Source organism: Gymnodraco acuticeps, unplaced genomic scaffold (assembly GCF_902827175.1).
Source record: "Gymnodraco acuticeps unplaced genomic scaffold, fGymAcu1.1, whole genome shotgun sequence".
NCBI classification, from domain to species: Eukaryota; Metazoa; Chordata; class Actinopteri; order Perciformes; family Bathydraconidae; genus Gymnodraco; species Gymnodraco acuticeps.
In genome coordinates this window covers 174,971-247,059 of record NW_022991766.1, presented here as the reverse complement: position 1 = coordinate 247,059, position 72,089 = coordinate 174,971, and the positions used below count along the sequence as shown (strand labels likewise).

Below are 72,089 nucleotides of genomic sequence, written 5' to 3'. Positions count from 1 at the left end.
GAACAACAGATATTTTCTTACAAATTATTAGAGGTTATCATTTTTAGAGATTTTAACTTTAGTCACAGCTCAAGATTCTTTGTAAAGCTTTGTTAAAGGCAATGCTTTAGACCATGCCAAATGCATTTTGGCTTTCCATGATATCCATTTAGGCTTCCCATGAAATCCATTTCATTGAACACAATGGGAAGAATATACGCGATGGCTAATTTGAACCCACCAGTTCAGCCATCATTATCACAGTAAGAGACAGAGACCCTGGCAGCGGGGCTGATTACAAATACTGTGATGTTATTTAAGAAATTGCTCATTTGGCAAATGGTAATGTCGTCTGCAACCTAAATCCTCATTTTCGTCGATGTGTTTCATGGGATTTGTTTTTTAATTTAAACAGATAAAAGAAACAGACAAAAAATACGACATATAGTGGGACACATAATCATTGACACATAACCATTCAACATTACAATTGAGCCTCACATCCAACGTTGATAGACACATCCCTCAAAACAAAAACTCATGACTCACAGGGGAAATAAGCAACAGTGATTCTAATGATGGAAACAACTTTAATGTGGCAGCAACATTACCCAGACTCCTCCCCAACAGCGCAGTTTGGCATTGTGTGCGCACGTAATGTCCATTTGGGACGGGCGAGCTAATTTAGCGTGAACAACAACGTGCGGCCCTAATGATCAACAAGCCCTGATCACAATCATGCAGACGTCCAGTCACAGCGCAGGCATTGCTGTAAAGACGGGAATCATTTGAAACTGAAACTGAGGTTGGGAAAATGACCTTTCTTTGTTAAAATAGGGCAACTTGACAGGAAAATGTGATGAATAATTGTCCTTTGTTGCTCTGGATTTGACAAAAAACTCACATCCCATTTATTTTTGTAACCTTTCTTCCTTTAATTTAAGTGAAAAGATTCAGACGGTTAAGGAAAGACGTAAAGGAGAATTCATCAGGTTTTAGGAAAAGACAAAAGCAGTGCTAAAATAATTTGATTGCACTTACATAGAGTGATATTTGTATGATGCGCTTTCATCATTATTAGTGTGCGTCTGCTGTAGATGAACTACTAAAAGTGCATTGAGATATTTCACCGCATTAAGATACTTCACCTTCTTATCATGTTTTTGTTATGCATGCTATATAAACATGGACACCATTGAAATATAAAATACTTCATTCCGTTGCTTGTGCTCACCCTGCTGTCCACTCGTAGTAAGAAACACCCTCCAACTGAGTTTAAACATCTTGAAATGTTGACTTTATTTGATCATTTTACAGTAATTAGCGTAAAATGCATAGTTCCCCTTGTGTAACATAATATTAAAAGTTAAAAAGATATTGGCACTTTGGCAGATTTTGGAGAATTCTTCTTCCAAGATCTTGGGTTTTTTCGGTCACCATTGGTTGTTTTTTTGAACGTCTGAATGCTGCGTCACTTGCAAGGAAGAGTCTGATGGCATTATCTTCCTTCATGTGTATGCTATGCTAAAGGAGCTAACAAAGGAAGCATTGAAGCTAATTCCCTTATCATCTAGTACATTCCAAAAGCTCTTATCATGGCTGCCACCTAGGGAATACCAGATCGTTTACTCCGTAAGAAACCTTCCTGAGAGAAAATGACTAGCCGTAAACCTGGCGTTAAAGAAACACCTCGCAGCTGCGGGCGAATCAAACTCAACGGGCCCCGTTATTTACCTGAACTTAATTCCTGTCTTTCACTCTCTAAAATGTACACTTACAGGAACATACTTGTTAGAAAAATATCCCTCGTCACCGGCTTGATCTTCAATATCAGAATACATGTATTTATTATCCTTGCAAGAATGGAAGTAGTCATCACACACAGAGCTGCGTGGGACAAATAGTTCCCTGAGTAGAGTCCTTGATATGCTTATATACAAGAGAGGGTGTTACAGTCAACAAGATGGAGTAATACTGGTTCAAAGCAGTACTCTGACATTAGTTTAGATTAGCTAAGGCCTGCGTAATACACATGACAGTCATATGCCTATCTCTCTAGGGGCTGTGTCATCATGCCAATCTTTGGAACATAGCTATCATAACTTCAACACATGAGCGTCATCCATGTAGTCATACCTCCGGCTACGTACACAGCTACGTACAGTAGGGCCTCTGTTATCATGTGCTACTCTGACATAGAAGGAACATTACATTTTCCCAACAATACTCCACATACCAACACTGTTGACCAATTTAATAAATCAGTAGAACTTCCTTAAACCCTAACCCTAAATGGATAAAAGATGTCAACCCATTCTGTTGGTGAGAATAATCGTTGTCACATCAATTAAACCACATGAGAAGATATTGACGTGACGTAACGGCGACTCCTCCAAAACGAGCACTCTGCGAAGGTACTGTAACTGATCGTGTGAATGATGAACCCCCAGACTGGAGTTTGGGCTGGCGGTGGTGGTGTGTCTCCAAAAGTCTTCCCCAGGGACACATCTTCCCCACCTCGTGCCACTGGCCTTCCCGGTAACGCTATATCCACATCAGAAAGGCTGGCCCCATTGATTTAGCACTTAGCTCCATCGTCCCATATGAACAGTTATCATTTTTGGCTGGGGGCCAGGGTCCAGGCGTCAAAGTTACCAATCAATGATCCGAACTTTGGAAATGGGGGAGGCAGAGTTTAGGATGAGGTGTGGATTACAGGAAATATGGTATCATGTGTAATGGCACATATAAGGACGTCAAATATATTTGTATTTTTGGCTTAATGTTTTATAATCGTAAAAGGGATACATTTGGTTGCACACACAATTGGCTCTTGTCGGATATGGAAAAAGCACAGCGACAGGTATATAAGATACCTTGACTACATGCTTTTTGATTACCTTACTCTATAGACTATTCATGGAAAACATCAATGCTAGTATCAGGGTACTTTGACATTTTCTACATCATAAATTGCATCAGACTTGTAGTTTTAACTTTTAGTGCCACAATGAAACTTCTCACTTTCTACAATACCTGTGCCTGGCAGCTACAGTACAATCTGGTTATAGTTAGTCCATTTGAAAAGTAAATGATTGCATTTGAGTAATGAGCATGCGGCACAATCCTTTTGATTTACCCTTCATAGCATTCACCAAGTACAGCATTCCTCAAGTTATGTTGAAAGGTCCAATGAAAATGCCTTTTCCAGTGAGTCGGATAGTGTTGCAGTCATTTTTCACATTTAACTTAAGCACCCAGTTGATTGGTGGAGTATTGACAGTTCACTCTCCAAGCACACAGTTAGAAAGCCTGTTCTTCTTCCTCGTGACTCTTTTGTCATGGCAGTAGTTGAGAAACTGCTAGACAACTTTCTCCTTTCCATCAAGAGAGTTTGGGTTGCACTCCTAATTTCTGGACAGTCTGTTTAAGCACTCTCTTGGGACCTCAGGGCCGCATGGCAGAGCAGATGGGAAGTTCTGCGTAGAGATCATCTGCATGAGATCTGAGATCTGACCCCTTTCACAGGGGCCACAGTTTGTCTTCATGTTTTCATGTCTGAGTTACCGAGTCAAACTGTGTGAGCTCTCAGGTTTAACTCAAACTGAGACAGACCTGTAGTGAGATATAGCACCAGTGGGAATAAGTTATTCGACGCAATTGGTTCAATTCATGGAATCTTGTATCAGGCAACTTGATGTTAGTGTCCAAAGATTTACGGTCAAAATGGAGGATTTTGCAACACACACATTTGGTGCCAATGCAAGGAGTCTTTTATTTTGAAAGGTCACATCAGGGTGTGAGGTGAAGGGATGGCTTATCTGATATTGGTGCAGATGTCCGGAGTTTGTGTCCCTTTACAGATATCTTTTATTGATTTACTTTTTTACCCACAATCTGTATCTAATCTTAAACAAGTGTTTTAGTTGCTTTACCATTCAGCAGTTCCCATGTGCAGAAGATCGAGTAGAAATACATGCTTTTGAACAAAACCCGGATATATTGCCTGTTTCAAAGTTCTATCACAAAGTGTTTTAGGAGCAAGTGATAATACAATATAACTTTAAGGTGGTTCATTACAGTTACATCTGCAAAGTGTCAATAGTTGATCAAAGTTATTAAAACAGTTGTCAAATCGATTTGCTCTTCTTTGCCCAGGGGTGGGAAGAATGAAACCAGCAAGTTTTAGAGATTGGTCAATAATCATGCGTTTATGAATGGAGACAGAAAAAGGGAGTCATGTTTCTTTTGACATACAGTATTGTCAAGTTAACTGAAATTATTTGAGTCTCATTGGATAAGTACATTTCTGCATGACAACATATGATACGTTTGCTGCTGTCAAAATTCACAAATAATCCAAAGAGAATCTGGATGTGCTATGGGTGTGTTTTAAATTAAAATAAAAAAGATTTACAAATATTAAACATGTTCAAAACTATCCTTAGAGACATGTCATTTATGCAAAGAAAGAAATGCATAATACCAGGCTAACAAACCTGCAATTGTGCATACAGTATATTCCACATTGTTTAAAACACAGTTAGATAACACGGGTTATTTATTCTATTTCTGTCTTAGTTATTTAATTTATTTAATCGTTTATTTGAGTAGGGAAAATGCACATTAATGAACACTTTAGACAAATAATGCTTCAAGTGTAAATATGCCGGATTTTTGCTTTGAGCTAATTTCCACCTGTAGTCCCTGACATACAACATATAAGAACATGACATTTATAAACATATCAAAACATAAATACATGATATGCAAAAGAGCAAGAGCAGCATACACAAGCATTTACCATGGCAGTACACTATAGCAGCAACGACATATTAAGTGCAAGAGATGATACAAGAGATGCATAAAGTGCAAGAGGAGATACCCCTGTGTTAAAGTGCATTTAGCGGTGATTGTACGTCTGTTTGTTTCTCAACCATTCTTTGAGTTGACCTTTGAACCTATTGAGAGTGGGACAATCCTGTATCTCAGTTGGGAGGCTATTCCACAACGAGCTGCCTTTAATGGAGAGGACATTTTGTCCAAAAGTGGTCCGTCTGCGGTGGACCTCACAGTCTCCTCTGGTTTCTGACCTAGTGCAGCGTCCTGTGTGTTTTTTGTGGATGAATTCCCCTAAGGGGGGGGGGGCAGTCCATGTTAAACATTTAAATTGTGTTTTTCCAGGATGGTACAGTGGTGGTATGAATTTGGCTTTCTGTCAAACACCTTGATAGGTCTCTTGTACAGCTGTTCTATTGGTTTCAGGTTTGCGGCACATTTATGATTCATATGGTTGCCATTTAAAAGTATTATATATTTAGACGTATATATTTTCACAGTACTTGTATTTATTAGCAGTGACTCAGTATTCATGTGAGAAAATAAATCTGTTGGCGGGCTATTTCTTCCAGGCTTTCCATCTTGGATAAATATCCCTCGTTATTCAGTTTAAAAATAAACACATTTCTCAACCTAATATTTTTCCTCCCAAAGGAAGCGCGTTCTGGTTAATCAAACGTTATTACCCTTTATTGGAAATGCTATTAAGGAAGGAGCGGTTTCTGAGTGGAGTAATTTAGCATCTTCTTCCCACGTTGTCTGAAATTGGGACGCGTAAATGACGTTATCATATCCTTGTTAATTCACCTAATAATTCCTCATTTATTTAGATGATGAGATCTATAACTCAGCTCTACCTGTGGATTAAATAAATAACACAGTCGGCAACACAATACTCCATGAGCTTTTTTTGTTGTTTGTGTTATGTAGCTTGCAATATGTTATGTCTTCTCAGCAACTCAGAGAGATGATAAATGAATTCATATATAACAATTTAAATATTAATTATGTGCTTTTTCCTTGTAGCTGTTTTCAGCGCACCCCCACACTGTGCGAGTGAAGATTTATGTGAACTGCAAAACTGAGTGCCTTGCATGTGAAAAAGAGCCAACTCCCTGCAGCTGCATTGCCATTACACTGACTGTGTTATATTGCTGTTGTATTTTAATACAGCTGCAGAACATGGATGACAACCATAAGATAACCTTGTCTTCTGCAAACAATATTAATACAACTATTCTGAATTAATCGATTGAATATCTGACGACATTTAAAGCAAAAAGTATGGTAGTTTCCATAAAAAGGTTTATTAAGATGGGCTCATAAAGAGTTTGACTTTAGTGGACTATATTTCCTGTTCCAGCTCATTCTTTTAGTCAGCTGGGAAATGTTTGTTGTTTTCATTTTTACATGTACCTTAGCTCTATTACACTTAAGTTATATTAGTCTACTTACTCAGATGGAAATGAGCTATTAGCTCAAATCTGGTATAAGTCAGCTCTTCTATATTTGAGATTAATGTATGTTATGCATGGTCCTTTCTCACTAACGACATAATAATAATAACTTTAAGCAGGGTCTTGAGAAATTAAATGATGAAGCTATAGCGAAATAAAGCAGTAGAGAATTACATGGGAGGTCTGCGAACAAACTTTGAAGCTCACTAAACACAGAGGCTAACAGTGAGTAATTGCACGTAGCTAGCAGCCCAAGTTCACATGTCGTCCAAAATACTTGGACATAACTTCCTCTTAGGGGGGAGGCCTCAGTAAATATGACTTATAGGGCTCTTAAGGTTTTGTTTGACATTGTTAAACTGAATTAACAGTCGGCAGGATCATTCAAATGAGGATCAGTTTCCGCTGCTAGCTGCTACAGGCTAATCATAGCAGTATATCAGTGGCAAAATGGTCAGTTCTGAGTCAGCATTGCACCAAATGAATCATATCAAATTAAAGATACAGCCATTGTGCATCCATTACGTTTTTTAATAGAGATATCGGCCCCATTTACACGGGAACGCTAACGAACCGAATTCGATATAAAAAAATCTTCCGTTCACACGGATACGGCTCAATAAACGTGTCCCTTCACACGAGACCGCTCGACCCGCTGGAGACGCTGTAGTACATATGCCGGGCCTGTAAGTGGCACCACAAAATACACCAAAAGCAGCGAAGAAGACCCACGAGCATGGTTGCCATGGTTGCCTGGTTGCCCTTCTGTTTATTCTCCGCGGTGGATTTAGCATCATGTAGTTCATGTGGTTCTCCATGTCCACTTGTTGCTGATGGTTGTGGTAGAGGAGCTGTAGATGTTGCACTTACATCTGTAGCATGGTCAGTAGCTACTGACAGTAGCTACTGACCATGCTACAGCAGTGAGCAGCAGAGGTGGGGAGAGGCGGGGCTATGGCTTCATCGTTATCAGGAAAATGATCGTATAGGACGTACACACGGAGCCGTTTGGCCCCCCAGAGCGTTCCCTCCGCAGATCTATCCACCTTGGGACCCGTTATCATTTCAGTGGTCCGTTTCCGCGTTTCCGTTACGGCCTTGTGTGAACGAACGGGCTATACGCGAGAGAAAAGTAGCGGATACAACCCGTTTCGTTCCCGTGTAAACAGCGCCATAGTCACATGAAAGTCAAATGCATAATTGCTGAAGAAAACCAGTGCTCATTTTTAACTATTTCATGCCCCATCCATTGAGACAACTGACTGAGGAACAGCTAGAATGTGTGCATGAGTGAGTTTCCCAGTGTGTGACAACTCACAGTATATTTTCAAAATGTACCAGAAACTGCAGTTATTTTTTTAACATTTCCTCCAGTTATCCCACTGCATTCAGGAGGGACCTTTGGGATTTAGGCCTTTGCAGAAAAAAACACACTACAGGAAAGGGAAACTCAAAAAAGCATAAAAGAGACCTTAAACAAATATACAACTCCAGGTCCCCATGTTTTTTATTGACTTTATATGCAATCAAATCCCGTCTTGAAGGTTTGATGAAACTGAAATGTCATGTTAACATTGAAGATACCTTTAACTTCACACCGCTTGACTAAACTGACTGCCTCCGAGAGCTTATGTAAAGCCAAATGTAATCTTTGCAAATATCCACTCCATCATGCAGTTAAAAAATAAAATACATGCCATTTAATGCAATATAAAATAAGTAATATTATCAGTAAGAGGCAGAGGAGGGAAACAGCATCCCATCATATACCACTCCTTAACTCAGGCTGTACATCTCCGTTTAAGCGGCCTCGTAAAGATTCACAGAGTTTTGTGCTCCAAGCCAGGAGAAAATTGGGTGCCATTGCAACAAATGAATACCACCGTGTCTTGGAGGCAAATGAAAACCCTTCACTCTGAGTGGATCTGAGCAGCCAGGAGTCATCGCGGCTCTCCCTGGTGTCACCTAGCCTATTAGTCTCTATAAAGGATGATGAATTAGAGACGGAGGGGGAGGAAAGCCTCAGTACCAATGCCGAAGATGGGGGTCATAAGAATGATAAAGTGAACAGCGTGAGCGCTTTAATGGGCGACGCCAGCAGAGAGGGCGGAGACAAGGAGGAACATGAAATCTTAAAGAGGGGCTTTCTGTGTTGTGCTTTCTGTGGTTGGAGGCCAAAACAAATACCTTTCACTTTCTCAGGTAACGTTTTGTTGGCTCAAGTTGACACTGTTGTTCAAGGACTACTGACAGGTTGAACATAAACACACACACGTTATTACAAAGATAAAAAATTACCGAAGCTGTCTACTTAAAACAAACATACCATTCTGTTATTACAATAAATCAAAATTAAGCATGCAAGCTTGATATTATTTTAACGTTTTAATACTTCAAATTGTCATGCAATTAAATCCTGTTTTTGATATTCCTTGTTCTGCAATCTTTCAGGAATAACATTCATTGTAATATAATCAATTCATTTGTTTGTTTCTCTTATATGTGATTAACTATTTGTGGCGTTCACCAGCCAGGAGACACTGTGCCTTATTCCACTCAAGTAATACAAAGATGCATGCAAGTAATCCAGTGTTACTCTAGTCGAGATGCATCACACTAAATTAGCCTTCATTTACACTTGATTATAGTTGCATTGGAACTTATGAAGTTACAGCTAATACAAAATGAACATGTCCTTCAAAGCAATCAACAAGCAAAATGGGGGGGATATTTATTGTGAAACAGTACAGGAAACAGGAATGTATTTGTCACTGAGGTTGGTGCTAACTGAAATTCATTTAACAATAATGACATTTTGAACAGTTCTTAACTAGTGCACAGTGTGCTCTATGAAATCAGATGGTGGTTGGTGAAAGTGTGAAGACGTGTTTTCCTTGGCCCTTTTGTTCCAGCCTCTGCCAGACTTATGTGGGAGTCTGTGCAGCACTGGAACAAAAGGGCTAAGGAAAACACGTCGGCAACGGCGGTTAGAGAAACACGCTTGGTCACCTGTACCTGGTGAAATGCCTGCAATTAGTGCTTAATTGCAACGGACTTCCTTCAAAATGAGATCTTTTAAAAACGTTATATTCCTAAAATAATCCTAAACGTTGGTCTTGAGTGACTATTAAGAAGCTTTTGTGAAAGTCCTTTTAATAAGGTGATCAACATATGTCTTCACTATTGCACTAACAACAGATGCTAGATCAGTCCAACCTCGGAAATAAACCCTTTGCCTCCCGAGATGAAAGTCAATCATATGTTTCCTACGTGAGACAGTGAAAACAAATGGCTATCATATAATATTCCGAAAGAAGAAACACTTAGTCTGAGCTCTTAATGGGTCTTTGTCTTGCAAAAACCTTTCATGTGACATTGACAAACGAGGCTCAGCCATACCTGGAACAACAGCTTGTGCATTACTTCAATGATAATGGCTGGTCTGAATGAGGTCATGTGTTTTTTATTCCTTATTCACATTGCACCATTCTTACTGTGCTGCAAGGCTGTATTTGCATGCAAAAACAATTACCATCTGCACATTTCAATGCTATCTTTTGGTTTGTTCTAAGCTGAAATCCTTAGTTTTTTTATTAAATCAGCATGTCAATCTTTTGTACATCATAAATCTGCAACTGTAATGTATTTAAATATTCAAAAGAAAGCCTGTCAGAGAGATTTGATGAATGCTTCAAAAGGAAGTGCAATTTTTCATCTGACAGCTGACATTTGCTTTGCTTTTCAACAGAGAAATTCATCAATAGCAATTATGTTTGGCTGTTATTACAGGTCATTTATCATTGCCAGTAATCTGCTTTTCTATGAGTGTGAATGTTAGTCTTTTTGCAGGACTTATTTGTTGTGAATGTCACTCTGTCGCTGCTCTAAGTAAACCAAATGGACACTGTGATAAAAGCAGATGTGTTGCAGGTGACACATCCTCTCTGCGAGTGTTTTAACCTCTGCCTCTGCTCCTCTGCATGTGAGCGTGTCCTCTTCCCTGCATGGATTGCTGACAGCTGAGAAGATAAGTATTGTGTAATTGCAGGAGCCGCGGCAGCATGCCGTGCAATAATACGCTAAGTGACTATTAATCATTTTGGTGGCGAATAACAAAATAAAGCCGAGACGGGGGAGAAGACTTGGATATGATGGATGTTCTGCAGGAAAAGTTGTCTGTCACCTAATTCCTGATGAAGCGTCCTTCTTTGAAATGTGTGTGTGTGTGTGTGTGTGTGTGTGTGTGTGTGTGTGTGTGTGTGTGTGTGTGTGTGTGTGTGTGTGTGTGTGTGTGTGTGTGTGTGTGTGTGTGTGTGTGTGTGTGTGTGTGTGTGTGTGTGTGTGTGTGTGTGGAATAAAACACCGGCTTTGACAATATAATTGCTCTTGTAAAAATAAAACCCATTATCGAAATGTATAGTAGCAATTAAATTCCGACTTTTATGTGTGTAACATGGTTTCTATATTCACTCTTTAAAAAATGTGTTCCCTGACACGTTATAATTACTTGGACATTGATAAGATGTTAATGTTTCGGCAGGACGGCGAGGTATATATAGGACCCAAATGCAGCAACCCGTTGGTTTAATTAAAATCCTTTATTTACGGAAAAGGCCAGGCAAACAAAGTAAAGCCAGGCAAACCACAAACTCGTACGAAACAAAATCCATCCAACAATGTCAAGAATCTCACAAAGACTAACAGTAAAAGCAGAACCTAAATGCACACAGGACTAATCAAACAAACAAGACACAGGTGAGGAGGGAGGAGAAAACACAGGGGCACCAGGTGAACACAATCGGGTAATCAGGCAGGAGCGAACACAGAGACAGGAAGCAACAGACAAGACGAGGGGGTGAACACTTTTCAAACTAAAACAGGAAAACATAGACAGATCGTGACAGCTAAGTGGTTAACAAAAACCCAGTTTGTTTTGGATATACATTTGGTGCCAATTCAATGCTGAGATCTTTCCAATACATTTCTCTCTTTTCCATTTGAACTCAAATATTGAGATAGTCAAAGCAGACAGATTAATAAAATCAGAGGACAAGTTATGGCATCAACATGATTGGATTCGCCTTCTTCAAATCATTACACATGACTGACATATTGTGGGTGGATACAGATGATAACACACTATGCATCATCACTTACTGCTGGGAAGTGGTTATAAAGGTGTGAATATGACTAAAAGATATTCTTATATCATCTGATAAATAATAACTAGTTAATTGAATAGTGGCATTTTGGCATGTTAGCATTGGTTGACATTGATGTGTTGTTATAGGGTGATATTTTCATAGTATCTTCCGTACAATTACACTTATTTTTTTCCATCCAGAGAAGTGGATATTGGAGACAATTCATTCACAGATGTTTTACTCTCTAGTCCCAGAGATTGCTGCGTGTTTAGGCTTATTGTGGCTTGAGCTAGCCAACAGTAGAGATCTTAGTTCTGTTTGGGTTTTAGAAGAGTGGACAGGACTTCTGGTTCGCTGCCTGCTGGCGGTGACCCAACGTGCTAATCAAATATTCAAAGGTTTTATTGTCATATACACATAAGCTACAGTGTAGAAATGGCAATCTTCTGACCTGAGCCCCTCCAACAATGCAAGATATATAATAAAATACAAAAATACAAAATAGAAAGTAGTGCAATAAGTCTATATATCAGCATCTAATCTAGCTTTTAACGGATAGGATTATGTTTTAAAAAGGTAACATTATCATTACCTTATTGCATTTTCCAAATAAACAAAAAAGGTTCAGGGAAGTGACAGTTCTTCTGACGGACGTATACGAGGACGTGCATCGTGATGACACTGCATCGTGTCATCTTGCGGAGGTACAGGTCAGGTATAGAGTTTCCTTTGCAATTCACAGTGTTGGCTGAGTCACTGTGATTTGTGGTGTCCTTACCATGATAACATTACATTACATTACATTGCATTTAGCTGACGCTTTTATCCAAAGCGACTTACAATAAGTACATTCGACCAGGAAGACACAACCTTGAAGAAAACAGAATCATATAAGTACATCAGGTTTCATAGAGCCAAACATTTCAAGTGCTACTCAACTGGCTTTAGATAAGCCAGTCCTTTATTAGTATATAAGTGCTTTGTTAATAATTCTATCGCTCGAAGTGGAGTCGAAATAACAACATGTGGAATTGCTTCACCATACCTAACCCTATCACACACAGTTGTGCAATAACGTTTATGCGAAATACATACTATTTTACAATTTACTTGTGTTATTACTAGCTGCCACGTCTACCGACTGTTGAGAGATGACCGTGCCACATGCTACACTTTAACACACTTCTTCTACCTCATTTCTTATATATACGCGGTCGCTTTCTTTTTGTTAATGCTGCTATTTATTTTTGTTCAATGAATGTGTTGTGATTGGATTGTCTTTTATTAACATGTGCTTGCTACTACTTACTCTACTATTCTACTTATAGGATGTCAGATATTAGTCCTGTGAGATGTGGTCTTATCTGTATGACCCGTTATGCAGAGACAGATCATCTCTGCTCCACAAAAACCTCCCCTGAATCTTAAGAAGAAAGTGGCTGACAGAGAATTGCTTTTGTTGTGCAACCATACACACACACAAACACACACACGTCTGTCATCCAGGACTCCATCCTGTATGTTCTCCATCACTGGGTGATTAGGGCTCAGGGATGATGGATGGGGCAGAGAGGAACTCTTCCTCTATGCTTCTTCTCAGGCCTGTATGTCACAGACAAGCTCCCCAGCGGCCATCAATCTGGAACCGCGGCCTCTCAAACCTGCGTCCAATAATGCCACGGCACTTCAGACTAAAGAAGAAATAAGAAGCAAGAGAGGGGGGAGGGGAGAGGCAGCGAGAGAGAGGGAATCGGAGGGAGAAAGGGAAAACAAGCTGTTCACGCTGACATCAAATGTACCTCAGAGGGTCGTCAAGAGGAAGCGCAGAGCGAGCGACGTCCCGGTATGAGCGCCTACAGACGGGAAGTGAGCGCCAGGCGGGGAGAGTCTGAGGGAGGAGGATGAGCTAATGCAGAGAGGGGGGAGGAAGGAGAGAATTGCCTCTTCCTTCCCTTGATTCCACTTGATTTATGTGACAGGTTTAAAAACATTAGGCACAAATAAAATGGCTTAGGATCATTTTGGTAGTAAATCAAAGCGGTATTACCGTGATCCACGTGAAGATGTCGAGATGACAAGGAAGCGTTTTGTGAAACACGTAGTGATGATGTGAGGCTATGGAGATGGAGATAGAGTAGATTCATTATCAGTACACGTAAGTGCATCAGCATTTACAACCTCAAACCGTTAAGAGGCGTTTCGAGTGATTTTGACGATGATTTCTTGCTTACTGTAGGTTCATAATCTATAGTCAATATGTTAGTATTTTGACACACAAATAACTTCAGAATTCTCCATTGAAGAGATTAACCATTGTTTACTTGGTAGGCCATTGTCTTCCATTCATTTCCTTTAAAAAAGTCTATCAATAATCTTATCAGTTGACTTTTAAAATGTGCTTGAGTTGTATAATCTATCGCATGAAGTTCACATTCATTTTGTCAATGTTGCATTATCATTGTGTGCTAATGCAGTTTAAGAGCAAAATAATTGGATTTGAAACATCTGCACTGCATTACCTCATACTGATAATGCAACTTTGAAGAAAATTAAAGCTGACTTGACGCTCACTGTGATGGATTACAGAACTAAAGTGAGCTTTAACAGTTCCTTACCAGAGAGAAATGAATGGGAGCCAATGGATAAATGGAACAGCAGCAAAAAAACAACAAGACAGCAGCATCGATTGTGGTGCATTGTATTCAAGAATTGTTTTAAATGGGTTTAAATATGGAACATTGTTGATAAACATGCTTTCATTCTGAATTTCAGCCCTTAACCCCCATAGACTTTGTTTAAAAAAAATGCAACTTCTCTCCATAATGGACCAAAACGATGAGCCAAATCTGCATACATTCTGAAATGTAACTAGCATTTCTCTTGTTTCCTAAAATCTGAATTGGCACTTTAGATATACTGATGTATTGACCCTACTTCAAAGCTTTATTTTAATTAATTCCATGACAACACAAAGCACTGGAGGAGAGCCTACTGACGGTTTGACTGGCAGCGATGTCATTAATGCCCTCATGGCAACTGTCATGGACGTGACTGTCACATCCTCTCAGCCTGAAGACACTGTATTTAATTGAACTGTCATCTTTAGGTCAAAGTAATACCATTCCAAGTGGCAGGACACTGACTAAGATCACCTCTGACAGCAATTACAAACAAATCCAGCGCCACATCAGTTACATCGCTGATGTCTCCCATATCAGATTGATTGTCCCATATCAATCAAACTGTCATTTGTTAAAAGGCGTTAACATGATGAATGGTCAGATTGCGAAGTAATAATTCACAATTTCAAATGGATAAATGAGGATGTTCATCTCGACTGTGGACGGACACACATAATCAAATCTGCTTCAAACTGCTCGATTGGAATAGAGTAGTTCAGGGACACGAAATAAGTATGCATTTTACCATATTTGGGGGATTTTCTGAACAATTATTTTGGTTAGAGGCTGGAATTAAGGTATGTGGTTAACACAACACTTACGAGATTTAATGTTTTGTTCTTCAACATTAAATACGTCAGTAAATACCCCACTCATGAGTATCTGAAGCTTTAATGTGTGTTAAAAAACAGCTAGCAAGTGACTAAATTATACCCACTAAAAGACATCACATCGAACATTAGCAGCCATTAGCTTAGCGGTGATATCATAAACGTCTTTTTGCAACAGATCATGTTTTCTACAATATTCACCAAAAACGATGTAATCTTAAAAATCGTACAGATAATTGTCGAGGGAGGCATTACGATGCTAACTAGCGGGTGGGCCTCAAAACACGTCATCACTGCACTACTCTCTAAGAAGGAAAACAGTAAGTTAGAATTAGCAACAATAGCTTCAGTGGTTGAACAAGATCCCACATGAGAGTAATAATCATAAAGTCAAAAGACATCAAAGTGCATGTTCAATTTTGGGAAGCACCAAAGTCGTTGGAGCCCCAAAGAGGTCTAAAAATTATAATTACAATCCTTTTTACGATGTGTACTTTTCATATTAAACCATATCAAACCAACATCGGTGACTAATCGAGTGTTCACTCATTAGATTGATTTAACACCTCTCCAGTGATGAAGGATTATTGAGCCAGACGGCGGCGACGATAGCTAATACCCAAATTGTTGGTGGAGGTTGAACTGAGCTTCAGTAATTGATGGTCGGATGTGTTTTCCCACCGATAATGTGTCTTTGCTGTCATGGGGTTGCTGCTTTCCTTCCTCTCGCTCCGTCAGAGCCCTTACTGTCAAAACAGCACATGTGTCTCCACAATGAAGATGGATGACTCTCTGTCGGGTGGATACTGAGGGATGCAGAGGAGGAGAGAGTGGAGGCGGGGGGAAGATGGAGGGAGAATGCAGAAAAAGTGAGACAGAGACCAAACAGGGGTGGTGAGGATAAAGACGGAAAAAGGGAAGTCTAATGGGAGAGGAGGGGAGGAGAGAGTGAGAGGATAAGGAAGAGATTTTAAAGAGATGGAGGAGCACATGTCGAGGTGTTTCCTTTGCAGACTGAGCGTTCTCTACGATGGGTTTCCTGTAGGCGCGTTGGCCTTGGACCAAAACCAAAGAATGGGAAGCTTTATTTTGATAGTCTCCCTATACACAGGGCAACGAAACACGTCAACTGTCAACGTTTTCCATTTAAACATTATATATGTGTTTTGCAACTCGTTTATCTTCATTTTATTTCAGTTATTTTAAAGCACTTGTGAATTATACATGTAATCAATTCCGTATCTGCTGCTCATCCACTCTACGGTACACTTCACGTATTATTTCATGTAAATAATTTAACATGTTAAAAAACAGGGATAAAAGTATTTTATTATGTTTCATATTAACACTAAGCCTTTATATATTTAGCAGCTTCTTACACAGAAGTAAAATGTGTTTTTGACTTTGACATATTCAAAATGTAGTATATTATTTGTGCTATGGGTGAAGATGCTAAAAGTCATATCTAACTACTTTCACATCACAAAATACCCCTTCGAAAAACCCACAGTGGCATTTCTCACATGATGATATCAAAATAACTGCAACATAACAGGAAACTCCCACAGTCGTTATAAGAGAACGGCCTTAAAACTGCAGCACAAACACACTCTCTCACACACACACACACACACACACACACACACACACATTGACACAAAGCTGCTTCCCTTGCTGCACCATCCATTAGCGTTGACCTTTGACCCGACCAGTTGTGATCATATGATTGTGCAACACAGGGGTCACGCTGGCTTGTCAAAACACCAGTGCTGATGCGTGACAATGTGATAACCTACGTGCCAATCGGTTTGAGGAGATGTTTCTCACTCCTTCCACGACTCTTAGCTGGGTTTTGTCAGACTGAGGAACATGGAGGGAGTGTTAGCATGTGATCGTGAAAAACTCGGTCATTCATAATGCAACTGTAGAGCATCTTGAATAGCTATTCTTCAGCGTTTATGATGCATTATCTTGTAGTGTGATTTATGAGAACCTCATCTAGACTTTTGTATTTGTTACTTGTTTTCTGTACCAGTTTGTTACTATGCAGCCTTGGACAAAATGTGATTTATCAATCCACTGTTGCTGTGATAATTTCACAAGGATCAAGTGACAGAAGCTATGAAACACGTGTTGTCCACCTTAATACTTCAAAACTTCAAATCGAGTAGGATTAAGACAGAAGTGGTTAATATTTGTTTGAATTCAGATTATGATGCAGTTTAGGACGTTTTCAATTATGTTGTGGTGCAAAATAATTGTCGCCTAGACTTCACCCTACTGGTTTCTGGACAACTGTTTTCAAGCTTAAAGTCTGGCTTTTTGGCCATCACCATTTCAGATGTTTGGAACCAGAAGATACACCATATACTAAAACATTAAAACTAACTTTCATTAACTCAATGAAAAAAACTGTGAAAGGGTTAAAGCAGGGGTGTCAAACTCAATTTCATCACGGGCCACATCAGCATTATGGTTACACTCAAAGGGCCGGTTGTAACTTTAAGACTATATAAAAATACATATATAAATATTGAATATATATAAAATAATGTATTATTACATTATTGCCTCTGCATTGGATTATTATCGGATAGGGTAATAACTTCATAATTAACTACGTCTGAAAGCAGAAGTCTAGGGCAAATAATTGCAAGTCTCTTCAGTGCGCATGTCACAAAATGATTTTAAAAGAAAAGCCACATTCTGGAAAAAACAAAACAAAAGAAGTGACAGTTTGAAAAAAAAAGAAATGTTTGAGAAAAAGGCTAATTCTAAGAAAAAAGGCATATTTTGACAAAAAAAGTCAAATTCTGAGAAAAAGTCAAATTTGAGATGCATTGTGGGACATGTCGTTTATGGGCAACGTGCTTCTGTAAAGTAGCGTGTAACCGTATAATAAACATATTATATTCTTTGCAAGCTCTTGTGGGGCCATATAAAATGAAGTCACCGGCCGGATTTGGCCCCCGGGCCTTGAGTTTGACACCCCGGGGTTAAAGCTTTAAGAAGAAAAACACAGGCATATTGACATAAACACCAAAACCACACAACAACGTGTCAATCAAAAGATAGCTACACCCTTGATAATATCTCTTTTTACTGTGTATTTGTCTTTAAATGGGACCATGAATTACAAAATGAACATCATGCTTTATTGAAGAATACTTTAAAGTAGAGATTAGGACCATACGCTCATTAGGAAAATGTGTACTGAGGTAATAAATCCGTTGAGAAGTACGGTAATTTTTCATAGACTTTTATACAGTTGTACTTGCTGCAACCTTGCAACCAGACATGTCGCCCCCTGCTGGCTATTTTCATCAAAGGCTCCTCCACATTGGCTCCAATTTCAAGACCCAAAGGTTACTCCTTTTTTTTTTAAACAATGCTTTTAAAGAATTTGCAGCTGAAACACAGCACCATCCTCCATCAGGGAGCAGCTGAAAATGTATGAGAATGAGGTTATGGTGGTGTCATGAAGCCCTAGGGATGTGGAGTCTGCGCCCTAACTGAGTAAGGGTCACCAGGGGTGAGATGGACAGGAAATTGAGAATTCCCTGCACAAGTATTCATGGGGTATCTGGTCAACAACACTATCAATGATTTGCATAGTAGATACTTTTTTGTCATCCAGATACAAGTGCCTTTCTCTGTCAAATCATTTACAGTAAGTGATCTGTCATTGGACGAGAGCGAGTGTTGTTTATCTTGTCAGCCATGAAGGACAACAGGATTTGTTTGTGTACCAGCCGCGGTGATTCAGGTAGCGTATTAGTTCGCGGAGATTGGAGGCAGGGAATATTCCCTGACACTAATGAATATCAGTTTTATTAGGATATGATTGCGGCTATCAAAAAGGTTATTGCTTTCATAACATTGTATATTAAAAACAATTTAATCTCATCCTTGTAAACAGTAATTCAATCTCTTTCAAGCCGCGTCTCATGTGATTGATAGCAAAAGCGTAAGTATATCATCCATACGATGTCACCGGAAGACAAGATGCCTTATTTTGAGACTCTGTTGCTCTCATGACAAGAGAAGCAGTGCTAGAAAGGAGAGATTCCCTTTCCATTTCTGCTTTTGCATTGAGGAAAATAACTCTAAGGTAAAAACACCAATAACAAATATTAGGATTCATATTTTTTAGATGTCAATGATACGAGCTTAAGGCAACAAATACAAGCCATATGAGGACACAGAAACACTCAACATAGGTTTTGGTATAGAGTGTAATGATCTCTCAGTTGATAAAATACATGTTGACCTCAGTTGTTCTCATAATAGCCACCAACATTGATCATGGCACCAGTGGAAGCTTGACAAACTCTCACGATAAGAGTTTGTATCATTGTGTCCCAATTTGACCAGAAACAAGAAGAGAAGTGAGAGACTGACAGAAAAGAAGGAGAGAGATGAAGAAGAATGGAGAAGGAGAGTAAGAGAGGGAGAGGGAGAGAAGCTTTTAAAAGGATTTTGTCGGTTATTGACTGGTTGCACTCTTCAGCTAATAGCCATTTAAAGATTATGGGCCTGCTGGTGGAAATCAAGGCCTCCATTGTTTGCCTTATTGCATTCTGGCAGATGGGGGCTGACACAACAACACGCAGCATCCCTCCGGGCACGAGCCGAGCACCGACCCTCCATCAGCAGATCTCCTATTGAACTGGCCCTAATAACTGGCCATGAATTATTAATCCACGTACCATATTGAAGACAGAGAGGGAAGAGGAAAAAACAAGGGAGGATTGTGGGCCGGTTGCAGTGAGTGTGATTGGCGGGCAGGTGCCAGTCGAAGGAAAAAATGGTCCGTTCAAAAGAGTCCCATGGCGGCTATTTCTCGGAACGGGGAGGACATTCCGATAACTGGCACGAGAAGATAAAATATATATTCATTAAATGTCAGATTGCTGATGAAATGGGTCCGATCCATTAGTGGGTAGCGGAGCGGCCGGTTAATGTTTCCCGGTTGCTCTTGGGTTGGGTGCCTTTTAGTGTTGCTCTGGGTTGCTGCTGGAAACAGGATCACTTGATCTGCAAACAGAAAAAAAAGTTTGCAGCAGTAAGAGCAGGTGCTGCTGGAAATAAAAAGGAAACGCTTTGGAAATCTGAGTCAAATGCACCTGTTGGTGAAACCCAGTACCTTTGCTGTGTTTCAAGTCAGTGAACTTGATCTCTGATTGGCAGTTTATCTGTCGTCTCTCCTCCGGTTGGGTGATTTATTTGCAGGGATTGATTGCTAACTTCGGCTAGACTCACTTCTCATTTCTTAAGCTACGACATTAAGAGCTGGCAGGCAGAATTTGACAAAGAGGGCTCGCGAGTACATTTTAGAGTTTGTTTAGATTCTAAGGACGTAGTTCAGATAGGTCAAATAGATAACTTGTGATTACCTAAACGTTTGGGTATGGTTATTTATGGAAAACACATCTGATACTCTATGAACAGTTCTATCAAGATCTGTCTTGTGATTAAAGTAGTAAATTATCTTTAAAATATCAACGCAAAACAATTGCCTTTTGTCAAGAAGCTTCTTGAGAAATGATTCTCCTGTGAAACTGGTAGAAAAAAGACAAATGACCTTCTAACCTTTGCATATTTCTGTAACCCAATTTTCAGGAAATTCATATAAAGGTTAAAAAAGTTAGTATGGTTTATTAGGGAACATTTTGAAGTGAATCTAAACTTAAAACATGCCGATCTAAGGTCATACCCTCAACATGAAGTTTCATTGAGAGTAATGATTTCTGTCGTTTCTGACAAATGGTGACATTAGAAACTGTCATGGTAAAAGTCAAATGTGATTATTTATGTTGTACTTTTGTACGGACCTTTGTGGCAAACATCATCCATCTGGTACTTTATAAGTAAATTGTGTACTGTGAAATAAAAAACATTATAAAAAAAGTACAGTTTGTCCTGGGGTCTGTTGGCAAGACTTCCCCAAGAAGAGGAGACATTTCACACTGCGATATATATATTATATTTGGATTGTAATGCTAACTGCACTCACACAGACTTCTGAAAACTTTACAATAATTGACAAATCAAATCACAAACAGTCATCTGCTTAAATCTATCTATCTGCTTAAAAGTGGTTCTTAGTGAGGTATCAACAAACATTATCAGCGATCCCATTATTATTTGTTACTATCATACGCACAAGCCTATATATATACAACTGGTTAACATTTGGAGCTTTTCCATTTTCTTTCATCTTCTTCTTCAAGTGTGTCAGCTGCAAGCTCCCAGTGTATTAAAAAGCCTTTGGCAGAGCTGTTCTCACTTCCCGTTGATTCAAAATGAAGTCTACCCAGAGCCTGATGAATTGAATTTCCTGTGTCAAAAGCCTGCGATTTCAAAGAAAATAATGAACAACGCCCGAAGAATCCGCTTTCAGATTTCATTACGAGGGAGAGGTTCTAATTGCAAGGAAATTAAATTTCCATTGCTTTCTCTTTTCACTCCGAGTTACTCTGCTGCTGCTGCTGCTGCTGCTGCTGATGTGGTGAGCTTTGCTTCACTTTGATGCTTTGCATCCTTTTAAAAGCCAATCATCTCATGTTAACCAAAACCACAACAGGAATAATGCAATCAGCTCGTATCAAACGGAAGATTAATGCGTCCTTCATCAGCCGCTGACCAGTCAGTGTGAGGACGATTAAAGCTGCTGCAGGTTCACAAACATCAAACAGTCTTCCCTCATCTTCCTGCCTGAAAGCTGCTACTTGGATGAGTGCCCCCATTTCATCAGATGCACAGACGTCAAGAGCACGAAGGAAAACTGCAATAAGCACCTGAAAGAGAGCCAAGAGTGAAGACAAATCTGTTTGGATCTCTTCCAGTACGACCGCCTCGTTGCTTGCTGTGCTCACATCCAGTTGAGGCAGAAAATATAACCTCTAAACTGCATTATGAACATTTCTGAAAATATTGCTGATGTGTGAATATGACATGCCAATACAGGATGAGTTCATACAAATGCACCGACACTCTTTTGTTTAGACCATCAGTAAAACCGCAGTTGCTGCTATGTAAAAACATTAGATGTGTCACTTCCTGTTAGGGTTTTCCCCAGGAAATACCTACCTGACGCACCACATGTAAAACTATAGCTTCAGTGACTAGTGTTGTATTAGTCAGCAACAGAAATGAGCTATCTGGACATACATACACAACTCTCTGTGTCTGTCTAGTGAGAGTGTACTTAGTGCAAACATGTCAAATGGAAGTATTTCTTGACGGCAGAAAAAGAGAGAGTGAGATCTAATTATATCCCTGAGTTTCTGTAAGAAAATGACTTCACTGTACTTCACCATGTGGAGTTTCATACATAAATATAAATATGTTAGTGTTTGTGTTAAGAAACAGTCGTTTTAAATAGTTATTGTTTAGCATATGAAGTTAATTGAGAAGGTGTCTTTAAAATATCAAAATGCATAGATAATGAATGACTTAGGAGTACAAAAAACAAAGAAATACATCAAACTAAATGAATGTTAAAATACTTTATTTGGTTGTGTTGTCCTGCTTGTCAAACTAAGTCGTATTACAAACATCATGAATTGAATTGACTGAAAAAACTAAACCGATTATGAAGTAATTTGTCCTTTATCTCAAATTAATCAAAAGTTGTTAACCTTTACAAGTCCTATTCATGCCATTTGCTTTTAACTATGCCCTAATGATAGGATTTCAAAGGTGCATTTGATTGATAATAAGCATTGTTAGATTATTCATGGCATTTTATTCCGAGTAACTACACAGTGTTAATTATAAGATAATATAATACATACATTGTTCACCTCTGAACTGTCCTGATTAAATATTATTATAAAAGCTTAAAAATCTAAATTAAATATTTGGTTTGTGTGTAAGGTACATATAGGAGGCCTGAGCAACTGTTGAATACCTTATTAAATATTCACCCCACGAACAAACGGAGTGTACATTTGACATTCAGACCGGATTATAATGGCAGTGCAAATAAATCATCTATATACAAAAGGGAAAAAGCTGAGACGAGTTTAATCGTGTGCCATGACACAATGATATGGGTGAAACAGTGTGTGTGTGTGTGTGTGTGTGTGTGTGTGTGTGTGTGTGCGTGCGTGCGTGTGTGTGTGTGTGTGAGTAGAAAGAGACAGAGAGACGGAAAACGCCTGCAGGCAGAGAATGAATGGGACGTAAAAAATGGGAAGGGGTGCAAACACAGAGCAGGTCAAAATGAACACCATCTGGGTACATGAAAGGGAGGCAAGGAGGGGAGGGGGGGTGAAACAAAACAAAAGCACCAGTGCTGCCAGCATGTAGCCAGCGACGCCACAACAACACCGCCACCTTCCACGTTTTAACCCCCCCCCCCTCAATCAGGTGGGAGAGAAGTGCTCACCATCACTCATGCGGACCCCCCCCCCCCTCTTCTCTTATCCCCCTGAGGGTTCAGATCATTGCCAAAGGAGCCACAGGCCACTTGCAGGCTGACAGTCAGCTCCTCTAATGGGCCTGGCTGTTTATTTTGTACCGCTTGGAAGTGGATTAGCTGGAGGTAATTATGGTTAATGATCTGCCCGCCTCACCCCGCTGATCTGTAGTCACCCGTTTGCTTGGCTAGTAGCAGCGGATAGCCACCGGCGCCATTAATATGGGATAATGTTACCTATTAGAGCTAGAAAAAGGGAAAGGGGAGATGGAGATTTGTCAGATGGATCAGAGTGTGAAAGGGCTTCAGAGCAAAAATGACATGGATCCATTTTGGAGTGAAAGTGAGGTTCAAGGAGGTTTTTAAATTACAATTTGATTACACACTCTGACATGTTGTTGTTTTGTAGGGAAAGGCCTCAGAGCAAACACTGTTAACTGTGTGATTAACTTTGGTGATTCCTCAATGGGGTTTAGTTTGGGAGCACGGTGGTTTTGTTAACTGTTTTTGACGTGATTTTAATTGTGACACTCGGTTTGATTATTAAAAAGGCAAAACATTTGTTTAGATGACTGTACAGTTTGTTTCAGGTGGGTTAACATATGTCTGTCATTAGTTAGTCAGTGCGATGTGCTCGCTTAGTTTCAGTGGACACATATTCAAACAGTGACGTGATGGTTCTGTGAAAGTAAGCAGAGCCATGATTCTCTTTCTGTCTTAACATCAAGGCCAACACAGTTCTGAGTTCTTACTTATCTTACTTCATATTTCATCAGATTTAAACACATTTTAAGCCAAAGTATCAACCCCATTGTCAATTATAAGATAAGTTAACCTGTCTTGTCTTATACTCCATTACATATGTAGCTGGGCACTTACAAGGATCACCAAAAAAACGATGTATGGCAGCTGTCCGACACTATACTGTATCTCAAAAATCACAACTTTCATGACCAAAAAAAGAATTAGAATAACCTATATTTATCACCTTTTACCTTATTAAGTATCTGGACACTTCAAAAAGGCTACCAACATTAGAGAGAAGGAATTTGCATGTAACACTGACCAGGAAGTAGAAAAATATATCTCTTGAATAACTTTTAAAATGTTAAATACAATCCTAAAAAAAATAATAGCTAGTGATAATAATATCACTACTATCTAATTTATCTCATTCCAATAAATCAAGTCACAAGAGTTAAATACAGGTTTGAGTTAATACTGACATGCGGTCACAAGGACATAGGAGAGGTTTTTTTCCTCTAATTTGAAACGGATGTTGTTAACCGTCACATTTAAGAGTCAAATGAAATCAGGAAATGTTCCTCACTTATGGTCAATGTAAGTCATGGCCATTCTAAACACTTTTATCTCACATTGCAGCATTATGTTTGATGGGAACATGAGACTCTCTCCTTTAAAATGAGACACACACACACACACACACACACACACACACACACACACACACACACACACACACACACACACACACACACACACACACACACACACACACACACACACACACACACACACACACACAGACCGTCAGTCAAGTAAACCAGCTGAGAGTGACATCAAAAAATGACGTCTTGCGCAGCCTACTGTTTTTTCGCATTCATCCATCTGGAAAATGCAGCAGTAATAGCAACAAAGTGGTTTTTCCCCTCAAAATGAAGTTTTACTTAATCAAATCAAGGGTCAGAGAAACATATATTCGCGTGAAAAGGACAGGACACATCAGGGTTAAACCGATTACGTGCTGTTAAACAGGCATTTCAGAGTCTCCATCTCAGACACATTTTCCTGCCTTTTCCAGTAATTTTTGAAAGCCTTCAAGCTGTAATAAAATATCACTTTTTGTGCATTTGTGCATTAAACACTCTTGGTCTCATTGCATTTTTCTGATGATAATCACATTTCCCCCAAACCCTCCCCCTTGTCTATTCCCATCTCCCCTTTTAAAGCACTTTGCTCCTGTTTCAGTGAAGATGACACTGACTCTGGGTGAGGGAGGGGGGGGGGGGGGGTTGCAGGAGGCTAACAGTTCCAAATGGAAAGCTTTGGCTGGGGCCTCGTTCTGCAGGTTACGTGGCGTCGCGTCTCATTTTGACTGAGCTTGAGAACAGCCCCCACCACCACCGACATCCTCTCAGGGACCCTCGTAAAGTGCTCTGATGCTTCATAATGCAGATCATTACCCAGAATGCTGTGGAAGACCCCAAGTCCCCACTTAGATGCGTATCCTCCCAGAGCCCCCGTCGTGTTATGTATCCCCGCAGATCCCCTGCAGACGCTCTGATTGTCCATGGCTGCCCGCCGTCGCCATGCCTGCAGAACGCTTTATTGACACTAAGTTGGCCCCACAAGGCGGTGTTAATACGAACGACAAAGACGTTTCTTTTCCTCTGTGTCAACCTGAAGGTGCTTACAAGCCGGAGGTTATTGAAACATGGAGCCATAAAGCTAACGGAGATATGACTTATATGTGATTGCGCCAGGTGACCAATGCATGAGTGCAATCAAGTCATGGGCAATGATTTCAGAACAAGAACAAGGAGTGAGGCAGCGAGGTGAAGGCCAGAGAGGGCAAAAGTACACACATCCTTTACTCAAGTAGAAGTACAGATACTCGTATTTAAAAATACTCTGCTAAAAGTAGAAGTACTGACTAAACTTCTTTACTCAAGTAAAAGTAAAGAAGTATGGGCTTTGAAATGTACTTAAGTAGAAAGTACCCATAACTAGCAGCTGTTTTAAAGAGTACCTGACCTCCCTTTATATTAATAGAACAATAATGTCATTGTTAGCTAATGACTGTTCCCATGCTGAACAACGGCAACATGACAACGTTTCCATTGGTCCCTCTTCTTTAGAGAAGACCAGGAAATGATGGATACACGGATCGTGTTCAAATCAATAGGCACGCAATGACTCTAAATAATAATGATCACGCATCAAACACACATTCAAACTAAAGGAACCAGCTGTTTGGAAAATGTAAGAAGTAGAAAGTACAGGTATTTGAGTTCAACATGTAAGAAGTAGAAAGTACAGGTATTTGAGTTCAACATGTAAGAAGTAGAAAGTACAGGTATTTGAGTTCAACATGTAAGAAGTAGAAAGTACAGGTATTTGAGTTCAACATGTAAGAAGTAGAAAGTACAGGTATTTGAGTTCAACATGTAAGAAGTAAAAGTAAAAAGTCGTCAGAAAAATAAGTAGTGGAGTAAAGTACCGATACTGAATTTACTTAAGTACAGTAACAAAGTATTTGTACTCCACTACTTCCCACCTCTGGTGAAGGCCTTATGAGGAGAATGGACTGTCAGAGCTCACAGCAGCAGAACATACTCTCAGGTTTGACACTGGACTTGGAAACACTTTTCTGAAGTGATGGACCCAATCTGAAAGCTAGCTTGTCCCAGATTTTTTTAGCCATTGACTTTTTTTTGCCAAAGCATTTGAAGCCTAAATGGAATCACCAAAAGTAAAAAGCTAACGTTGGGCTATTAACAAACGACATAATGTTCACATGGCTGTACGTTGCCACATTAAGCTAAAGGAGGCTAATGATTAGTGTGATGATGCTTGACTGCGTGACATGGGAACCGGGATCTGTAAAATGCTGACTAATTTCCGGGTTGTATGATTTGTTCCTGCATGACTCAATAGTGAGTCCAGGCATTCTTCAATTTTTTGAACTTCTACCGTTATTTCCTTCGACATCAACTTGAAAACCTGTCTTTAGTTATAAAAACATCTGTGTTTGGGCTCTAAGGTGAGCCTGGATTAGCAGTTTGAAGTACCATCACAGCAAACATGTGTTTGGTATTACCAACTGATGTGGTTTGCACAACATTTGAAATGTCTTGGGGTTGGCATAGTGTCATTTTTAGTTGGTTAAAAGTTTCTAAGAAGCTTGTCAATGCCCAGAAATGTCCGTCATGAACTTCAAATCACCAAATCTGAGAAACACAACGTTTCCACATAACAATAATATGATATATTATACTGTATGTGTAATTAAAAGTGTAGATATGATATTGAACTACATGGAGCTCAGGTGTGATTACACGCCTGAATGTTTGTGAGAGGTATTAAATATCTGAAAGATATCAGATATTTTTGAGGCTACAATTATCCGGGCCTCATCACATGAGTATTCACGCTGTCCTCCAGCAATCATTTATTCATCCACACAATTAGAAACAACACAGCCGCATGCTTTATTAACTCTTTCCCTACCTGGCCACTGTTGAGCGAGCACAAAGAGGGCTTCAGGTGTTGAGCGAGAAAGAGGGGAGGAGCGGATTTAATGAAAGCTCTGGCATCTGTATCTGATTCATCTTGTCAACGTTTGCACCAGCATCTCTGCCCCAAACCAAACCCCCAGCATGCCTTGCCAGCCACTTTAATTACTTTTCCCGTGGAATGGACCCGCAGAATTGACAGACAGGTGCAGCGATCCTGATTAATTAAAATAATAAAGACCGGGCGAGGAGGACGAGGAGGGGGAATATCAATGTGTGGACAACTTCTCTTGATGGGCAAGCAGTGAGAGGACGTCAGAGCGGGGCGGGAACATTGATTTACTTTGTGACAACAGGGTGGCCTTCGGGCCTGACAGGGCTTTATGGAAGAAAGAGTAGGGGGAGGAGACGGAGGGGAGGTCCCATTCACATCCTCAGGGCCTTAGTTTAGCTCCCATAGGGGGGACATGAAGCCCCTCGGTGCCGCAGCAGCTGCAGTGTCCCACTCCGAGGAAACGCTGGTGCCATCACACCTATCAACATGAGATGGAGTTAATAAAAGCCACCTCCCGGGATTCATCAGCTCTAATAGCCATATATTATTTCAGCAGACAAAGGAAACATCTTTTTGAATGATAGGCCCTAAGAGAGTGTATACTTATTGTCCTATCACTTCCTCTCTACATATTGATATCATGGATATAGTGGACTGAAGACTTAACAATTAAGATAAAAGCATGTTTGTTAATGTATAGATATGGACATGAAACAGATTGGAATAGTGTTTTGTTGGTTTGGGGTTTACATAATTAGTTGAAAAATGGTATGCATGTTATCAGTGATAACGGTTAAAGGTGGGGTAGGTAAGTTTCAGAAACCGGCTCGAGTGCACTAAAATTTGAAAGTACACAGCCGAAAAGAATCCTCCCCTTCCTTCAGACTTCCTTACAGAGCACCTCCTCCAACACACATGAACGCGCAATGCACGCCCAATGACGGCACGCTCAATGAGGGCACGAGATACATTTGTGCGTGCACGAGATGGAAGGCTGACAGACAGGGAGGCAATCCAATCCGTTTAGCCGGCTAAACGGATTGGTTGTACTTTTTACAGTACCACGGCTTCCACAGATGACATTTTTTAATGGATTTGTTGTCAAAGCATTTAAGATATTCATTGCTATCGGGATGGAATATAACAACAAGTGTATCTCGAGCCGGTTTCTGAAACGTACCTACCCCACCTTTAAAGTAACTAAGTACATTTACTCAAGTACTAAAGATGGGGTATGTAAGATATTTCAGAAACACTTTTTGTTATATTCCATGGAATGCTCTTAACACCCCGATAGCAATGAATACATTAAATGCTTTGACAATAAATACATACAAAAAACATCATTTGTGGAAGCTGTAGCGCTGTAAAAAGCACGACCAATCATCTGAGCCGGCCCGGCTAAAGTAACTGGATGGCCTACCTGCCTGTCAGCCTTCCATCTGTGCACAGACTTATCTCGTGCCCTCATTGGTCATGTGCGCGTTTGTGTGTGTTGGAGGAGGGGCTCTATAAGGAAGTCTGAAGGAAGTGTCAGATTTTTTCCGGTTGTATATTTTCAAATTCTAGCGCACTCGAGCTGGTTTCTCCAAAATGACCTACCCCACCATTAAGTAGGCTACAATGTTGAGATACTAGTACTTTACTTGAGTATTTTAATTGTTCGCTACTTCGTACTTCCCTACACTATACAATTCAGAGGTAAATCGCAGTAGTGTAATGTAACTAAGTACTCTTTGTCAAGTAGCCTACTTTATAAGTAAAACATTTCGGTAGTCACATATATGCTACTTCACACTTTTACTCCACTACATTTTGTAGGTGAATGTTGTAAATAATACAAAATATAATTAACATTCCAATAAGATCACTTAGTATACAAAGTGATTACAAATAGCTCCTTTACCAGCTGTGATAAACACATGAATGCATCAATAATTATCAAACATATTATATACAGTATTGTTAGAAAATGGGCCAATCTGCATAATGAGGGTTTTTACTTTCTGTACTTTTTTATGTTACTTTTGTACTTTTATTACAGGACTTGAAACAGAACACTGTGGTATTTCTACTTTTACTTAAGATATGAGTACTTCTTCCTCCTGTGTATAAGAAACATTTTAAGTAAATACTAAGTCATATGTACAGCCATGTGCAAACTGTAAATGCATTATTTTCAGTGGTGGAAAAAGTACTCAGATATTTTACTCCCGTTAAAGCAGTAAATTGCAAAAACAATAAAGTACAATTACAAATCCTGCATTTAAAATCCTTCTTCAGTAAAAGTACAAACATAAAGTAAGTAGAAGTAGAAAGTAAAAGTACTACCATATTTCAGAATCATATATATTAAATCACTGGATTATAATTATTGATGCATTAAAGTGTTTATCATAAATTAGCTGATTTTAATGACTCTATATATGCTATACTTAACCTGTAATAAGAAATCAATCTGAATTTGTATAGCTGTCAGATAAAGTTAGTAAAATGTACAATATTGACTTCTAAAATGTAGTGGAGTAGAAATATAAAGGGTGCGGTATAACATGGAAATACTCCAAGAACAGGTACCTCGTGATTGTGAAACGTTGTAACATAAGTACAGTAAGTAAACGTACCTCAATATATTCCACTACTGATTATTTTCCCAACAGCTTCACTTTTCTAAACCAACCAAGATGAATGTACAGAGCACGTCAGCGTTTAATCCAGGGCCGGCAAGGGGAGCCTGCAGTAACGTGCACCCACATTGTGAGCTGAAACAGGAGAGGTGTAAGTTTGTGTGTGTGAAAGCTGACCTGCAGTGCCCACATCCTCAAGCTGACACTTTAGAGCTGCTCTGTCTCAGCTGAGCGTGTCAGAACAACAGAGATGTGGAAAAGACCGGCATGTTTACCACCTCTCTGTGAAATCAAATACAAGCTGCTCGCACCCCTTGGCCTTGTGACGGCAACAGATTGACTCACTCTCAGCTTCAAAGTTCTTCTGAAACACGGCAGATATGTGCAGACTCTTAAATGCTTCTCACACTTGCTGTCACACGTTAATGCAAACATTGGTGTACAGCATAACCTATTGAAATAATGCCCAAACCATTTCAACAGTTCATGTGTGGAGTCAAATGTGGTTTCTGTAGCAATAAATATTCCTATAAATTCAATTATCTTACATTATCTTTCACAGTTTGGCACTTAGTTGAGCTGGTACGGCGTGGTACTGAAATGCTCTCAGGGGTTGGTTTTAAATCTGAGGGAAAAAAGTTTGGAATTCAAATTCAAGTTGCTTTTGTTTTTGGGGTGGAAAGTACCACAGTATATTTACTAAAGCCCACAGTGTACACATTACAGCTATTGTACTTATGTATTTGTTGTAGTACTTTCACTTCTACTATATGAGCTTTATGAGGGAAACATGGTGGAATGTGTCTTTGCACATTACTTTAAGTACTATGAAAAAATAAGATGAATAAATGGCAAAAAGCATGCTATTTACTCATACAGTTAAATACTGTAATAAGAAGCCATACCGCTGGTGAGAGGAATACTTGCATTTTAAGTACATTTACTTCACTATTGGCTGAAAACTCATTTAAAAGTGGTGTTTTAATGCAAGACATTTCATTGTTATAGAGCCTTCTATATTGCAGTATTTCACTTGAGTAAAGGATCTAAACAACCCTGCTTCTAAAGCACTTCATTGGTCTGACAGGCATTGCTCTAATTTGTAGACTCAACATATAAGAAGCAAAACAAATGATAATCTTCTCAAATGTTTGCATTGCTTAGGATGAAACTGCTCTAATTGATAATAACAAAAATGCAACGATAACTTTGTTTGTGTCGAAAGTGAGTAAAATAAATGACGATGAAACAAAAAAGTTAATACAAATGATTCAAATTAAAGTTACAATGATGAAATAATAAAAAAATAACTGCACATCCACTTTGACCACTGCCTACAAAACAATTCTGCTTACATGTTAATATGTAGTTTTAATTTCCTCATCCTCATATACTTTTACTTAACAACAAAAATATGACCTTTAAAGTATTTGTACATTGTGCAAGTGCTGCTATTTAGGAAGATACTTAAATACTTCTACCACCACTGGCCCTTTGGGTAACTGTGTCTAAAGAATGGTATTTGTGTGACAGCCATTCATGCTGACTGGTGTCTTCACAGCTGAAATCTTTGTTTGAGACGAGAAGTCAGAGAGCCTTGGCAACTGAGAGCGCTATACGCCACCTCATGGACGAATGATGCCTCGCATGTTCAGTGTTCACTCACTGATCTGAGAGCAGCTGTGCAGGATCACGATGACTGATGGTAGCCAGTGACGGCTTCAGAACAAATGCCTTTTTTTCTCAGACTTTTTTCTGCTTAACTCAGATTTTCTTCTACCTTCATTCAAGACATGTTTCTCACTCAGTTGCTACAATATAACCAGGGGTTTTACACAATATCCTACAGGCCTACTTTCAAGATAATGATGACAATTATTTGAAAGAAATGGCTTCTGTCACCTGTTCTTTTTCTCTCTCATTCAAGACATGTTTCTCTCCCAGTAGCTTTAACCAAGTTTCCTTTTACACCATATCCTTTAATTAAGCATACACTAAAGAAAATAAGCATACCTTAACAGAGAACGTTGGTATTATGCAAATTACTATACGCAGAAGCTGCATGCTGATTTTGCTTTGGAAGAAATTGGGGTTTTTTCACACTACTTTTTTCAGCCTGAGTGACTTTTTTTCTCTTATTAAAGATATGTTTCTTACATAGGCATGAACATAAGAAAATATAACATTGTTTAAAAGCTTGAATTGAAACAAACCCTTACAGCAAACGTAGGTATCATGATCATGTGTGTTCTTTTACTGCAGAAGCTTCATGCTGTTTTTCTTTTGTAGAACTCAATGAAACACAAGACCAGAAGTATCACTGAATTATGTTTCAATAATCCAATTCCACATTTTTAATACCATACTTTTAAAGGGAAGAAATTGATTTTCAATGTGCGTATTAATGCAACAAAGTCAAAAGCTCTCAAAGCAGCTTGCTATCTGATATATTCATAATCAACTGCGCTGATGTACTGTGCAACGGCATTTAAACGGCGATGGGACTGACAGGAAATGAAACAAATTCGATTGGCTTTCGTCTAGAAGTCTGAAGATTGGCTGCTTTGTTTCCCTTTGATTGGTCAATTAAAAGTACGCTTCCACTTTCGGAGCCCGGGCCCATTACAGAAAGTAATTTCAAGAGCCAAGCTGTTTGCCCCGCGCTGTCTGCTACGAGGAATTCCCTCTCCACTTTGGTGAAGTCAGGCTGAGGCAGAGAGAGCTGGTAATATTAGCCCCCGTTTTATTGAGAGATCCATTAATCGTAGCCTTCTGCCACTGACCCTTTGACCCCTGCTGACCCCCGGACATCATGTTACCAGCCGGGCGAACGAGAGTTAAAGCCGGCAGGGCAGACACTGCTCCCCTAAAAACAAATAACAATGTTCAGCGCTCTGCTTTGTCTTCTTCTTGTGTTTCCAACATCTCACGGAAGTAAACACGGAGAAGCAGCGTTCAGTTATTCCAAATATCTGGAACAAACTCTTGCAGGTCCGCTGCAACTCGTACTATTTTTAAATCCAGGCTGAAGACTTTTAATTTTGCAGCTGCTTTAATTACACTGCACTGTAACTTTTATTCATGTATTATGTTATTCTATATAAGCTTGTTTTATTTTAATTGTATTCTCTTTGCTATTAAATGACTGTTTTTAAAAGACATATGTGTTAATGCTCAATGTTTTTCATTGTTGTAAAGCACTTTGATTAGCCTTGTTTTGAAAGGTGCTTTATTAACAAACGTGCCTTGCCTAGTACAAGTTATTCTTATCGAAACATATTGTTTTGTATCCTTGATACCATACTGTATTTTTATGGTGTTTTATTTGTAACCTTAAGGGCCTGGATGGTCGAGAAACTATATAAAGTATTCACTATATGTGCTTAATATCTGTTTTCAATATATATTTGTATTCTGCTCGTGTACTTTTTTCTGTGCTTATGTGCTCTTTCTTTGAATGCCATCAACCTGCCAGATGAAGTTAGCCTTTATATGGTTACATCTTGCATGTTTAAATGATGGACTCAAGTACTGTATGTTAATTAATGTTCATGTCCCAAGCATATAAAATGCAATTAACAAATGTGAGTAAATCAAAATAAACCTATGATGTGTGAATAGGTATTATTAGGTTTTATCAAATGTTTATTTGTAGATCATGGCCCTGTTTTCGTAATTGATGGTCATTTTTTTTTAAATTACACTGATTTGTTTTACCTCAATATCCAAATTAGCATGACATTTGAGCAAAATGTGTTAAGTGGTCAGGTGGTCATTTCTTGAATATTATTGGTATGGTTGTATTGTGTCAATGTACATTAGTATTTTATTGTTACTACACAAATATATATTAAAACAAGAAAGCATTACAAGAATGTATAATGCAATGGTTTTTTTATCTTCTTGCCACTCATGAACTTTTGAAATAGTTAAAATAATTGTTTTAAACAAGTATTGATATCGAAAATGTCAACTCACCACAGCAGCTCTGCGTTGAGTCCATTTCTGTTTTAATTAACATACACAGGGTGTCAGCAGTCTCAAAGATGACAAATCCTTTTCCAGAGAGCTGCCTGAGAGCAGAAAACATTAAGGCGGCATGAGAGCACATGCATTAGGCCACGGAAAAACATCCAGCCAGGTGGGGTGGGGTTATGTACAGTAATACTCCTCCATTAAGTATCCTACTTATCTAATGCTACCATTAAGTATGCCATGTCTTGAGAAGCAGCGTAGAATTACTCTGAAATAATCCTGACATCACTGCAAGGATTGTGTGTAAATTATTGCTAATGTTGACAATGTGAGCCTTTTATAGAAGAATACGTCGGCTGTTTTATTTCCAGCTCCTTGACGAGCTATTTTCGAAGATGATCGCTGAATACATTTACTGCAGCTTTATGATGGGTCATTTAGGAAGTATCATTCCTACAGTACTTTACAGAATCTCTTTATCAGCTGTCGAGCGCCCCACAATAGAAGACTTGTGTAACTTTATATACGCCTTCGTCTGATGGCTACATAAACTGCACTCTACCTGTTTTTCGACAGCCGAGGCCCGGGCCCAGGACGGGCGTTGAAAGCAAATACCTGATTGTATTAGTGTCTCCCCTTTAAGCTGTTGTCACCTAGCTGACCGATTATGGGCAATTACCTGCTCTGTCGGAATCCTAGCCGAATAGATTGAATTCAGATTGATTTTCGCCCAGGAAAGAGGAGGGAATTTAAAGCCTTTTTTAATTGGGTATTTGGTGTGTGCTGATCTGAACACCGTGGCCTTCCCGAGGGATCCTTTATGGGCCAATAATGGCATTGGAGTGGGGGGGTGCTGTAGTCTCGTCTGCCGGCTCCCTCCCAAGGCCATAACCCTGCATTTGCTCTGAGTGCTTTTCTATTATGCATTGATAGTTGAGCATCAATCAATAAGAGGGGAAACAGAAACCCAGTGAAACCAACTTCTTAAGTGTAAAATGCCTCTTAATACCCGGGGCCTTTCAAACAACTTAACCTGGACGCTTTTTACCCTCGCCCTTCCTCCCTCTGCTCTTTGAGGGACACTTACCGGCGCCTGGCGACACAATGTTTTATTTAGGAGGGCTGGAAATGTGCAGCTCTCAGGTGAAAATGTACCGCAACCCCTCTGGTTATACTTCAGCAATATATCACCATGTGTGTGCAGGCACAGACACAGACAGAAGCAAAATAGATCATTGCATTTCCATTATATACAAGTTTGTTTTTCGCCTGCTTGGAAAAACCTTTCTGATAAAAGGCTCTGAAAACACATCAATAAAGTAATATATGCAGTAGCCTTTCATTGACTTGACTTGTTTGATTTTGCAGCAAAAATAACAACGTCAAGGCTTTTAAAGTCAGCAGAAACCCAGTTGATCATATTATGAATGTAGCATGTCATGAAATCAAATCTCACAGATGATTTGGAGATGATACTAAAAGGACGGTTTCTTAAAATGAATGCAGTTGGTTGAAACAAGAAAACAAAAAGGCTACAGAGTCTCCTTTCACAGGACCAATGCATCAAATCACTAAACTGGGAAAATTCCGGGAATAAAAAGGAGGAAATAAGTCTAACCCGCAGATAAGAGGAGCGGTTGGGGACCGGACCCCCTCAGTGGAAGAGATAAGACGGAGACAGTCACAGCAATGGCCGGCCACATAATACACAAGCCCACCTCCAGCCGTCTAAATCTCCCATCAGCACCAGTCCCCACCGGTCCTCCTGTCACCACTAATGCACCTTTTCCTATAGGACGAAGCCCCAGATGCAGTAAGGTTATCTGGGGCTTTGCAGGATTTCTCGGAATTGCCAAGTTCACCTTTCCTATAGTCCAGATGACAGGAGATGATACAGTACGGGGGAATCGATTGTTGGTCGCACTACGCGTCTTCTTTCGACATCTTCGATCTTCATCAACCTCTGTTTAAACTGTTAATAAACCACCAGGTAGGAATTCAGTTAGAATTCTAGAGACTAACTTGGAGTCCTAAAGAGGCACTATAATGCTTTTTGTTTTTACCCTTTCCTGTAGTGTGTTGTAGGTTTTTCTGTGCATGAAAGTGGTCTGCAAAGGGCTTACATCCCAAAGTTTACACCAGAGGGATTCACTCCCCCTTGCCTGAATTTCCTCCATTGGACTCTGTGTTGTAATTCCCTAATATAGTGACATTACTATTTAACACTCACGCTTCTATTGGTTAGCGCTCCAACACATTGTAAGTAAGGGGCAAGCAGGGCCGTCTCTCCCTACAGGCCGATCATGCAGACTGCGTGGGGCCTCACCTTGCGGAGGGGGCCCCACCTTGCGGAGGGGGCCTCACCTTGCGGAAGGGGCCTCACCTTGCGGAGGGGGCCTCATCTTGCGGAGGGTGCCTCAACTGAGCCGAAAATGCGGTGCACCTATGCGCTTATGCGGCGCAATTAGTGTGGCGCGGCACGGTTTCGCCGCTGCGAGGCTCCACTAGCACCACTAGCCCGCCCCCCCCCCCCCGTCGACGCTCGCAAAACAGAGGGCCTCATCATATAACTTTGCGTGGGGCCTCATGTTGGCCAGGGACGGCCCTGGGACAAGACATCTCTAAGCGGTTGACCAATCTCAACAGAGCCGGCCAGCTAACCAATCAGAGCAGACTGGGCTCTGGTTTCAGACAGAGGGTGAAAAGAGGTGCTGCAGCACAGGCAGTAGTAGACAAATAAAGAGCTTTTTGAACATTAAAGCATGGAGACATGTCCCAGTAGAGGCACAGCATAATACAGCATGTCCTCTTTAATTCCAGTGATTGATAAGTAACAACATAATACACAACATGTTCATATTTTCTAATGGATATTTAATGGTCACACAGCACGGCACCCTTGCACATATTCTACCCATCCTAGTGGGTTAAATGCACATGGGTTATACACAGCGCCTCGGAGTCTGGTGCCTTGCTCAAGAGGCTAAAGGGTACCTCAAAATACCACTCTATACTTCGTACTTGGTTCGTTCTGGGACTTGAACCGACGACCTTCCAGTTCCCAAGCCAATTCCCACAGACTGATTTCCTAGAAAGCATTAGTCCTACCCCGGTCCTTGGTGACATCATAGCCCCGAGTACCCCATTAAAACATTTCTGTGTGATTAATTATCCCAATAGCCAATACCACATTCTAATGGCCAAATCATTTTGTAATCAGTGTTCAGCATATTAAAAGCAATCACTGGAAATGTCACCATCACCGTTATTGAAGGACACACATATTAAGCCGGTTGGGGGGAAGGTGAGGGGGCAAAAAGAGGATGCCCCCGAACTACTTCGGTTACACAAACTTTGTTTTCGGCCTCTATGCATCAGAGCCCTCTCCCTCCGTCTGCCATCTGCTGCTGAAGAATCTGTTTCACTCGATGAGCCAAGCCCAGCCTTTATTGGTCCTAATGGCACTATCAGCTGAGCCGCCAAACCCAATTACCTTTTAAAAAGGGAGGCCACCCCAGCTAATCATAGCTGCCTAACCTGATTTGCCTGTGATGAAGAGACGGGATAAAGAGCAGTTAATGGAGGGAGAATGATCTCACAAATACAAAAAACTCAATTCATTTCTCCGGGAGAGCAATCTGTCCGATTCAGCGGTAATGGAGTGGAGATTCATTAGTCCTCGGCCTTAGTAGTAGCACCGTTCCCTTATCAACTGAATGACAAAGGAACAATCAGGGTGCTCCTCTTATACACTTCTTGTTAAGGGCGCATTGTTACAAGAATGTTTACTAAAATAGGATCAACATTGGGTCATGCCATTTGTCAGTTATTCAATGGTAAAAGACTGATTTCATTGTATTTCCAAATGCAAGTGTTATTTGACTCTTTTTAACTAAAGCAAAAACTGTATGGACTTCTACAATTCATAAATCTGTATGTACTGTTTGCTTTGTTTGCTTCTTACTTGTGTTAGAACACCACCAAAGGTTTCAGACAAATTTGGTAACATTATATTTCCGGTGAAGTGATTTTTAGGTCAGCTTTTTCTAATGTTGAAGTCAGAGTAGTTACCATGAGTCATTTCAACTGTGTATCCATCCACGGAAGATCACTGCCTCCAGAACAAGACATGGACTTTTTGGGATTCAAGTGTCTGTTAGCAAAGATTGATTAATTGCCCATGAAAGAATCTCAAAGGTCTCATCATTCAGTATCCAGGCCTAAACTGGAGCTACATGTCAACTGAAGACATCCAACATCCGCTGCAGCAGACTCCAGTCTCATTCACACGCATGTTCCCCTCATGATGTAAGTGACACACATGAATGACCAATTGATGCCAAGAATGTCGTGCAGGGGATGAGTCACAGAGAGCATGGGGCCAAAGACATAGATGACCCGACCCCCAACCCTTCTGAGTCCACACACCACTGCGTCTCCAGCCCAGATATGATCCAGAGGACGTCGGCGAGATGGAGCGTAGGGCCATAGCCAGGGTTTGCAGACGGACATTAGGCCAAAGCCAGAGTTAAAATCCTATTAGTTTGAGTTGGGAATCGGATTATCGTCGTCGAGAATCACTCGTCTGGCAACTAGTGTCTAATTTACGCCAATCAACAGCAATTATTGAGGGGAAGGGAGCCCCTATTAGAGAGCCTCATCCACTTAGTCTAATGAATGGGGAAGATTCAATCTTGGCTGTGGAGACGCATTGGAGAGCTGCAGCTGAACGCGACTGCACCAGCAGGCTAAAGCAGAGCTGCTGTTATTTATCAATGGTGGGGGGCTGTCAGAGCGAACATGCGTTAGCCATGGGGCACTGGGCTCTGGTTTCTGATGGTCTGGGGGCACTCTGGCCAGTAAAGCTGTTAGTGTGACTCTCTACAGCCCATTATGTGTATACTCGGAGAGACATGTATCGGGACATCGTGTGTTATGGCCTGAGAGCGGGATGTTTTATTTCCCATCATAAATCAGAAACTATAGGCAGTCTATTATGTTCACTTTAGAGAAAATGTGCACTCACTGGGTATACACAATACTGTGAATAGCATTTATTGTAGCCAAATACATTCTTAAAGGTTTATGCGATACTAAAAGAATGTGAGGTACTCTTGTTTAGTACAAAAAAAAAGATCCTCACTGTGTTATTTTATTTTAAAATGTCCATTTCTCTTTTGATTTTACAAAATGACAGTAACTTAAAGTGAACCGAAAACCGAGGGGAATTGTTTTAACTTTTGTAGTATGTGGCAGTCTTTAATTCGGGGAACAATATATTTTTAATGTCACCTACCCAACCCTGACTCATTATCTTCTCACTTTAATTTCCCTCATTACAAGCACTTAACACTAAAAACATCCACATATTAAACATGAATCATAAAGTGTGAAGTGTGTAACCATCAGTTGGTGCTTCAGACTTTAGTGTATGTCCATTCTTACACTGCCCTCTAGTGTTGGGAAAGCTCAATACCATAATGTGAAAATCAGTGGTAGATGAACTGTGACCTATACAAAAAGCCTTTAAAATACAGACACATCAAATGTTAGGTGATAGATATACTGTTCCTTAAAAAACTGAATATGTTGATGGTATTTGGAAGACTTAAACAGTGATAATATCAAATTGGTAAAGTGTTATCAGTCTATTAATCATAACTGCTGTCGTGGGTGGTAGCAAAAATAACGCTGCAACTATAGCAGGTTGATATAGATATACATGATGCATGAGCAAGTGTTTGTGGGTATCTCCAAATGACATCAGATCCTGTATCATGACCTCTGGCATGCAAGTGTCTTGCTCTAATTTGCAGTGCCTATATATTCTTCATTTTGCAATTCGTCAAAAAAAGAGCTTTCCGTCTATTTGATATTAATGGTGAGGTCCTGAACATCTCACGCTTCGGGGGAAATCCCTTTAATGTCTTTCTGTTGGGGTTCAGCTTTTCCAAATTGGTGAGAGGATGCATCAAGTTATTAATAACATCAAATATTTCCATACATGAGGGTTTCATTTCCGATCAAGACTCTTTCCGTATCCTAATCTTACACCTGCACATTAGACTGATAACCTTTTCAACTGTTATCTTAAGTAATTAGGCCTTCATGATATTTAACGCATAATGTGGAAACCATGGTGGAAACATGCATATTTGTTGTGTCTATTTCTAATTAAAACGTGTTCCTCAAATATGTACTCTATAAGAAAATGTTGTTATAGTATCAGCTAAACCCAACATGTATTTAAAAAACACATATTTAAAGTGACCATTCCCAAAATATAAATAGTTTGTGCAAACATGTGAAGCATAAATGAACTGCCGAAATCTCCACACATAAAGACAACACAACAGCTTCATTAGTGGGAACACTGGTTTGTGGTTGAGGCCGCATGCTCAAAGTCAAGTGACGTAACTTTTTCCTTTATATTAGCTGCTTATGTGAAGATTAACAGGAAGTGGCGCTTGCTAACTCATTTCAGACCGTGTCCTTTCCCTTTTCAAGTGTGACTGATCATAAAAGTAAATTCAAGCTCTGTCCCTCTGTGGGAGTGTAAAAGCATACTTTTTCCTGTGGTGACCTTCACGGCTCGTTGACTGTGGGTAGCTTGTTCCGTTTCACTTTTACGCTCTCATAGTCGCTTCTCATTGCCCCCAGTGAAAGTTCAAGGGGGGAAATTAAAAACTGGCGACAGTAGCCTTTCATAACGACCCTTTAACATACATAGGTTTCATTTCTTGCTGTTGCCTGTCCACATTGACCGTCAAGCCCCTAACCACAGCCGCCCCCTCACACTCAATGCACCACTTTATGCCATAATGACACTTTAGACAGCAATAGGGTTGGAAAAAGATACAATGACGTAACCAGCACACAATACCAATTAAATATTTTGTAATCATAAAGCAGTGGACATAAACCTTAAAGCAGTGTTTTCAGACAGTCCATGCACCCCTTAAGCTTAATCATTGTCATCATTAACAATATTGCAGGAACAACTGTTAAATAAGGAGCTGCACTTTAAATCTTATTCATTTCAATTTATTTACATATTTTCCCCCTGGTCATCCACCTGTGTGCAGTGGTCCTATAACATCAACCAATTTAAGATAAGATAAGATAGTACTTTATTGATCCCAATTTGGGACATTTTAGTTGTATTATACTTTGTTCATTCATTTGTTTATTCGCTTTCTACAGAACCTATCTCCAGTTGGATAAAATGATCAATGATCTTACACAGTATAGCTAAATATGAAGGTATAGCCAACAGCAATTGGTTAGCTTAGCTTAGCATAAAAACAGGAAACAGGGAGACAGCCAGGGGACAGTATATGCAACTTTCTGAAGTCTTGTTATCACTGTCAAGTTGCCAGAAATACTCCACTCCAAAATCTCTTATTGGCAACATTTTATAATCTTGGGTATGCAAAAGTTTTCCTTCAGCTCTACATTATGCAGATTATATCCCAAAGATAGAACATGTGGTAACTCAGGTGACATTAGTGACCCCATTTCCATTGTCCCTGCAGGCAGAAACGAGAAAAGAAACTGTCCCACCCCCACATTTGCCCTCGCCAGCATATGACGGTGAAATAAATGACAGATAAATGAGGAAACCATGACTGAGAAGGTACCACATTTGAAGGGACACAATACCAACTCATACATGACATCATTGTGTTTTTGTGGCGGTGCCAGATTAAATCTTTAATGTCAATGACAAGAACACCAGATATTGCACAGAAATTGACCAAATTAAAGATATAGGCACATATTAAGTGAGTTTCTTAACTATATTTTTGTATAACAGTATACACACACAAATCACAACATATTCACGATGACTCTACAGGGTAAAGTTCAAAGTTAATTTAAGGTAGTTTTAATTTCTTTAGTTTACTCCAATGTTTAAACATTTTAACAAAGCTATCAACGCAAAAATACTATTATGATCAGCTTGATACAGTGTCTGTTGTTGCTATTGTGTAAACAACTGTCCCGTGACCTTCCTGGTCATTTTGCATTTGTCCTTTTGCATAAATTAAAAAAGCGGGAGAGTTAAAATAAATAAATAGGTGACAACATAAGTGAGTGTATTTTTGGGATCCTGATGTGGGGAAATTCCTGGAGTATTACTTAAAGGACCAAAATAAAAATGACTTCACTGAAGGTATAACTAAGATGAGTTCATACTGACACACTGAGGTTTGCATGCAAGTCTGCAGATATTCAAAAATAGTAGTGTGAATGTGAATGTAGGTTATGTCTCAGAGGAGGAAACTGCTCCTGTGTATTGCCATACCACAACTGTCAACGTGTCAGCAGCGGGGGGAGGTGAGAAAGGAAGCCCCTTTCTGTTTACCTCCCACTTCAATGTTTCATAACTTACACTGAGTTCCATCGGAGCGAACGCACATATCTTGGGCCTTAAAGGTGCCCTGAATGTTGCAGTCTAAAAGACATACAGATTTCGAGAGAACAAAGGAAATTAAGCACATTTAGTGTAGCCTACTCCAAAAACGTAGTTTGTTACAATGGTTTAACTTCTGCCCTATCTTCTCAATCTAGTTGCTGACATCAAGATGTCTACATCTGCAGGTCTAAAATGCTGCTGTTATAAATGTCCTTCTCAATTGGCAATGCATTTACAAGTGCTTAATCTGCCAGTAAACTAAAAAACGCTCTTTGCTGAGAATCTGCTGTAGCTTGCTAAATTCTATTAGAAATGCATCATTTTTTTTGAGAATCTGAATCAGCAAAGAAGGTTAACTAGTAACCTAAATTAATAAATTGGAGCAAAAAGTACAATATTTCCCTCCAAATTGTGCGACTAGAAATAGGCTGTAAAGAGGCCTAGAACATTGAAATACTCGAGTACCTCAACAGTGTAACCTACTTAAGTACAGTACACTTACTTTCCACCACTGCAATTCATCCAGAGAGGGTTATCAATGTCCAAACATCTTACAAATCTCACTTGTATTTAAAACCACAAAAGCACCGTCATGGTTCTGGATGAAAACTCTACTTGGCCTAATCCATGCATAGACTCCATCTAAAAGTTGCAAAGTCCCGAATAAATGGCTTTAAAGCTTTTGCAGCAACGAAGGACTTCTGGAGAGAGATCAACGTGCAACTTTTGTAAACAGTCTAATCGTGCAACCTGTAGTTTGTTTCGACCTGAAACACTGATAGGCTACAACATTCTAATAAAAACAGCGTCCTGCGTGCCGAGAGATAGGGAGTCAGAGGCGGTGCAAGGAAGGTGCAAAAGGGTACATTATTAAGAAGCAACTAAGGTCAAGCGTCTTTGGGTTCAAGAAAAGCGCTATAGAAATAAAAATATATTATTATTATTATTATGTTGTCCGGGAAGAAGAGAGTGAAGAGAGGAGGGCACACAACATTAGTAAAACACATAACATGTCCGTGTGGGAACAATACCCCCAACTGTAGTTCCATGTATGAATTATGAACCCAGTGTATAAATAGGTGGTCACCACAGTCCTCAATTTTCCAAACCGCGTAGGTCATCATTTTAGCAAATGATCTCTGCACGTCTCTAAACGCCACACAGCAGGTATCGAGCTTCACGTCAACGGTGAGAGGACACTTTTATTCCGTTAAAACATAATACAAACGGATGGGAAAAAAGGATATGTTTGTTTTTTAACCTCAAACATAAGCGTTATAGTGAGAGTTCGCCGCAAATTCGCGCGTGGAGAGGTTTAATTTCGACAATTAGCTTAACTACTGCACGAGGCCAAGTAGCATGTGTTTCTTTTTATTTTCTTTAACCCCGCTAACAAACTTGAAATATATGTTAATGTGACACAATGTCTTGCTTTTAACGGTGATTTACAATAGTAGATAGAGTTAAAGCAACTGTAAATGAAAGTTGAACGTGTTGAGTGTTAGCTTAATGGACAACATAGCAAGTCCCCCTGGCTACAGTAACGTAATACTTGCACTTTTACTTTGTAACAGTATTCCTACACTTTGGTATTTCTACTTTCATTTAAGTACAAGTTCTGAGTACTTCTTCCACCTTTGTTCAGTAATTGGACGCTCTTGAACCCTTTTTAGGAGCCATGCATGTCTAGCTAGTAGGGGTGTAACGGTACCCGTACCGAAATTATTCGAAAAAAGATTGAAGTGCAAACCCAACTCCCACTAGCATTTAAGCCTCCACCACTCGCAAAAAGTTTAGACCGAGCCAAAGCTATTACAAACGCCAAATATCCTTATGTTGCCATGTTAGCAAAGCGCTACCTGGCTGTATCTGCTACCTCTGCGCCTAGCGAGAGGGTGTTCTCCACAGCAGGAGACCTTCTTCACACCAAGTACTTTTCCCACAAAGCTTCCTGAGAACTACGATTTAGTTGCGTTCACACCAAAAAGTCCCAGGAACTAAATTAGTTCTAGAGAACCTTTTTTACCCCCTTTTCAGTCCCTGCTAGAGAGCAGGGACTTTCGTGTGAGAAAAAGGTTCCTGTGTCTGATTGGCTGGGTGGAATGCAAACCATGCCCCGTCAAACTCCCAAAAACGGTTGTGAAGCCGCCATTTTATTATCCTCGCATTGCATTATAGAGAACCGCAGTGACGCGTCCTAAAACCCGGATGTAAACTCCTTCCGGTTCCTTCGTCAAAAACGCAATGCAATTTCTCCATAGGATTTTGGAAAATAGCTCGAAATAAGGTCTGTGGTTGAAACACATTTAAGAGACGGATCACGTTTTGTTCAGCCGGATAATATCCACATGTCTATCCTACTTTTATAATTTTCGAAGCATAAATCTAGTCGCAAAATGCTAACGTTATGCTATAAAGGAACTACAGCAGGGTCGCTGCTTCAACGTCACGCCAATTTAAGATCCATATTCAAACATACAGATTGTAAATGGTACAAGTTGAAGTGTTTGTTTGAACATTTTGCAGGAGGCAGGGACTTGCTTTCAAGCAGAACAGGGCAAACAAACTTAGAGGAGTGCTTACGTGTTCGGTGTAATGAAGTAAAACGGCCTGGACAACTTCTGTAGTCCTATTCAGTCACTTGTTAACAACCATCGTTTTTCAGACATGTAAACTCTTCAAAAATCACCAGCTGATGTAATCACTGCTGATGTATTTAATGCCGTAGAACAAAACGTGATCTGTCTCTTCAATTGGTGTCAAACGCAGACCTTATTTGGAGCTATTTTCCAAAATCCTATGGAGAAATTGCATTGCTTTTTATCGAAGGAACCGGACGTGGTAAAAATGCTAACTTACTTCCGGGTTTTAGGATGCGTCACTGCGGTTCTCTAGCATTAGCATTATTAGCATTAGCATTATTAGCATTAGCATTAGCCCAGCGCAGAAACACAGAGAGACTAACTTATGACAACACAAAATAAACCATGGGAGCGGTGGAGATGAGGAGGTGTCGGCGTTCTGGCCATTTACTCGGAAGGTCCCTAACTCCGGGGACTTCCGACCGGGGATTTTGGGCGGCAGTATACGCCGTGAAGTTGTTTGCGGCCTGCCAGTAAACCCAAAGCAGCAGCAGAAGGAGTGACGTCAGCGGCTTCATTTGCCTAATCCACCCCCAGGAACTCATTTCTGGTGTGAACGCGATCTGTTCTTAGTTCATGAGAACTAAAGAGTTCTCAGGAACCTTTCTGGGAAAAGTACTTGGTGTGAACGCGCCTATTGTTAGTGCCAGCAGATCTGCCCTTTCGGCAAGCAATGTGGAAAAGTTAATTTTTCTTTAAAAAAACATGAAAATACAATGACAAGTATGTCCTAATGTCAAACTGGCTGCTTAGGTACAGTACAGTTCAAATACAGATTATTTCAGTTCATCGAAATGCTGCACCTTAATTTTTATTTTATTATATTTTGTATATATTTGAGTGAATATTCACAGTTTAATAATAATTGAAAACTCATAGTTTATGTTTTGTGAGTACTAGTACAGTAAAGTTCAAATACAGATTATTTCAGTTCATCGAAATGCTGCACCTTAATGTTTATTTTATTATATTTTGTATTTATTGGAGTGAATACATTATTCACAGTTTAATAATAATTAAAATATATATATTTTATCTTTTGTGATCATTTTTTCTGCTGTACCGAAAACATACCGAACCGAACCGTGACCTAAAAACCGAAGTACGTACCGAACCGAAATGTTTGTGAACCGTTACACCCCTACTAGCTAGCATGTCTGTGTGTACTTGCCAGTATAATTTGTCTTTTCTTTTCAGCAGTTAAAGCTTTCAGGATGTTTCAAGCTTCCAGAGGTGCCAGCTTCGCACAAATGCTCATGAAGAATATACCTGAGACATCAAGACAGACTGAACCATCCAAACCTGCCGCAACGTCAAATCAACCAAGCAAATATACTTCTTACGAACAAGGGAAGGGTTCGTATAAAAATGGTGAGTATAAGAATCTCATTTGCTTGTAACCTTAATGACTAGCAACATCTTTGACCCATTGGTTTTATCAAAATGAACAAATCTGTACGGTAGAATTTTAATCTGTTCTTTCTGCCCTGTTCTTATTTCACCAACAAAGGTTATGCCAAACCAACAGCTTCACCTAAAACACTGATTGAAATATACAAGAAAGGTGAGACAAACGCCATCTCTTTGATCCATCAGCTTGCCCAGGTTTTGCAGTTCCACTTGGAGATGAAGGAGACAGTGACTCCAGGTACAAATACACCACTCGACATGTTTGTGAGCTTTTAGATACACTTCAGAGACCACTTGTTTCAAGTTTCAAGGCTTTTATTGTCATGGTTGCATAGCTACAGTGTTGTCATGACAATCTTAGGTCACAGGCTCCTCCAACAGTGCAACACAATAAAACGGATAAAATAGTTCAAGTAAATAAAATTGAATATAATAGAAACAGAATATGATAGAAACTGCAGAATAGTCTATATACAGTAATTAGAATATTGATATATATGATATATGCGAGTTGCAAACAGATGAATGTTATGTATGTTCTTTCAAAAGTTCAGGTGTTTAACATTCTTATGGCCTATGGGATGAATTGTTTTATTATTGTCAATGAAAGCTTTTTGTTTGATTATAGAACATACAATAACAAAGCAAACTATTCATATATTGCCTAGGTTGAAATTGTAATCTGGTTTTATGACTAGCTCAGATATTCCCATGATTCCCAAATCTGACTGCTTACTAGTTTCTTTTGTAAAAGACAGCTAGAGGACTTCTCTCCAATCCATTCTTCTGTTGTTTCTCAGGCAATTTACCAGGGCTTTATTTTGCCTTTTGCGTGGTGATTGATGGGTTTGAGTACAAGACTGGTGTTGGAATAACAAAGAAGGAGGCTCGACTGAAAGCGGCACAGCTCGCTCTGCCGGACCTGCTGCCCACCTTGGATTGTCTGAAGTCTGACTTCCCTGAAACAGCAGGTAAATGTCTAATACTGATCTAACAAAGTATTTCTGTAGCAGACAATTCCTGGACTGCCAACGTGTAATAACAGACCACATCTTCATTCATTCCCATGCCTGTTTGTTTTTCTTAGATGTCCCTCCACCACTGCCAGTAAAAGAGGAGCACTCCATCTCTGACCTTTATCCTTGTAAAGCCGATCATGGTACTGTAATTCTGGATTCTATTCGACTGGATGGCAAATATTAGGACAGTGGCATATTTTGTTCAGGTCTTAAATGAAATATTGACGTTTAATTTGAGGGGTTGTGTCCAAAGGGCGGTACTACAATTTCCGTATCAGTCCGTGACGTCACTGGGCCCAGAAAGACTTTTCCCCATTGACTAACATTGGGAAAGAGACGTCTGTAAATCAGCGGATAATTTTTTGTTAAATTAAGTAAACTACCCAGTATGAACTATCTTATAGCCCTTATTAGAATCATTAGGTCCTTAAAGTTCTAAAATGCACTAAAAGCCGAATCTAGATTTATTTTCTGTCTCCATTCATTCTACTGAGCTGAGAGTGGGAGCTCGGGGGGCGGGGCTTAAGGGGCCATGCTCTGTGAGCGCACATACGGGTTCTTCTGCTCTGACAGCTAGGCATGATGGGTAATCTGTGACATTGGGCCATTTTGTCTTCATGCGTCAATGAGCAGCTCTCAGGAAAGAACGAGAACCCGCCTCCCACGCTGTATCCAGTTCTTATTATGCATCCATGGTTCTAACCTGTTGGTATGGAGGTCAGGTGACTTGCGTCTGTTGAAGAACACCTCTACTGTTTGGCCTGAAAAACATGTTGGTTAGTCTGGCTGTATTTTTTAGAATGATTGTGTTCGATAAAGTTAAAAGTTAGCACTCAAAATCCCTGTTTTATTTCATTTTAAAAACCTTTGCTCTGTAGTATTGCCAAAGAAACAAAAACAAATATGAATCTTGACATATTTAAATACATGCTTTTTGAAGCAAAAAGGGGAAATGCATTGAATACTGCTAAAACTGTAAGCTACAGTAGATATGCACATTTCTATCTAACTTTTGTATACGTGGTGTCTTATATGTCTTGCTGTTCAGAAAGAACAAGTCCTTTAAACCACCGGATTCCCAACGCTGTCAAGGATCAGCTCACTAAACTGATGAACAGCCACCCAGAGTTCACTGCCTGCGCTGGCACCACAGCAGCGTTCATCATGCAGACTTGTAAGGGACCTCTCACAAACGCACAGTTAAATCAAAAATGTATTTTGAATGTGTGAATGAACCATAATATTGGAAACAATAAGAGCTGTTTTATTCGTCATTGCTGTGAACAGTGTAAAGACGACCTAAAAAACGTTCTTACACTTTTCCTACAGAAAATTGATATTTTTATAATCTTCACAAAAGCAGTATTTATTGCATTTATTTGCTCATGGTACTTTGTCAACGGTCTTATGTGTACTAAATCTAATACTACAGACCTGCTCATTAGGAGTGCAGATGTTTTTATAGCGCCATTAGCTCTGTTCAGAATATAAATCTCACACATGTATGCATTCATCTTTTTGACAAAATTCCTCTCCCTCTTTAGCCGGCGGATATGATGTGGTCGCTCTAGGCACTGGAAACTTTAATACCAAAGAGAGTACCTCGTTGAGTGGACGTGTTGTGCATGATTCACATGCAGTGGTTACTGCAAGGAGATCTCTTATGAGGTAAGATACAACCATGAGCCTGTGTGTGCATGATGTGGTTTGGGTCATGATGCAAGTCTTTGATTACAGCAGATTATTTACTTTATATACAATATCTTGATCTAATCAACCACTGAACAAAACTATATTTCAACTCCCATGAATGACCAAAACAATTCAGGTTAAACCCCTTCAAATACTGAAGGTTGTAAAATGTGTCACACAGAACACTCATTTGTTGAATACCTAATGTTCCAGTGTGGTTAGTAAGTGTGTCATATACTATATCATACATGATGTCATCTGAAGATGTGGTGCTGTCAGTAGAGACATTATTCTAGAGTTGATTATTGTTTGTGTGTTATTTAAATTGTCATCTATAGTTTTTAAAATAACAAAATAGAATTCCAACCGGTTTAAAGATGCCTAATATTTCCCACGACTTATTACCACTTATATTATTGTACCGAATATGCAATCATTTGAACGCCTGTATAGATTGATGTATCTACTTAGCAACATTTAGCATGTCATTATTACGCACTGGTGTCACATCAGGTATGTGTTAATAGGGAAACATGTTGGTTTATGTGTAATGCTTTGGTTGAGTACATTGTGTTTAAATGTGTTACATTGTAAAGTCTTCACGTCGAAAGGAGCCAGTTGAGGTGGTTCGGGCACCTAGTTAGGATGCCACCTGGGCGCCTCCCTAGGGAGGTGGTCCAGGCACGTCCAGCTGGGAAGAGACCAAGGGGTAGACCTAGGACCAGGTGGAGGGATTATATCTCTTCGCTGACCTGGGAGCGCCTTGGGATCCCCCAGTCAGAGCTGGTTGATGTCGCCAGGGAAAGGAAAGTTTGGGGCTCTCTGCTGGAACTGATACCCCCGCGACCCGACCACGGATAAGCGGGAGAAGATGGATGGATGGATGGACTTTGTAAAGTTCTGGGAATATTCCTTTTTTAACAATGCATGAATGTTGCTGTTTTGGAAATGGCTCACGTTAAGATTATTTTAACTGATTATTTATGTGGGAACCCACAGTGAACCCTTTTCCTTTAATCAATGAAGGTCTTCAGCCCGTGACACTTTCACTTCACATTTCTCCGATGTTGCTCTAATCTAATGTGCCGACAGGTTTCTGTACCGGCACCTGCTGATGTTCTTCAGCAAAACGGCCAATCTGACGGAGAAGTCGATCTTCCAGCGGAGCAGCAGTAGCGGCCTCCTCACCCTGAAGAGCGGCATCAGCCTCCACCTCTACGTGAACCAGCTGCCAAAGGGAGCCGCTCAGATCCCGTCCAAACTGTGAGTTAGGGCTGCACGATTTGGGCAAATAATCGAATTGCGATTTTTCTGACAGATATTTCGATTTTAGTTTTTAAGCGACCCAACGGAAGTTTATAGTAAAATGCGGCCATATCTCCGGCTAGGAAGGTCGCATCAACGTGCTCCCGTCTCTAGCACCCCCGCAGCCCGAGCTACGAGTGAAAGAACTAAACGTACATGAAACTTCCGTTGGGTTGCTTTAAAGTCAAGCTTCAGTTTAAGATTCACCCTGTAATAGAAACATGTGATGGAGCATTACTAACCTGACTCAGATGGTTGGTTTCACCAAACCATCTAAAGCTCCATTGGAAGCCATTTGGAAAAGTATTTCAAAAGCACTTGGCAGGTGATTGGATCAATCTGTCTATCACCTACTATCATGGGCCACTTCTGATTGGTTAACAATGACTGGTGCATGTGGAGCACAGCACTTTTGATTGGTGTGGATGACTGACACAAGAAGAACAACAAATACAAATTAAATACAAAAAAATTGCAAGCTTTGTGATTTGATAACTGCATCATTTCAAATTTCGATTTCAAATCGATTTATCGTTCAGCCCTACTGTGAGTGTTTGATCACTCGGCACCTTTTGGCCCTGCTGAAAGTCAATGTTGAGACTGTTTGTATAAGACGAAGGCAATGTGAGGCCATGCAAAAGTCGGCTCTGTCACTTCTGGTTCTTTTATGTCTGAGGTGCTCACTGCTGTTTTCTCAATAGGTACTTTAAACTAAGTGATGTTATAGAATCAAGGTTGCAAGTAAGGGGTACATTATTGGAAGTCGTTTTCCACTCAACCTAGGGCTGCTCAATTATTTGTATTTTAATCGCAATTACGATTTTGGCTTGCAACGATTATGAAAACATCGATAAATAAAATGATTGTTTTATTTAAATTATTTTTTTGTATTGGTTTTTCAGTTGAGTTATACTTAAAGTTCAATAAATGGATGTTTTCAAAGTAAATGGATAATCGTTTTTAATAATCGTGATATCAATTATTGACCCAAATAATCGAGATTATGATTTTTGCCATAATCGAGCAGCCCTAAATCTCAACCTCAATGGGGCTGTGTTTATTACTCAGTTTGTCTTAACAGCCTAAATAAAAAGCTTCAATAGGTTAAAAAAAGCAAAGTATTTAGAGTTAAAAAAAAAAAAATGTTATCCATTGCTCTTCCTCAGCTCTGTGCTCTGTTCCCAGGCGTCTGAACCCACTCTCTATTTCGGCGTGGCAAGTCAACAACGAGATCAGCCTACACCTGTCAGTGGAGGGGAAGGTGATCAACTTTTACTTTTCCATCCACAAGGTCTTTCTTTAATGATAAATGCATCAAAAGTAAAGTTGTATATTGCTAAATGCGTCATGGGCTTATATTATAAACGGAAATGCAACTGTTGACTACACAACTTTTTTTCATTTTTTTTTTCAGGTGTTCTCTGTTTTCTCGTCAGCTTTTGATCACTCTGACTCCAAAGTGGTTAGCATGTCCACCACAGACAAGCTCACTCAGTGGCAGGTGCTAGGATACCAGGGAGCCCTGCTCAGCCACTTCATTGAGCCCGTCTATGTGCAAAGCATCCTTATAGGCAAGTCGTGGTCCTTTAGTGGTTTCCCCACAACCAGCAAAGACAGCTACCCTATTGCATAAAACCTTAAAATGTCCCATTAAACAACATTTAAAAAGCTTTTACTGTAAAAGAAGTATGGAACTTGTAATGCCTTACAAAGTGAAAGTAGCGTATAGTACATACTTCTCCATAGTGACATAGAGCCCTGCATTTTCTAAAGGAAACCGTAGATCTAATAATAGGCCCTTACAGTATGTAACAATTCATGCAGTCTATATTCAGACTGCAAACACATTCCCCATCTTTTAAATCTTCTGTTTGACCAAGAACATAAGAACAGGTGTACAAATAACCTACTCAAGTTTACAAAGAGTCAATATTGTTAGATAATATCTTCCATGGCACTCCTCTCCTCTTTGAAAAACTGGAAACTCCAGGATAGTTGTAATGGCTGTGTGAATATGCAAAAAACACCTACATGATAGATTCAATTCATCATCACTGATAGGTGACACTATTACATCATCACACACACACACACACACACACACACACACACACACACACACAGCTTTACTAACTAACTGCTGCAGCACATTATACTGTACTGTTAAAATTAGAAACCTTACATTTCCTAACTATCTTCACTAATCACCTCTGGCCCCCTGAGTACCCTGTTTTTTAAACCCACAATCATCTTAAATGCAGACACCAAAAAATACCCATCTTCTTATTTAACACTTTGATAGAATAAGGATTGATTGAGTTCAATAATACAACATTCTCAAGTTGTAGAAAGGGGGTGAAGTATGACTTAAAGGTCCCCTATTATATTGTCTTTCATCAACATGTTATGGGTCTCAGATATATACAAACATGTCTCTGAAGTGTTTGGCTCCAAACACTAAACAGATCATTGCAGCATTACCCATAATCCCCTCTGTTTCAGCCCTGTTTCCAAAGTGCTGATTCTCTGTCTGTTACTTTAGATGAAAATAAGGAGCTCCCCCCCCACGCCCCTCTGAGAGACATTTGGTTAAAAAGAACTCAATGGTGATAAGGTGGGGGGGGGTTACCTTGGTTGGTGATTGGCTAATGGTTACACAAGCCAAAACATCGTTATGCCATAAAGTGGTGTTAAGTGACAGGTTTTTATATAAATGGATGAGGACAAAAAGAGAGAATCTTTTCTCCTGAAACTTTCAGAGTCTCTTTCCACAGAGGGGACACATGTTGATGTAGAAGAGACATGGAGAAGAGGGGACACATGTTGATGTAGAAGAGACATGAAGAAGAGGGGACACATGTTGATGTAGAAGAGACATGAAGAAGAGGGGACACATGTTGATGTAGAAGAGACATGGAGAAGAGGGGACACATGTTGATGTAGAAGAGACATGAAGAAGAGGGGACACATGTTGATGTAGAAGAGACATGAAGAAGAGGGGACACATGTTGATGTAGAAGAGACATGAAGAAGAGGGGACACATGTTGATGTAGAAGAGACATGAAGAAGAGGGGACACATGTTGATGTAGAAGAGACATGAAGAAGAGGGGACACATGTTGATGTAGAAGAGACATGAAGAAGAGGGGACACATGTTGATGTAGAAGAGACATGAAGAAGAGGGGACACATGTTGATGTAGAAGAGAAATGAAGAAGAGGGGACACATGTTGATGTAGAAGAGACATGAAGAAGAGGGGACACATGTTGATGTAGAAGAGACATGAAGAAGAGGGGACACATGTTGATGTAGAAGAGACATGAAGAAGATGGTACACATGTTGATGTAGAAGAGACATGAAGAAGAGGGGACACATGTTGATGTAGAAGAGACATGAAGAAGAGGGGACACATGTTGATGTAGAAGAGACATGAAGAAGAGGGGACACATGTTGATGTAGAAGAGACATCAACAAGTGGATTTTGCATAATAGGTGACCTTTAACATGTGTATTTGCTAAAATATATTTACTTTTAAAATCATATAGGTGACGCTTGCTGCACTGACATCCGTGGCATGAAGATCTCTGTGAGCCAGCGTGTGGAGGGGGTCACCTCCCTGCTGCCCATGTTCTACTGCATGATGAGACCCCACATCAGCCTGGTGCCCTCTGTGGCCACCAACAGCACCGACAGAAGGCAGTTCACCTACGGTATCAACTGGAGCGAAGGAGACAGCTCCCTGGAGGTGGTGGATGGCCTGGAGGGCAAGACCATAGAGGAGTAAGGATCACTTAATAGGATATTGACAGTTGGGATGCCAGAAACTGACCATGATCAAAACCGGACAGCCCGGGCGAATATTAATCGATTATCCATCGCCCCCCGGGAGAGAATTTTTTTTTTTGTAGCGACAAACTGGTGGTGTGACCAATGGCCATTTACAATTATTAATACTATTAGCATTAGTCTATGTTTTGGTTGAAACTAAGCCAGGAAAAAAAAGAAAAACATAAATGATAATAAAAAAATATATAAATAAAATCTAATTATAAAAAAATAATAATTTTCGATTATGGAAACTAACGAATATTCGAAAAATCGAATAATGGCTGGCATCCCTAATTGACAGTTGGGTGTCAAATGTGGTGACAAAAATGTGCATGAGGCTATTCTGTCATATTTGCTCACAAGGTGTGATGGGGTTTTCTGTGCTAAAAACGCTTAGATTGGATTGCAATTATTTAATATAAAATGTGATAACTGGGTGATTTTATTTATTTTGAAATTAGAAGCAATGCAGCCTGGAAATCTTGAGTGTTCCTCAGTTTGAAAAGTCCCCTTGTCTATGAGCTGTGTAGCAATCTACTTTCTGATTCCACTATGTGTTAGCTTTGTCTGGGATTACATCGAATGTTTTACTTTACATGGATTATCTCGTCGTAGGTCTCCCTTCAAGAGTGGCACCGCTCTTGCTAGCCGCCTGTGCAAAGCGGCGATGTCGCACCGCTTCAAGTTGGTGGCCAAAGAGGCCCAGAGGCCGGAGCTGCTGGCAGCGAGCTCCTACAGCAAGGCCAAGGTAACACTCAAATGGTTTCAGATTCAAAGGCTGAGAACCAACGTTATTATAACAGCATGGTATTTTGTGCTTCACGTAAAAAAATAAAATAAAACTAATAATTAACCTTTAAAATATAATTTACATTTACACGAAAGTAACATTAGCGGTATCGACAGCAGAAGCTCCAGTAAGGTGGTGTGTGTGTGTGTGTGTGTGTGTGTGGGTGTGTGTGTGTGTGTGTGTGTGTGTGTGTGTGTGTGTTGTGTGTAGTGTGTGTGTGTGTGTGTGTGTGTGTAGTGTGTGTGTGTGTGTGTGTGTGTGTGTGTGTGTGTGTGTGTGTTGTGGGTGTGTGTGTGTGTGTGTGTGTAGTGTGTGTGTGTGGTGTGTGTGTGTGTGTGTGTGTGTGTGTGTGTGTGGTGTGTGTGTGTGTGTGTGTGTGTGTGTGTGTGTGTGTGTGTGTGTGGGTGTGTGTGTGTGTGTGTGTGGTGTGTGTTGTGTGTGTGGTGTGTGTGTGTGTGTGTGTGTGTGTGTGTGTGTGTGTGTGTGTGTGTGTGTGTGTGTGTGTGTGTGTGTGTGTGGACGGACGTGTGGACCGGACACAGCTATGAATGAAGTGTGACAGGTTTTCCTACCGACGCGTTGGAGTTTTTTTATTTCTTTTTTTAGTCGACAACATTCTTTTTCAAAGTCACAATTGTATTATAGCATTAAAGAAGACCTATTCTGCTCATTTTCAGGTTCATATTTGTATTTAGCTCCTCTACTGGGACATGTCTCCATGCTTTAAAGTTCACAAAGCTCTTTATTTCTCTCATACTGCCTGTGCTGCATCACCTCTTTTCACCCTCTGACTGAAACCAGAGCCCAGTCTGCTCTGATTGGTTAGCTGGGCCGGCTCTGTTGTGATTGGTCAACCAATTAGAGTAACATAACCACATTATGTTACAGAAGAAGTAATCAAAGGAGTCCAATGGAGGAGTTTCAGGCAGCTGGGAAGTATGTGGGAGAAAGTTCCCTCTGGTGGGAACTTTCGGGTTATCCTTTGCAGACTATTTACATGCACACAATCCTACATATCCGACTCTAGGAAAGGGAAAACCCCAAAAAGCATAATGTTGCTACAGGTATCCTCTGTTTAACTATATTTTGTATGGAAAGCAGACTGCGTATGTTCAAATGAATCCACACACTTGCATGGATTAAAGGTGGGGTAGGTAATTCACTTCAGAAAACTCTTAACTAGGGTTGGGTATCGTTTGAATTTCCACGATTCTGATTCCGATTCTACTTTTCGATTCCGGTTCTTAACGGTTCTCAATACCGATTCTTTGAGGGGCAGGGTAAACAAATGATGCATGCTTCTTCCACCAAAAAATTACATTTATTTGAGAAACTTTGACACAGGTTAGTTTACAGTAATATTCACATTAATCAGTCTGTTTATATTCACTGCCATGTAGCTGTAACCTGAGAACCACTGAAGCTGCAACAGTCCAACTTTTAAAGGAACCCCCCCCCCAATTTAAAAACAGTTCTTGTTGAGAAAAACAAGCATACCTGCCTCTCAGGCATACCGGGAAGAAATGTTTGAACATTTTAAAGTAAAATGCTTCAATCTGGTGCACTTTAAGCAGAATGACTAGAGACTAGATGTAGGGGGTACAACTCTAAACACCCATATGAAAAAGATCGGTTTACATTTTAATAATTAAATAAGTATGTGAGCATAACCAATAACCCATAGCCAATAACAAATACAACGCATTTCATTTTTGTTTTTCATTCATTTCTTATTTTACTATTTTATTTATGCATATTTTTGTATCTCTCAGTTTAAAACGATATGTCTGGTTTACATTACATTACATACTATAGTATACATTGGAATGATTTCAAACCTGTTTATCCCAATCATTATAAAGGAGTGCCTTGGAAATATGTGTTTACATAAATTGTGACCAAAACGTTTGAGACCCACTGAGATAACTTAGACATCTATAACGCCAGTGCGACGGGCCGGCCCTGGTCTCAGGTTACGCTGTAGGAAGTGTAGGTACAACGCTACATTTCCCGCCCCGCCGCAGTCATACAGTAGACTACGGAGAGCGGCGAGAAACATTTCCTCAGGCATCGAAAAGCGGAACCGAAATTCACATTTCTAAATGATGCCGTTGGAATCGAAATGTTGGAACCGGTTCCGAACCGATTCTCAGTACCCAACCCTACTCTTAACATCCCGATAGCAATGAATATATTAAATGCTTTGACAATAAATCCATAACAAAATGTTACGCCGGCCCGGCTAAAGTAACTGGATGGCCTACCTGCCTGTCAGCCTTCCATCTGTGCACACACTTATCTCGTGCCCTCATTGGTCATGTGCGCGTTCGTGTGTGTTGGAGGAGGGGCTCTGTAAGGAAGTCTGAAGGAAGGGGCAGATTATTTTCGGCTGCGTACTTTCAAATTCTAGCGCACTCGAGCTGGTTTCTCCATTCTACCTTTAACTCTAAATTGATATTTGGAATGGATTTTGTGAATATGTTTTGAGAGAAGTGTTCTGCAGAATTTGTTTTTTTTATACTTGTGTTGTTGTTATGTCACCGCAGAGGATGGCCAAGGCGTACCAGGAGGCGAAGAACGTGCTGAAGGCGTACCTGCTGCAGCAAGGCTACGGTGCCTGGCCGGTCAAGGTGTCTGTGAGTGATAACTTCAGCATGTGAAGATAAACACATTATCTCGAGAGAACAAAACCTGTGTTGAAGAAATAATGTTCACGTTGCTGTGGGACTTTACTGTAATGCTAAAGTGATTTCTAAAGGGATTAAAGTCAATCACTGTTAATGTTGAAGAGCTATTTTGGGTTAGTTGAATTCGTCTTTGGTGTTTTACCTTCAGATTTAGTTGTGATTTTCACAAAAGGAATACGAATGCTTTAAATGTGTCACGTAGCCATTAGTAGAGGCAAACCAATTGTTACAGCCCTAACGCTTTTATCGGGGAAATAGTTTTGCTTCCTTATGTGCATGCTGAGAAGTGATTTGTATTGTTTTACTGTTTAAAAACAACATTTTGCCAATGTGTTGGAAATGTGCACGACGTTCAATATTACTTTCTGTATCAAGATTTTACTTGAATTGTCCTTAAGTATGATGAGTAAGTTATGGTTGTTGCATAAACATTTAAAGTTTGTCTCCACTCAAATGACTGTTTTGTGAGAACAACCTCTTTTTGACTTATTCCTTGCTGCTGAACAGTATGGTGCCGAAGTGAGCCATGGCTAATGCTCAACGATGGAACAACTAAATAAAACCAAACCATAGCTCAAATGTTTGTGTTTGGCACGTGTTAATTTAGCAGGAACACTTACATTACCAAAGAACACTTGTTTCTCTATATCTCCAAACATTCAATTAACGGAGCGTTTTTGGGGCTCTTTTATTGACATGAATGACGAAGCCCTTTGACCATGCTAAAAGAAGAAAGCAAAGTAAATAACATCAACTTCACTCGGACCCCATTTACACGCAACCAAACTGAATACGATATCAAAAAAGTTTTCCCTTCACACGAGACCGCTCAGGAGCGCTGGAGACGCTGTAGTACATTTTCCAGGCCTGTAAGTGTTGCCACAAAATACACCAAAAGCAGCGAAGAAGACCCCGAGCATGGTTGCCATGGTTGCCCTTCTGTATATGCCCCGCGGTGGGTTTAGCAACATGTAGTCCATGTAGTTCTCCATGTCCACTTGTTGCTGATGGTTGTGGTAGAGGAGCTGTAGATGTTGCACTAACATCTGTAGCATGTAGCTACTGACCATGCTACAGCAGAGGTGGGGAGAGGCGGGGCTCTGGCTTCATCGTTATCAGGAAATTATCGTATAGGGCGTACACCCGGAGCCGTTTGGCCCCCCAGAGCGTTCCGTCCGCAGATCTATCCACCTTGGGACCCGTTATGGTTTGCGCGGTTCCGTTACGACCTCGTGGGAACGAACGGGCTATACGCGAGAGAAAAGTAGCAGATACAACCCGTTTGCGTTCTCGTGTAAACACCACATCAGAGGCTATGTCTTATTGGCCCCCTGCACCTTCGGGCCCATTGCTAATCCACCACTGCTGCTTTGTTGCAATTCACCTAGAAAACGGGAATATTTAGAGAATTGTTTGCATTTTATTAGGAAGTGATGATTTCCTATCTTCTGAAGGGGCCGTAATATGAAGTGGCTCACATTGTAAGAACACAAGAGTGCATCAATTGAAGATCTGGCTGCTTGTCACTGAATTCAAACCTGTTGACCCCGATGTTGATACAAACTGTTTCACTCGGTTATTATATATACACACACAGGAAATGCTTTGGTTTCCTGTGTGTGCATTGCAGTGGATCATCTACTCTTTAAGTGTTGATCAGTCTTTGTGAATGGAGAGATGCGTTTACTTCCCACTGGTTTGGGCAACAGAAGGAATTACTGGTGCATTCAGGGGACTTTTCCCCAAAGGATCCAGCCTTTCAGGTGCATGTACAGCTCCAGGTTTTATATTTATTTGTCTCTTATATATGTTGTTGCTTACACATGATATGCTGTGCAGAGTCTGATCTTTAATGCAGTGCAACCAACCCTTATGGCATCTTAACACACACGGTTTGATGTTACTTTGGCCATTATTACAATGTTATAATAGGATTAGTTTCTTGTGGATAGTGATCGGGTTCTGCTCCATGTGTGCAGATCCACAGAGTTGACGGCTGATCTTGATGCTGACTGTTTGTCCTGCTTCAAATGATGACGCCGAGGGAAAACAAACATGGCACCACTTTTACAGTATGTTGTTATAATACATGTTGTGTAAATGAACCTCCCTCCTGCTGAAGCATTGCATAGTTGTTGTTTTTAAGTTAGAAGGTAACATTTTGATCAAGAAAAACATTGGCTACTAGACGGGGAAGTATCCTAAAAACAATATTCTAGTGGTTTGATTTTGCCTGAATCGTCTATAGTTAATGAAATCACTGAAACTATAATGCTTAATGTGTGCACTTGTGCAGATCAATGCAATTCCTATTAATCTTTGTATGTGGTCAGGAAGGGCCTGGTGTTGTCTAATGCCACTGGGATATAGATAATATGACTGACACTTATTTAAGTTGTTGTAATATTCTTCCACAGAGAGGCAGATTCATATAGTGTTAACATGTATGTGAGTACCGCCTTTTTTTCTGCCACTGAGGTGATGCTAGTAGTTTTAGAGATAAACAGGATATGCAACTCTCTTGATGTGGTTACACCGTGAAAACATTTCAGACCAGAGCTCTTAGAAAGCCGTGCACCTATACTGAGGATGTGTGACAGTAGTAATGTGCTGCATTCTCGTACATTGTGGCTGGATTAAGATCTCAAACTGCCTCTGGGCCCCCGCTGCAAGATGATAGCCCAAATAATGATCATGGTTATTTTGGTCAATATTGAGATCACAAATAGTCATCATAATTCAACATTTTCCTATTTTTTTTAAATAACAAGAGCTCTGCTTTCACTTTCATATTGTGCTACATGCTAATTAACAAACCTTTGCATCAAAATACTTCTTAAAACAGTGTTTTCTTCACCTGTATCTTCTGCTCTCCGTTGTATAGTTCACTTCAATTCGGAACCACAAGCACAACATTTACACGGTTCCTGTGGAGTCAGAATTTATGAGCTTAAAAAGTCTTAAATATGATCCAAATAATAAGAAAGGTCTTAAATATGATTTAGAACAGTGGTTCTCAACTGTTGGGTCGCGGACCCGTTTCGAGTGGGGTGCTGATATGTGAGTGAAGAAAAAAGATTGGGGGGGGGGGGGGAACGTCTACATTTTATTTTGAAGGCCCGATTTTCTAACGCTGTGCATGCATAGCGGACTGGAAGTACAGGAGACTAAACAGTTTTGAAAACTTCAGATCAGAATCAAGATTGTTGCCGGAAGTCCCCACGGAGAATAACTTTGCGGTAGAACTCTTCTTTATACATCCATGGGTACAACTTCAGTTACAAATGAACACATAATGAAATATGACTCCCGGTTTGATGACTGACAGGTCACAGAACAATGGGGGCTATCTACCCTTACCCACAATTTAAAGTAAGTCACACAGACTCTCTCCTCTTTGCTCTTCTCTCTGTGAGGAGCAGCAAGCTGTCAGAACTAAGTGAAAAACAAACAATGGCATAAAATATTATTAAAATGTCGGGTAGTAATAGATTTATTTATTTTCTTCTCGGAGTACCAGAATGCGTAGTTTATATGTTGGTATTTCAACATATATAATAATCCCCCCAGACCGCCCTTCTGGGGTCGGGTTTTCAGCATGTGTGCCTTTTTAATGTTTTCCAGTTCAGCTTTGATTCCATCATCTCATTAAACCTTCTTAAAAAGCATTCTTTAGTTTTGTGAAGGGATACAGTATATTCTCTGTACTTCACTTTAATTCATAATGTTTGCTGAAAAGCGTATATATTACAGCATGATTTGTTGTTGAATAGATTTGAGTGGTTCAACATTTTGGGTCGCGATTTATTGACCAAGGAAAAAGTGGGTCCGAGGCCTGACCAGTTGAGAACCACTGCATTAGAAGGTCTTAAGATGATCGGATTTGAAAGGTACTTCTGTGTTGCGATCACGTCTGAATGTGTTCTGGGGGAAATGTCCGGGCGGCAAAGTAATACATATACTTTGTAATTATGGGACGTATTTCTTCTTTCACAGCAATTTTCCTTCATACTTTCTTGCCGTGAAATAGGTCTTAAAATCTATTCAAAGTGGTCTTAAAAAGGTCTTAAATTTGAGTTGGTGAAACCTGCAGGAACCCTGATTTAGGAGCATGTAATAAAAGCGGGCTACACATTTTCAATACACCATGTTGTTTTCATCGTGGGAAGCCAACATTGTACTTGCCAATTTTGATTTACTTAAGAGCGCAGCCTTAGCCTGGGTTGCTTTTTATTTTTGCCATGTAGTGTTTTGTATTTGAATCACAAGGATCTGACCCTGCTGACTCATTCTAAAGGTGTCCATTGTTTCCTTTTCTGTTTCTTACATCACTGAGTCATGCATTGGGAATTCTTTACAGATCGGTGGTTGTTTTACTTTGGCAGTATCATTAAACACAAGGTCATTACTAGGGTTGGGAACCAAAACTCGGTTCCAGATGAGAAATACCGGGTACCCATGCAAAATACACAATTTCGGTTCTGCTTAACGGTTCCTAAACGCGGTAGATCCTGTATTCCACCGGGTCCGTCTGCGCCGTGGCGCTGCGGTGACCTGGTGGAATACATAGCGGACTGGCCATCTGTGTGTTCTGGAGAATCACAGAACGGCCGGTCGTCAGCGGGCCGTTGACGGACGGCTCGGTACGCTGGCGGCCGGCACCGCCCTTAATTTTTTTTAAACGGCATCATGTAAGTTGCGCTGACAGGCGACAGAGGTCCACAGTTGCCCCACAGTTGCCCCACAGTGAGGCTCCCCCCGCCCTCCCGTAGACAGTTCACGAGCTCAGTCACTTCATAACACCAAAGATGGGTCGCGGTAAACGCTCTAAAGTGAGGCTCCACTACACTAAGAAAGAAAAAGACAAGGCACAGTGTAATGCCTGTTAATAGCTGGCCACAGGAATAGCTCAGTTAAAAGAAAGCACAGCTGTTGTGTAATACATAAGTATTGCATGTATATTTTTTTATTTGTAAAAATGTCAGTTAAAGCTTAAAAGAATAAAGATAATTTTGTTATCTAAACGTTTGACCTCTTTCGTTTACAATTTTGGAATCAAAACGGGGAATCGATACATTTCAAACGATACCCATCCCCAGCCATTACATAATTTGAACATAGAACCATACATTAAACTAAACCTCAATAGCAGGTACGTACTTTCAAAACAACCTCGAAGAGTTTTTTATTAAGCTATGTAAAGTAAATATGGAGTCAAGTCGTCCTGAGCAAAGATTTAAGTCAAAAAGGGAGTTCAAAGTTGCCCAAAAGAGCAATCCAAAGTATGAGCAATCCTTTCCTAAGCTTAACAGCGTTAGTTGACTTCCATACATTATACTTATCATATGATCTGTATTAAAACCCACTCACAATAACATTCTGGTGATACGATCTTCAGATGAGAAAACAATGAATAAGTAAGTACAACTTTATTTATATAGCACCCTTTTCAACACGAATGTACAAAGTGCTTTACATACAGTACACAATACAACTATATGTAGAATAAAAGGCATAAACCACAGCAAGTAAAAGATAGGATAAAACATCAATGAAAAACAGCTACAAAGTAGGGGTGCAACAACTAATCGACTTAATCGATTACCAAATTAGTTGGCAACTAATTCAGTCGTCGATTCGTTGGTGACGTCATCACATGTGTTCTACACCCCGTTAAGCTCCAACGTTATCGCTCTTTTTTATCGGTACAGGAGACATTTAAAACATATGTCATATGTATTATTGCTACATAAACATTATATCGCAGTCTTAGTGACGCCAACTCCGTTTCTAATATGCAATATGACTACAAAATGCGTCTATAATGTATTTTCGATCTTCCCAATTCAGACGAGAGATCTCTCCCCCGCCTGCTTGCGAGGGGGCGGGGCAGTTTACACACACACGCAGCTGCTACATGCAGCAACACACACACACGGAGGAGATGACGGAGAGAACGCGCTCCGAGGTGTGGTTAAACTTTAGCCGTCTCGATGTGGAGAATGCTCGTTACCAAAAGTGCAATAACAGTTTAGCATGTAAGGGCGGGAACACGAGCAATTTGTCTAAACATTTATCAAAAGTGCTCCACATCCAGACGGAGGAATGCACCGGGTTCCACTGTCTTTCTAGCAGCTCTGTAGCCCCATCCACGAGTAACGGTTCCACGTCAGGTGTTATGTATGCTAGCAGCAACACACGAGTTAACTCAGTTATAAAAACATGGGTTAATGATTAGAGGAAACTGAGTTATTTAGTTTGTTAAAGTTTCAGCTATTCTGTTTACAGTTCTGTCCTCACATTATTTAATATGATTTGTTAAAACATTGTTGTTTCTTTTGATGTGAAATATTATGCATTTAATTAAAATAAAAAGCAATGTTAGTTTTGTTCACAATTTTGTTTAGTTAGTTTACCTTATTTCTTGTCAAAAGAACCGTTAATACTATCGTTAAAAGGACCGGATCGATAAGCAGTATCGATATAAGTAGTAGTACAGTTAAAACCTTAACGATCTGAATAATCGATTAATCGTTTCATTAATCGATTATCAAATTAGTCGTTTGTTGCAGCCCTACTACAAAGTCACCTCCTCCGTCGGAAAAGCTGAGTCTTTAGCTGCCCCTTACAAATCTCCACTGAGACAGGCTCTCAGTTTCTGGGGGAGTTCATTCCAAAGCCTTAATAAATATATTTTGTTGAAGGCCATGACAATCAACCTTTTTTGTGTCGCAGTTAAGAGTACTTGCTTCAAAATATTCTTCTGTCTAACAGACAGATAAATCCTGCTAATGTCGGAAATGATGACGTGTAGATTTGTTGGAGGACCTGATGTGTTGAAACATGTCTTAAAATCCATAAAAAACAGGTAACCTTAAAAAACCTTTGCTCTCTGGGACTGTCCATATTCTGCATTAGCTCCTGAAATGACTTGACAATGAATGACTCACTGACTTGATTTTCCACACTCACTCTTCTCATGGACAGTACGTTTATTTGCCCCTGACGTAGAGGAAGCTCAGCCTCTCACAGAGGCTGCACATCTCCTCCCTTCCCACTTCCATTGCGTGCTGAAGTTAAGAGGGGAAATCTGCCTCTGACTATACAATGTTAATAATAGTTAATCGAAATAATAGTTAATCGAAAATATAAAACAGGTGAGCATTCTTATTCAATTAAGTCTCCAACAAGTAACAAAGGGCTGAGCTAGCAGTTTGCAAAACATTTTTTATTAACAGGATACTTTTATACATACACAATATCTTTTGACATACATCAAATAAATAATAATAAATACTTAAATATAAATTCAAAGCTTTATAGGAGTGTTTTTCAAATCCGTTGTCATTGCTGAGAACTTTGAGATACAGTTTACAGCAGATCGTGTAGAGATAAATAAATTAAATTTAAGAAATGTATAAATTATCAGTAGTAAAAGTAAAACAGTATGCGTAGCCGTTTCTTCAGATTGCAATGATATGGCTATAAATATAAATATTTCAGAGCAGTGTTCAGTCATCGCATCTCTAAAAACAGATTTACCGGAGATCACTCGTGTAGATGTTGCTTGACTACATAAATCCTTTAGATACTCAGATATAATCACGAACAGTCCTTCTGCTTCAGAACCAATGGTCGACCATGTCACACCATGTAGTTGTCCATTCTTTGCATTTCATGATCACGAGGAAACACGTTGAAGTAAAGATTCCAATGCCTTCACAAACTCAACGAAAGGCTTTACTTCGTATCCCTCACAGGCACATTCGTTGGAGTTCGTCAGTCCCTATACAGAAAAGACGATTTTAAGAATATTGTTTCTTGTGGTCACAATTATTTTCATCATTGGCACTTGGTTTGACACCACAGCACGCTGAAGTACTTACCAGGTCTTTTGCCGAGCGGTTTGCGATCAGCAGGTCCAAGTAATCGACGGAGTCGTCTATGTACTCATTGCTGTCTTCACATTCCGTCTTGGCTGGTCCATTGAGTTCTCTCCTCATGCAGTCCAGAGCATCGGTAATGCAGTGCGTCTGTGTGTGAGAGAGATGTTTTAGCTTCCTTTCACTGCTCTGACTCAGGCTGACTTGTGGCCGCACTCAGAGAATAGAGCAAATAGAAGCTGTGTGTCACGCATCAACACCTGCCAAGCTCATTTCCTGTACTAGAGAACCTTTACATGTGGTTAACAAAAGCTCATCTTTACACTGACACTTCTTTGATGCTGGGGAGTCCCAACATCACCTTTTTTTAAATGTGTATTGTGATTACTCTTGGAATACATTTGAAAGAATTAAACAAAAAGAGAATAAAAGCCCTTACCTTCACATTTGTTGGAGCATAGAACCTTGAATCTTCATACTGTGGACAGAAATAACGTTATTATTATATCAGAAATATGTCAGAAACTTCACATATTACCCGTGAAATCACTTACACATGGAACTGTCTTCATTTCGTTGGTACGGTAGGGTGCAATGGATGCCGAGTTTGTTTGTTGGCAGAAGATTAAAGTTATCCAAAGGGCAATCCTAATGAAGTGCTCCATATTCAGTTTGAAGGCTTGACAGAGTGATAAGCAAGTTGTCTAGTGACAGTGTTGTATTGGTTTACTTCACCCCCCTGCCTGTATTCATTTATATAGCTGTGGGGTGGAAAGGGTGGGCTGAAAATGTTGTGTATCACCTAATGCATACAGCGTTGTTTTTCCTTCAGATGACACTTGGAATTTTTTTGTTGTATTGCTACTACAACATGGTAAAATCCCTTAAGTGGCCTATTCTAGCACAGCATTCAACTTTTGAAAGTAGGTTGGCTCTGTGTTTGTGGGCGGTGTGTTTGTATTCTCTGTTTGCTCTCTCTGGTTTATCATTAACTGACACTTCGAGCGATAGAACTATTAACAAAGCACTTATATACTAATAAAGGACTGGCTTATCTAAAGCCAGTTGAGTAGCACTTGAAATGTTTGGCTCTATGAAACCTGATGTACTTATATGATTCTGTTTTCTTCAAGTTTGTATTTTGTTGGTCGAACGCACTTATTGTACGTCGCTTTGGATAAAAGCGTCAGCTAAATGTAATGTAATGTAAAAGATTAAATAGCTCACTAAAATAAAAGCAACTTGAAAAAGCCTGCTGTGATGAAGACTGAATGCTGTGGGCCCTTGTGATCAGCATGATCTTGTTTATTTGTTCAAATTAGTCCAGCAAACTAAATGCACTTTAATCATTGAGTTAGAAAGAGAAGTGGAACAAATGGAAAGAACAATAAAGTACAGTTGGTACAAAAAATGTAATGCAAGTTCTACAAAGACTTAACATCAAGAAAATAACTTTAACCACTATATAGTTATTGAACTGTGACACATCTCTTGACTGATCATAATCACTGCATTACATACATGCACCGCCCCGTTATCAGTGGCAAATGTTCCTCAATGTTGCGGTTAGAAAACCTTTTAATGGTCATAGGGAAACTTTTAAAATAAGACTTAACAGCTTAGAACCTCTTGAGCCCGAGCCCAGATGCAATATCTTGCAAGAAACGGCGTCTCGAGGCTTCTTAACATTTGTGGCGGCGTTTTACTCCTAGTCTACATTTAATAGCCACCTCTGTCGGGGTTGTGGGGTTTGACGAGCCTCGCTTTGTTTCCAAACAAATGTAGCGGAGATCGTAGTTGAATTAGATGAGCTTTATTCATTGGACGGCATAGAAACAGGAGGACACATTTCTTCGCTTCATATTAAATAAAAGTTATCTGTCTCAAAAAGAGACACGGTCAAAAGACTTTTCCGCTTCCCCGTCTCATCACCATCAGCTGTGTCCTATTAACCTACCATATATAGTGATACTGACGCATATTTCATAACAAATAAGTGAGCCTTAAATTAACATATTTTAAACCATAGTGTGACTCACACAAATAACTGATTAAGAGTTTAATCTACTTATTATTATTAAGCCTAACATTCAGACAATAACTAAATGAAAATGGCTCCAACATTTGAACAACCTATTAATGATATATTGTGGTTTGGATCCCATCATTCAAGGGTGATTTTTACTATAAGTAATGGGGGTTTTTTAGGCGGAGATTGGAATTATTTTGTTTTTTGACTATGTTCCTTATACTCTGACGTCACGTCACGTGATTTGAATTTTGAATTGAGCCGTCCCTTAAAGGTGGGGTAGGTAATTTTGGAGAAACCAGCTCGAGTGCGCTAGAATTTGAAAATACCAATGAGGGCACGAGATAAGTCTGTGCCCAGATGGAAGGCTGACAGGCAGGTAGGCCATCCAGTTACTTTAGCCGGGCCGACTCAAATGATTGGTCGTGCTTTTTACAGCGCTACGGCTTCCACAGATTAAAAATGTTTATGTATTTATTGTCAAAGCATTTAATATATTCATTGCTATCGGGATGTTAAGAGCATTCCATGGAATATAACAAAGCATTTCTGAAATAAATTACCTACCCCACCTTTAAGTTATAGATACTTTCTCTTTACGTATTAGTGATGGGAATTCCGGCTCTTCTTAGTGAGCCGGATAATTTGGCTCGGCTCACTAAGAAGAGCCGGCTCCTAAACGGCTCTTCGTGTTACCACAGTTTACCACGGAGCCTCAGTTTCGCCGCTGCGAGGCTCCGGCGCTCGCAGTTCACACGCATTCTTCATTAGCACCCCCCGTCAAGGCTCGCCGGCAGTACACTTTCCATCACAGGAACACGCTTTGCTGGCGGCAAAAATAATCCCCCCAGACTCCTTTGCCCCTCCAACAGAGGGATGTCCTTGTGCTTTTTTCTTCTCGTCATTTCAAGCGATAAAAACTCGATCTTCTCTCGAATTATTAATATTTTTGGACGCCCTCGGCTCGAGTTCAGGGCGTACCGAGCTGAATAAGGGCGTCAAATGACGGCAAGACGCCCCCCTGGCGGAAACGCTGCTTGCCGCTTAACAGGTTAACCTCATATAGAGTCATTGAACTGTGACACATCTCTTGATGCTCTGAGCATTATCACTGGATTACATATTGCATGCATCGCCCCGTTATCAGTGGCGAATATTGACCAATGACTCAATGTTGCCGTAAAATAACCTTTTAATGGTCATAGGGAAACTTTTAAAATAAGACTTAACAGCTTAAATGATCAGGCTTTTACAACGCATTCAGTTAAACATAAGAGCTTGAGCTGATTTTATTATTTGGCTTATTTGAGTATGACCTTCAGAAAGTAGATGCACTAAACAATATGCAAACAGTGTGTGATGGATTTTCTATTACTTTATTGGTTTATTAGTTTTATCATGCAACCACCATGTTACCTTTCCAGTTACACACGGTCTATTTTAGTTGTAAGTGTTGGTGTATTCCCTCCTCCTCCACTGCCACACACACTCTGAATAATGCATTACACATTTGTTCCGATACGTTACCCCCTACTGTTATTTTTAGGCTACTACAGGAACATAACTCTTTACAGAATGTATACATTGTTTTGTTTTTTTAGAACACAAACAGTGTTTTTGTCTTGATTTGAAATAGGATCAGAACATTTCCCAATATTAGTGAAGGGTGTTTTTAGTCTGAAGTTAAGGGTATTTCAGGGTTAAGGGTAATTTGTATTGAAAATAATGTTATTTAATGATTATATATTACCTTGGATTTATCTGTTTTGCTGCTTAACTAAGTTTCATGAAAGCATATTTTAGCTTTCACTGCACTTGTGTCACTCTTCACTCGATAAGAAGTAGTGACTTTTTGTGTTGTTGAAATAAAAACGGATGAACTCATCAGTAGTTGCTCATTAGCAAACTGCCCTTTGATTTTGGGTCTTTTGAATACGTTATACAAGTGGATAGTAAAGTATATTTTCAATGGGTTATCCACATTAACATGGAACATCGTTTTTATGAACACAGAACCAACTTACCAAAGATGAATGTTTAACACATCTCCAGCTTCATTTTACAAGTGGACATGCTTTCCCTGTTCTGACACTATAAAGATCACCGTTATCTTTTAGATGTCTTACATGTTCCCATAAGCAAATGCATTCAAACTGGTAAAGAAAACAAAGAATCGTTGTTGTATTTAAGTTAACATTTTATTACCAAATCTTCACATATCATATACATAGATGTGGCACATCACTTGCATAATAAATACATATATAAATAACTTGAGAACTTCTTGAAGTGTTACTTAACAGAGGGAACAAATCCAGTTCAATTTAGTGCATTTAGTAATAATAAATAATGATAAATTAGAGGAGACACGTCTGTAGATTCACGTTCAGGAATGATTGAAAGATTGAACAAAAGTCTCAACTGTGTTCACAAAGTCCACGAACTTGGATGTTTTGGGTCTCTTGCATTCGGGAAGGCTCATCTGAGGAGAGAAGGCCGGTTTAGTATTTCATTATCCATTTAGTTTACAATTTTAACAATTGAATTGGCATTACAAGAAAGTCAATACTCACATTCTTTGAGACTTTTTTCAAATCTTCCAAATCATCCAGAGTGTCTTCAATGCGCTCGTTCGTATTCGTACAGTGCAACTTGGCGTGGTTCATTCCCTCTATGCAGCACGCCAAAGCTTCAACACAGTCAGCCTGAGAAGGACAAACATTACGTTACAGTTTGTGTAGTTAAAAATCAGAATATTCGAAAATGTGTTGGAATTCAATCGGCTTTTTCCATTCATCTGATAGCAGAGGTTGTTAGTTGAGTGTTTTCCTGGCTGCATCACAGTACAGTACAGTCATTTATGAGTTCACCAAAACTGTTCTATTGTTAGTCTCTACCTGCTTAGTCATTACATCCAGCTTCGTCCAAAATCATCATGATATTAGATTTTGATCTCGCCCAAAACTAGCTTAAAGTAAGTGGGGATTCGTACTGTTTCTCTAAATCACATGCAAACATTGTTAAAGAAACGGATTGAGCCATTTTGAGAAAACTGGTTTACAGTAGGATTGCCTTTGGGGCAGGTTTGGTTTGTGGACTATGGGAAAGCTGCACCAACATCCTGAAAGAGCACTTAAACCTAATGATCAAAGATCTCTTACCGTCATGTCCATGCCTCTCAGAGAAGGGAAAGTGGCATTGCTCTGGCGCTAAAACAAATCAGAGAAAAAGACACTATTAAATCTCAGTTGAAGAATTTCATTTATGAGAACCAGTGATCAGTTTTCCAAACATATTTCTTAAATCAAATGAAATCAAAATCTATTATAGCCCCAAATCACAAGAAATGCAACACAAATTATAAAAACATTGTACCTCAACATTAGTATTGCCATGTGTTAAAAGCATGTGTGTGAAGTGATGCTAATGTAGTTTGTGGTGAAGTAACTTACACAATCGACTTCAATGACATCCCTTAGAAGGCCAAACTTCATTTTTTTGAAACTCCGTGCTGTAGTGGCGTCGGGTCTAGGAGTGACAGGTTTTGCGTGAAGGCAGCCTGTGAGGACAACCATCCAGAGGGCGATTCTGAGACACAGCTGCATGTTGAACTTCTGAAAGGTTGATGGCAGTTTGCTGTGCAGTAGCTGTTGTCTGTCAGTGACTTGTTTTGTCCTCTGGTTGGTTCAGTTGGCTTTTATATACTGGAGGGTTCTTCTGACCAAAAATGAGTAGGCTGGGTAAAGGTATGATCTGGTTAGGGGTTGTCTTATGTTTTCCTATTAATCATGTTGCATTTTCCCCTTATCAACTACATGGTGAAAACCCAAGTGCAATAAAAACAACTGTGGCTTTCTCTGATGGTGAATACTGATACAGTGGGAGGTGTGTCCACATGCAAACAGATAGTATCTGTAACTGAAGCTTCTTACATTTCAACTGGATGTGACATTTGTTTATTTATGTAAATGTTTTTAGTTGTAGCTTTATTTCAGTTTCATTCATAATGATATGTTAATCTTTTTACAGAGTATCAGTGACAATGAGAATAATAGGATATAATCATACATTTAATTTATATAGCGCTTCTCATCTGCCAAGACAAATCTCAAAG

The 72,089-nt window shown here is 39.9% G+C and overlaps 1 protein-coding gene across 3 annotated transcripts; it reads left to right on the top strand.

Moving 5' to 3' along the window:
- The first annotated feature begins 43,771 nt into the window (after window positions 1-43,771).
- adad1 (adenosine deaminase domain containing 1 (testis-specific)) lies at window positions 43,772-58,642 on the top strand. 3 transcript variants are annotated; one of them, XM_034199434.1, is made up of 13 exons: window positions 43,772-43,875; window positions 46,527-46,700; window positions 46,840-46,893; window positions 47,540-47,710; window positions 47,827-47,898; window positions 48,807-48,932; window positions 49,303-49,426; window positions 50,543-50,713; window positions 51,941-52,016; window positions 52,170-52,326; window positions 54,304-54,538; window positions 55,202-55,334; window positions 57,923-58,642. In XM_034199434.1, exons 2-13 carry the CDS (start codon window positions 46,544-46,546, stop codon window positions 58,034-58,036), a joined length of 1,590 nt encoding a protein of 529 aa, XP_034055325.1. In that variant the 5' UTR covers window positions 43,772-43,875; window positions 46,527-46,543; the 3' UTR covers window positions 58,037-58,642. The 3 variants fall into 3 exon arrangements, with proteins under 3 accessions (XP_034055325.1, XP_034055323.1, XP_034055324.1); XM_034199432.1 differs by having other exon boundaries at window positions 46,840-46,977; XM_034199433.1 differs by having other exon boundaries at window positions 43,799-43,875; window positions 46,530-46,700; window positions 46,840-46,977.
- Window positions 58,643-72,089: the final 13,447 nt, after the last annotated feature.

Coding starts and splice junctions, on each gene's coding strand:
- adad1 (XM_034199432.1), top strand. CDS start 46,544: ATGTTTCAAGCTTCCAGAGGTGCCAGCTTCGCACAAATGCTCATGAAG. Junction 49,427..50,542: donor GCAAGGAGATCTCTTATGAG/GTAAGATACAAC, acceptor ATGTGCCGACAG/GTTTCTGTACCGGCACCTGC. Junction 52,017..52,169: donor ACCTGTCAGTGGAGGGGAAG/GTGATCAACTTT, acceptor TTTTTTTTTCAG/GTGTTCTCTGTTTTCTCGTC.